Genomic DNA, 71551 nt, shown 5'->3' with positions numbered 1-71551 from the left:
CTAAGTTCACCCCACACTGTGCTAGGCTTTTTTGTGGTAATTGTTTGACTCCCCTGCTTCTCTCCTGAGCACTGACCATCCAAGGAGCCTTTAAAAAAATCAGGTAAAGGGTTTCTTTTCTTTAGTGTTTTAAACCAAACATAAACTTCCTACTCCTGTTGCTGGGACTTCGCTGAAAGCCTTTCAGCAAGACGTTGTTGAACAGTGACTTTTTATCTGCTGTAGCAGGAAGAATCCTAATAAATGCAGCCCATTAGCATGCTTTAGAGCTGTCCTTACATTTTTAACAAAACTTTGACAGCAAATTTACTATAGAAACTAAAATGTTCCTTTCTTAAAAGAAAAATAATCCCAATACAATGCAGTTGCTTTACCTTCAGGCTAATAAAAAGTGGCTGCCAATTTCCATACACTCCAAAGTCTGCTCTTTCCTCTTTGCTGAAACAGTTTGTGTGAAGTGCTTTGATCTGAAAAGGAAAAGCCCTCCGGGCTTAACTCTTGCTGATTGTCCCTGCTGCCATCAGTCCTCGGGATATGGTATGACTGAGGCCAGGATGAGGCAGCCAAGTGTGGTAGCTCACAAATGAGAAAAACCAGGACATGATTTGTCAATGGCTGCAGATGCAGAGGCTGAACTGAATGACTATACAGGCAGATAGATCTTGATTTCCAGTGTGCACCTCTGAACACCAGAGTTCTGGAAAGTCCTGCAAGAACTAGAAATAAAGGCTCTTCCACTCCTGAAGTGGGTCATGCTGGCACTTCTGTGTTTTCTATGTCTTGTGTTAAAGAAAAGAACAGCATATGCAAGTAGCTGCTGCTATTAATCCTTTCTGAAGTGACTGCTGGGGGAAGGCAGTTAGGGAACACAGTAGTCAATGTGAAAAACACCAATTAAAACATCCATTTGAGCATTCCATCTGTGCAGGTTTTTAGGCATGTAGCTTGATGAACTGCCTTGGCTGCTGTGTTGCAACCCACCAGGGTTTTGTGTTTTTAAATAAGAACTGTGTTACTGTATTTTCTCATCAGCATGTTGTCAAGACGGCAGCATCCCATATAAATTCTAGTTAGTTTTCTGCGGTGCTGTGTGTCTTGGATTTCTCCATTGCCTTTTCCCCTTTATAATTGCTGTATTTCACATTGCAGTGCTTCCTTTACTTTTTAATATTCCAAAGCTCAGGGAAGGTAGGAGGAGACACTCCAGCTACTTAAAGACAGCATTGATTTGATTTTTCTTCCACTTCCCGGTTTGTGGAAGAATTAGTATTATCTATGTACATTTAGATTTACCTTAAATAATAATTCATCATATCTAAGGCTGGCAGTATTCAGCAAATAAACTGGCCATGAGAAAGTGAGGGCTTCTTATCTTCAAGGAAACAATAATTAGTCACTGTGGTAAGATTTGCATGTACTGCATTTCTGGAATACTTTATCAAGAAACTCTGTTTTGTAAACAAGGCAGAACTGGTTCTTGTTGGGCAACTTCTAGTAAGAGCAGCGACAGTCAACCAGTACTTCACAGTTGTTCTGAAGCTTCTGAAGAGAGTTTCTTTAGGAAGTCATTTCTACCTGCTTGTTTTAATACAAAGGCATAGAATCTTTGGACATTATGGTCTAAGTCTGATTTTCAGCCTTTTCCCTCTCTTGCCACTGCCTTGATTAAAAACCAAAAAAGTTCTCCAAAGCCAACAAAAAACCCCCCACAGCCAAATTAGGACAAAAGGCCCCAGTGATTACTCTGCTCAGCGTACAACCAGCTATATAGGATTTCAGATTTCTTCTCAAAAATAGTCATATCAAAGCAGGTTCAGTCCCTTCTCTGCTCTCCGTGGTACAGCCAGGAGGAAGTTTCAACCACTCTTTGTTCTGGTTTTGTAACCCAGCACAGGTATGATCTACAGTAAAATGAAATAAAGCCAGAAAAATCCTCCTGTTTCACCTTTGTATCTATAGAGGGTCCTCTACACAAAAGGTTAATGGCTTGAAACCAAAAGTACTCATTGGTTGGATGCAGCATCTTGGGCAGTAGTTGGGTATAGCAGCTCCATTTGGACGTGCCAGTTAAAAGCATGGAAAAGCTGCTGCTGTATCTTTGCTTCCTATTAATAAGTAATGGGTATATTTAGAACAGCACTGAAAATTGGTTGAATAAATCAAAAAGCAAGAGTTTTTGTCAGCCTAGGTGCTTTATTTTCTGGTTACTGGAAAGCCCAGCAGCATTATCTAAATAGCATAGGGGAAATCCATGCATGAATTAATAACAATTACTGTAATTATTAGGAGATTCCTAGTTCACTTCTTGCCCTCTGGCCCCACATGGGGCTTTACTGGCTGGCACCGCATAAGCAATGCCCTTTCTTGCTCCTTGGCTGCCTTGTGCCACCATGCCCAGTGGTTCTGTCTTTCCCCATGCTGGTTACAGAGGTGGCAAGGTTGAGGAACCCAGGCCCAGTCTGTGGCTGGGCTTCTTGCTATGTCCCCTTCTGGGAATGCACAGGACGACGAGAGCTGCTCTCCTCACCTGCTGGGCATGGGAAGGGGGCTCGTGCCTGCTGAGGAATGCAGGACTGTGTGAGCCATCAGAGCCCTATTTCCATCTGTCTCTCTGGCTTGATGTGTCTTCTCTACCTGATTCCCCTTTGTGTATGCTGCTTGTGCTTTGGCACAGTGCCTGGTGCTCCTGCTCCCGTTTGGGTTCTGACATCTCACGTCATGCTGAAAGAAGGCAGGCTCTCCTGGAAATATCACTGGGATAATGTGTCTCACTGAGTGAGGTGTGTGACTGCACCAAACAGTTCAGTGATGAGCAACCGGGGAGTCGCTCTCCCGTGAGGGCTCTGCAGGGTGTGCAGTCACTTCACCATTCCCATGCTCATCCTTTGTCACTTCATTGAGAGATGCCACCTCTTTATTCCGCAGGCTTAGCCAGGCCTGCATACCTTGTGTGCACCTCAGCTTTCTGTAAGTTGTCACCAGGAACCCAGCTGATCTTATTTGCCTGAGGACAGTTAACATGTGCAAAGCTTATTGCTGTTAGCCTATTTAAAAAATAATGCATTTTGTAATAGAATAATCTATTTTTTGTATATATAGATCACATCAAAGTTGCAAGAGATGAAGAAAGGGTCAGGAAGTTGTGTTGCTGGTAAGCAATGAGCAGCACTGCAAGTGTGGCTGCTGCTTTATTCTTTAATGGGAGATGTTAGGGCTGAGAAGTTAATTTCACCACATGGATGTTTGTTCCTTTCTGCTGCCCTGGGGAGTGAAGCGGTGGTGAGAGGGCTACCTGCTGCTCTTTCTGATCAGCTCCCCTTCATAATGGGAGTTGGAACTAGATGATCTTTAAGGTCCCTTCCAACCCAAACTATTCTATGATAACAGCAGGCCTGCAGGAATGAGCCTGGCAAAGGCAAACACAGAGACAAGCTGACAAGCTGACAAGCTAAGGGAGATGTTTGCGGCTGGCCATCATGAGGACACAGAGAAGGAACTGTTGTGACTGTGTAGCTTGCTTTTCCTGTTTTCCATCTTTTCCTGTTCCCAAGCTGTGGGCAGGGGCTACAGGAGGGCAGGTAGTGCCACTGAGGCTGGGAGCTGATCCCACGCTGGCCACCTCTAAGCCATGGAGGACTTCTGCAGAAGCAGATGCCGGAAAACCAACCTGCTCTCAGGCTTTACCGGCAGTTCTGTGGTCCACATAGTTCACAGCCCCCTGCAATCTAGAGCTGCACACACACACACACGCAGCTTGCATGGGGCAGGCTCCTTGTCGGGGCAGAGCAAGCGCCTTTCTGCCTGCAACGTATGACGTAGACTCATTCAGTCTGCTCTGACTGAATGAGGTCTCTCAAACTAAAGGGAGTTCAGTCCCAGGGACCACTGACCTCTTCTTTATAGCCCTTGCAGGAGGAAAGTCAGCTGCTGTTGGAAGAGACAGAGCTGCACCACCCCTGCAGTGGGGTTTGTGTGTGTGTAGTTTAATGAGCTCTTACTCACCCAGGAGGTGGTACAGTGTGTAAGCCATGACCCTGCAATGACATTCCTGCTCTGCTCCCCAGGCGGTGGTAGTCATTGACTTCCAGCTCGCGTGTACTGGTGAGTCAAGTGCACCCCCATTTACTGGAAAAGTCTTTCCTGGTGAGGGTAAAGACAGCTGGTGTTCTGCCCTTGTGTGCTTTGCTTTGCCCCTGTGAGTTTCATGGGCTCCCTGCACTTAGCTGTGCTGAGCACAGTTTTCCCAACTCAGCTCATCGATTTACTATAAAATTATGTAATTCAGGAAGAAAGCGTATCTAAATTATCCTGATTTAAAATAAACAGATAAGCTAAAAATGGAAGAGTAATGCAAGGCCAAACAAGAGCTAGGAGAGTAAGGGGAAGTCTTTCTGGATCTGAGCTTTCAGCCAAGCTCCTCTGAGAAGCAAATGGATCACCTCTGTACAGAGTTATCTAGCAGGATATATTCTATCTATATTCTATTCCACCTATATTCTGTCCAAGTATAAAGGAGCTGCACCAGCCCCTGCATGCACTGCTATGGGTTGGAATGGTGCAATCAGCAAATCTGAGCTACAGCAGAAGAAACACGCTGTAACCATCACTGCCACAAGCCAACCAAGAAACTTCAGCTGCAAAAAAGATGCAAATGAGCTTGCATTGGCAGCTTCATTTTGGAGAAATGTGATAGTGTTTTACTGATTGGCTTCTGCATCCGTATGACCTTTCCAGGTTCTCTCTCAGATCTCTTGGTGACCAAAGGTTCACACAGAGGTTAATGAGTAGGATCTACATGAGGAATGGGGGTGAGAGGAGGAGACTGCTTTCCTTCCAGAACATTCATCATTATCAGAGTGTTGCTGTCATCTGCTCACTCATCCTGGGGCATGTATCGCACCACTTTAATTCATTTATATCCCATTTTGGATTATGTGGTCAGCTCATTGAGGCAGAAACCATGCTTCTCTTAACATTTGCAGACTTCCCTGCAATTCAGCGCTACCACAGTGTGAAGTCTTCTTCCAGCACAAAGTAATGTGTGCAATTAAAAGTGAAAAGAAAATTAATGATATTTGCTCTAACTTCTTCTAGGAAGGGGAACGACATGTTTCTATTTTATTCTTGCAGATTCCTGTTTCCTTGTAGTTGTCCCTGAATGAATTTTAAACTAAGAGGCTTCCAGTGATATGTTACTATTTTACGTACCCATGTAGATAACCACTGTAGAAATGCCCTTATTAGAGCTAGACCAAAGAAGCAGTTTAGATTTGACAGATACAGTCTAAGATTTGAGGTCAGGGTTGCAGCTGAGCCAAACCCGTTTGAGATGTGATTTGCATCAAAGACCCTCAATAGGATCTGTGGTTACTGTAAAATTGCCAACTGGTTAATCTCACCTTGATCTAGAGGAGGAAAATGCTGCAAAAAATACATGGTAGCCTCAGTGTTGAGAGGGTAAGCATTGGCTCTATCTTTAACTGCTGTGGTTTTAGTGGCCATGCAGCTTGTCTTTCTGGCAGCTGTGCCTGTGAGACCACTCAGAGCTGGAGCCTACAGGTGGCTGATTCACGTTACTTATGGAATCATGTTCCTAGCAGAGATGCTTAAAGTGATCAGGGGCTTTTACAGACATATGATAGCTACAGAAGTTGTTTATTGCCAGCATCATATAATCATTGAAAAGAGTGACTGTTATCCTCCCCAACCTGCTAACTCCTTAAGGATCAGAAAATGTAACAATTTTGCACAGTTTTCTTCTCTGATCCTCCCTTGGCAGTTCTTTAGCACAACGGTGGTGCAGTTGGGAGTGAGGAGACTGATGTGGGTGTCATCCAAAGGATTTCAATGTGTTTTGCAAAAGGGTAATGAAACAGCCTGCTTGGTGCAGCATGATGCCAAAGATGGAGATTCCTTGCTAATGCTTAGTCCCCTTCACCTGTGAAAAGACAAACATCATCAATATTCTTCTAGGACATTTTGAACAGTAAGTATTAGCATGAAAAGAAATGTCTGGCTCCTATGTTGTTCCTTGTTATTATGCTGCTTTCATGTACATGAGGATACATTTAGATGGGCAAGAAAGGGGTTCTTGATGGAGTAGAGTAGATAATAATATAATTCTGAAAAAAATGAGAAACTGGAGAAGATAAAAGGTTTCAGATTTGGACAACGTGGGAAATAGATGGAGCTGATGCAAGCTAATGAAGGGGCTATAATCATGTCTGATGTAAACACCACAGCCAACACGTAGTATAAACTAGTACACGTGTTAAGCCTGTGCACTGCCATTCTTGCATGCAGGAATGCTTAACTGGAATTGTGTCTAGTGAGGCCTGGGGGTGCCAGGTTTGCTATTCCTTTTGCTGTAGCTGCATCTCTGCTGCAGGGGCTAACTCTGCCTTGGCAGCTACCAGCTCCTCTGTGTGTCAGTGTTGACAAAAAGGTCACAGCCATGCTGCCATCCCCAGTGGTATCGTGCCTTGGTCATTGGTATTTCTACCTCCCTCAAATGCTTACTGCGGTACTTCCTCCTTCCCTTCCTCTGGATAAGGAAGGAACAGGGAGCCCCACATCACACAGCATCTGTGGTTATGCTGCCAGTCACCTGGCAGAGTTGAGATGATAGTAGAGTAAAGGCAGCATGTGCCCATGGGCACATACCCAGGGCTAATCCAGGCACTTTCATCTGCTCTTGGTTATCTGGGTTGATTACTCGGTTGAAGCCGATTTTCCCAGGCAGCTTGTTGGAGGCACCCCCCTGCAGCTTCAGGACGACTGCACTGTGTAAACGAACATTAGAAGGGTGAATTCTGCTATAACCTATGGTGGTGAAACCAACTTTTTACTGAGCTCACAAAAATGGGGCTTAAAAAAGAAATTTTCAAAAGATCAGGAAATCCCTATCTGGCAAAGAGGCTTTGATTCTGATCCCACTGTGTGGAGAGCAAATCCCCCATGCAGCACAGAGCACAATTCACCTCTTTTTTCAAAGAACGCCCCAGGGGTTGTTATTCTCTTTTACAGTCTGCAAACACCGTTCTTACTCTGCAAACTCTGAGTTCCTCTTGTAAGTCACGCCACTGAATCCCCCTCCCTGTGCAATGTGTCTGTTAAGATTATTATTGTCTCCCTAGTTAAAGTTTAACAACTGACATGAGAAAGGACCTTTGTGCTAGAGATAAATTCAGAGGTGTATAAGATTATTACATTGGAAATAATGGATTTAAATTCGTTAAGCATCCCGAGTTAGCCTGCGTAGTTCAGATTTGAAAGAAAGACTGTACAGTACTAACTGGTACAGACTTTGAATATTAATCAGCTTGTAACCTTTTTGATTTAATTTTATGTATTTTCATGCAAAGATGCATGTTGAGCCCTGATTCTGTAGAGCACCTAAATGAAGCTATATGAATGTCCATGCTTCAATGCAGTTCAAAACTGGGTGCCACCCTCCGAGTGTTCACAATTTTGTCCTTAGCCAAAATAATTAAATAAATACGTAAATCATAGAACCATAGAATGGTTAGGGTTGGAAAGGACCTTAAAATCATCTAGTTCCAACCCCCTTGCCATAGGCAGGGACACCTCACACACAACCCTGTCACCCAAGGCTTTGTCCAACCTGGCCTTGAACACCACCATGGATGGAGCATTCACAACTTCCTTGGACAACCTGTTCCAGTGCCTCACCACCCTCAGAGTAAAGAACTTCTTCCTTATATCCAATCTAAACTTCCCCTGTTTAAGTCTGAACTCGTTACCCCTTGTCCTATCACTACAGTCCCTAATGAAGAGTCCCTCCCCAGCATCTCTATGGGCCCCCTTCAGATACTGGAAGGCTGCTATGAGGTCTCCACGCAGCCTTCTCTTCTCCAGGCTGAACAGCCCCAGCTTTCTCAGCCTCTCTTCATACGGGAGGTGCTCCAGTCCCCTGATCATCCTCGTGGCCCTCCTCTGGACTTGTTCCAACAGTTCCATGTCCTTTTTATGTTGAGGACACCAGAACTGCACACAATACTCCAAGTGAGGTCTCACGAGAGCATAAAGGGGCAGGATCACATCCTTCGACCTGCTGGTCACACTCCTTTTGATGCAGCCCAGGATACGGTTGGCTTTCTGGGCTGCAAGCGCACACTGAAGCTGTCTCATGTTCATTTTCTCATCGACCAGCACCCCCAAGTCCTTCTCCACAGGGCTGCTCTGAATCTCTTCTCTGCCCAGCCTGTAGCTGTGCCTGGGATTGCTCTGACCCAGGTGTAGGACCTTGCACTTGTCATGGTTAACCTTCATGAGTTTGGCATCAGCCCACCTCACAAGTGTGTCAAGGTCCCTCTGGATGGCATTCCTTCCCTCCAGCGTATCAACCGAACCACACAGCTTGGTGTCATCGGCAAACTTGCTGAGGGCGCACTCAATCCCACTGTCCATGTCAGTGACAAAGATGTTGAACAAGACCGGTCCCAACACCAATCCCTGAGAGACACTGCTCATTACTGGTCTCCAGCCGGATGTTGAGCCATTGACCACAACTCTTTGTGTGCGGCCATCCAGCCAGTTCTTTATCCACCGAGTGGTCCATCCATCAAATTGAAGTCTCTCCAATTTAGAGACAAGGATCTCGTGTGGGACAGTGTCGAACGCTTTGCACAAGTCCAGGTAGATGACATCAACTGCTCTACCCCTGTTCCTCAGTTCTGTAGCCCCATCATAGAAGGCCACCAAATTGGTCAGGCAGGATTTCCCCTTAGTGAAGCCATGCTGGCTGTCACCAAGCACCTTGTTGATTTTCATGTGCCTTAGCATGCCTTCCAGGAGAATCTGCTCCAAGATTTTGCCAGGCACAGAGGTGAGACTGACTGGTCTGTAATTCCCCGGGTCATCCATTTTCCCCTTCTTGAAAATGGGGGTTATATTTCCCTTTTTCCAGTCATTGGGAACTTCACCTGACTGCCATGATTTTTCAAATATGATGGACAGTGGCTTGGCAACCTCATTTGTCAGCTCCTTCGGGACCTGCAGATGGATTTCATCAGGTCCCATGGACTTGTGCATGGTCAGGTTCACAGGAATGCATTTTTGCTGATTTTAAGTGTACCTGCCAGCGGATGAAGCTGGATGACCTGTCATAGCCCAGTCTCTCATGAAGGTGCTTAGCACTGTACAGCACTCAGGCAGCAGCCGGTGCCTTCTGCATGGGTGAAAATGGCAACATGAAACACAGGTCAATGAATAAATCACCATATGGAATGAATAAATGAAATGACTGGTAGGGTAAAATCAAGAACTATAAATAAAGGGGAGATTCCTTTACTTTTTATCACTGAAGTCCTACAAACCAGGATTTGTCTGGACGCAGGCTGTCTTCCAGATGGAGAAGAAACTTGCTGCCGTTCTCTGGCAAAGCATAGCCAGCTTCCACTAGGTCTGGATGATGCAGCCTGGCTCACCTTCCCTAAAACGAGTGGTGAGTCTTCTGCAAGCGAAGGAGCTGGGATGAGTGAGTGAAGCTGGAGACCTGCCCTTGGCAGTACTCACGGTAGCCAGCATGACGAGGAGGATCAAAGTCTCAAGTGAGGGGAAAAAATACAATGTGCAAGAAATGGAATTGTTGTTTATGACACACACGTCACCCCAGTGAACTTTCTGAAGTACAGGCTGGTTTAGATTTATTATCCCATAACCTTTAGGAACTCATTTCTTCAGCTCTTCCCCAAGGTAAGCAGCTATATCCCTGCAGCCAGACCCTGCTACCTAGCCCTGGAGGCACTGTGAAAGTCCAGATGCACTGGATGGCACTGGCAAGCAGTGCAGGGACAGCTGCCAATGGGGAAGGATGCACCAGACTCCTGGTATGAGCAAGCTTTGGCACATCAGCACCTGCCCTAGGCTCTTCCTTGATCTCCCTGTCAATTTTCTTGTTGTGTTTTGTAGCCTGGAGCGCATCCCATATGTCCTGAGCCCAGAACACCATCAGAGGGCTTAGAGCAAGCTCTCTTTGCTTAGAAAGACAGAGCTGCTGCAAGTCCCTGTCACGTTGGAGCTTCCTTTATGGCAGGGGATCTGTCAGCCAGGCAGTAACTGTGCTTCCACAAAGTTTGGAAAACAGAGATTTTTCCTCTGAGACATTATATCAAATGTTGGCTGTGATGAGACCAGTTTACACTTTCCAAACCTTCCTGGTTCTAAGTTTGTCTTGCAAAAGAGCCAAAAGCCGTATTACAAAAACGTCTGCAGATAGCCATTTTGTGTATAAGCATGTGCCCGAGTACACCTGTAACTCCTGATTACATGCCAAAATAGTCAGAAAGCTTTTCTCTGTGTGTGTGTGTGAGAGTGAGAACTATTACTTCTAACTAGCAAAGAGACAGATCTACTACAACATGGTCACCAAGAAAGGGATGGTTGACTTGTGGGGTACAGCTTCTTCATTTATGAAGATGTTTAGTGAGGGGTTTTTTGACAGAAATTTCTATGAAGTCATATTTTCTGAAGATGGTAACTGTTGGTTCTTGCAGTTAGGAGCATTTTGCATCCAAATACCACAAGCTGCTTTACAGAGGTGGGTCTCTGAAAGAAGAAGGAAGTTCTGGCTTGGTAACTGGCTCTACAGCGTGTTTGAAGCCAGTGGCAGATGTACGTTTGCTATTAAGACTTACTGGTTTCTTGTGTTATCCTAGAACGCACACACAGACCAGGACTCCAATGTGCCAGTTTTTCAGAGTACAGGCTTTACCTCTGCCTAGTCACTCCCCTGGAGAGCTGAGAGAAAGGAGAGATCACCTGCTGCACTGCCACAGTGCCTTGAAAAGCAGCATCTAGGCTGTCTTAAACACACTTCAGAAAGTCTTTCCTTCACTTTGCTGGCACTGAACAACCTTAATTGCTAGGGTGCTGCATGGTAGAGGGTTGTGCAAACAGAAGGGTGGCTCAGGAGGGCAGGACCTGACCGGTGTCTTCTGGACCACAACCTGGAGCTGGGATGCGCCTTATTCCAGGGCAACCTCTTGGAAAGTAATGATTTTACACTGGGAGTCAGAGCAGCACTGCATGCCCTGACATCAGTCTGTCCTTGCACATGTATCCTTTCTGCAGCCTGGGGCTTGAGTGCTCCTTGCCGCTAACAGGCATGTTGCTGTGTTCTATACCCTGCCTGCCACAGGGAGATCAGGGAGATGGTAGTGCAGTAAAGAGGTGAGATTTTGCATTCTCAGGGTCGGTGATTTGCCCCACTGTGTCTGCGCTCTCACTTTTGCACCAAAACAGAACAATATACGAGGAGAATGAAAACAAGTGTGCATGCTTTTAATGCCACAAACCAGGCACAAAGGTAGGACTTGTCTTCAGGTATTTCCAGAGAGGAGGGGCAGTTTGCAGTAAAAGCCCACTGTTTAAACAGGAAAATGAAATGCTGCTTGACAGTGCTTCTCCTGATGGACTCATACCCTGCACCAGCACTGTGCCTCACTCCCATATGGAACAGATGCTGTTGTTATTGCTGCTCAGAGGCAGCAGAGATGAACAATTTCCATGTTACAGATACTTCTTTGGCATTACATAAGCTGTGTATTTAACACACACTAAATTTTCATTGCAAATTGGCTGCTGTGGGGGTATTCACATCTTAAAAAATCTGTTTCCTTCCCAAGGCACGCAGTTATGCTATAGCCTCAGTTTGATCTGATTATGAAAACCATACTAAAAAATGAAGTGTGTATGTGGCTGTGGGAGCCATCATTTAAAACCAAAATACTAAGAAAAATCCCAGGGCTCATTGTTAGTTTTCCATGTCAGATGGCATGGAATAGTTATAACCTGTTACATGCTCATCTTTGATCGCAAGCATAGGAGCAGCAAGGTAAGGCTGGGGTTCATGTGGCACTGTCGTAAGGCTGAAAAGATGCATGCAACGGCTCATAGAAAGTTCTTTCAAGCCACCTACCGTGAGTTGAAACAACAGTGAGGTATAATATTCATGCTTATTCATCAGATTAGGGAGAGAAAAGATTAAATCACACTTGAGACGTCTGTCTGGCTGCCTCAAAAAACTTCATTTTCATGCTAAGTGTAGTTTCAAAATGTCACCCTGAAAATGTGTGACATTTTAATGGGCTGATTGCCAAGATTCTCAAATCCATTAATCTGCATGCAAATCACAGCATCAAATATAATGGAAAAAGCACAAGAAACTAGAATTATAAGAGAATGCCTTGCATTCCCCTTGGTTAAAAATATGTTGGGAGGATTGTCTGTTACAAATCTAATATTACAAAGGCAAATGAGATTTAAAAAATGCTGTGGTATTCCATTTATACTGATAGCTGGTTGTGATTGCCTGTGGTCTTTTTTAGAGCTGTCTATGAAAAGCAGCCTGGACATGGCCTGTTCTTTCAGTAAGCCACACAGTGTGTTACAGGGTCATGACTGTCACTAATGCAGCCCTTAGGACAGGTTGCATTCCCTACTCCACGTTTCTGATGCAGTTCCAGTGAAGACAGTGGGATTTCACCAACATCTTCTGGTCATCTCCCTCCAATAAACTGTTTTCAGCTTGTTCTTAAAAATGATGGAGCCAAAACAAGCACCAAGGGCCACCAATTCTGAAGCTCCCATGCACTTCAATTAGAGAAAGCCAAGGAGCCTGCAGTATTCAATTAGCTACTGCATGCCAGGGTCCATGACTAGGCTTGTGGGAGTTAAGCATATGCATAAACACTTGTTGGATTAGGGTTTATGGTTAGACAAAAATCCTACCAGCTGAAACAAAACTTCCTATCAGGATCTAATTCTTAAACAGTTGTACTGGGAGGAGAGTGCAGTTGAGTTCCTACAGCAGGTTTTCTCATCTAGTGTAACTAACTAGCTCAGTGCAGGACTTGGCATATCCTAAGCAATTGTTTCTAGCTCCTGCACAGCTCATCTGCTCTGGGAGCTGATTTGTGACGGAAATCTGCTTGAATGGAGATGGCAAATTTGATTTACTTGTGAAAACAAAGTAAAGAATTCCACAGCAGAACAATCTGGGTCACAATGTACTTTGGATTATAAGATTTAGTACAGAAATAAGGCCCAAACCACATAATTAAGATCCAACTTTCAAGCATCAAAAGTTTGAGGTTAATCAAAACTAGGGCTTAGTTCATCCATTCATGAAGATGTCTGTGTAGCTTGGAGCTGACCCTGTGCTTGGATCTTCCCATCTCCTTTGGAGTCCCCCTGGACTGTTCAAATCCAGAGATCAGACCCTTTTCTAGTTTGGAGTAGAAAGCCCAAAACCACACACACAAAGCTGTTTAAAGGAGAAAGCAACCTAGGCAGAAAGAGGAAGCAGCAGAGAGCACTGGCCATGAGCTAGTCCTGGGTCTCTAGAAGTGTGCAAGTAGAAATAGGGTACAGAGGTGGATGTTTCAAGATAATACTGTTCTCCCTGAGCGACTGGAGAGTACTCAAAGTAGTACAGTTTTATGCACAAGAAAGAGACCAGACAATGGCACTGGTGGAGAAACAAGAGTTGAGCTAAGAATTAATTTGCAGAAACAACAGGAGAATAAATCTGAATTTCCAGAGCAGAAGGCTGAGTTTCTGTTCAGGGCTGAGCTTCGTAGCAGACACACTGCAGAGAGGCTGACCTTCCTAAGGTGCTTCCTGGGTCATGGGGGGAAAGACTGGCCCCCACCCATTCATCTCTTTTGAAGAGCAAGGTAAGACAATGCATGCGGCTTCGGACTTTGCAAAGGCAAAGCACTAATGTCACCCTTATTGCTATCATACCTAGCAAAGTGATGGGGCAGCCTCAAGAACTGAGCCAAGGAGGACAAGAGCAATTTGCATCATGCTTCCCTGGCTGCATGCCTATGGCTGTTAGTGGGGGGATGCCAGCAAATGCACGTGAATCACTGGTCTCATCAGCCACGCTGTGACAGGAACTGATACTCACCGCTGAAACCCCAAGGCAGTATGACCTTTCCGCAGTGGGAAAAGCCAGGATCAGGTGAGCAGCATGGTGGGGGCTCTCCTCTTGTAGCCATGAGGAAGGGGGTTTCTTCTGGCCTCCCCTTTGGGAAGGTGGTGCACAGGAGTTGATCACAGTAGTGCTGGCTATCCGCACAAGTGCAGCTCCGGGCAGAGCTTGCATCCCTGGAGCCAGCAATGGCTCACTGATGACAAAGTAAAGTCATCAGTGGAAGTGAAGATCTCTTGGTGTTGCACTTATGATGCAAGGATACCACAGAGAATGTTTCTAGAGATTCTCCCCCAAGACTCACCTCTCCTTTACAGCCCCTTGTATTCATTATGAAAGTGTTTGTCTTTATGAACAGATACAGTTTTCACCTGAACACACACAAAAGAAAACAAGCACAACAGCCATTTCTGTAGAAGAATATATTATTTAGCAGATCAGTTTAAAAGTAAAAAAAAAAAAAAATCTGTACATCTTTGAAGGCTTTTCTCATTGGTGCTTTTTGCATCCATGAGGATAAAAATTTGCTTGCACAGTGGTTTCAGCTTCGTACTCCTTTGCTCATGCTGAAGGATCCCATGATGTCTAATCGTACTAGGCCACAGAAAGAACCTGCAAACTCACTGAGGTTTCTTCTGACTTCTTCTAGTGTATGAGTCCACTATGCTGGGCTTCTGAATGTACTGTGAACACTATAAAATTCAGAGAGCAATACAGAGAAATGTGTCATTAGGGCCTAATAGGCACACAAAAATATATGCCAGGACCCTTGTCAGAATATAAGCATCTGTTAAGCTATGCTGTAATTAGCATACTGCTGTACACACATACGTTATATCTTGACTAAACCAACTGTTTCGTTTGGTTTTGGGTGCCAGTGGCTTGTTTTCCAGAAAAGGCTCCTTAGCTAAACTGCTTTGTCTCTGCGCACTGCAGTCAATGTGGTCACCAGAAAGGCAAACCTGCTGAAGATTTGAGCTGTGCTGAAACACGTGCAATGTGCGCAGCAGAGGACATGCCGGAACATGGGGAATCCTTGGTGCTGATGCTGGAAGTGCCAATGTCAGGAGGCTGCAGGCTGTAGACAAGGCGCCCAGGCAGGCAGACAGGTCTGTGAGGCATCTGTGCCTGCCACCACTGCTGTGTACATGGTCCCAGTTGGATTTTGATGTAGCCACCACGTCTGTTTGGCAAACAGAGCACTTCTCAAAACCAGAATAACCTCAGGGATTGTGTCTTGTTCAGACCTTTTCATCTCACTTTTCAGTACTTCCAGTGGTCAAACTGTCACTTTTCTTTTTCTGCAACTGAAAGGAAGAGCAAAGGAGCATTAATACCCTGACTCACACAGTGCTGCTTTGCACTGCTGCTGTCAGTCAAAAGCTCATCTCTTCACAAGGTATGTGCAACACTGTTTGGGAAATAATAGGCAGCATCTTGGTATATCACAGGCACCGTTTCATCTAAGCTCCTCTGGATGTATGTCCTGAGTAAACACAAATCAGTCTTCCTCATCATCTGCCATGCTAGGCTCTTAGATTATTAACTAACTCTTCTTGCTTCAGGATATTTCTGAATTCAGAATTCAGACAGCTCCTATTTTTCTAAGACCCTTGTGCCAATGCACCATAGTTAAAGCTCTGTCAGTTCGTATAGAATTTCTGTTTGACAGATTCTGTAAACCAGAAGTAAAATCTCAGCTCAACTTGAAACATGAGCAGGACTCAGGAAGTTCTTCTTCCCTCCTTAGAGAAATGCTCCTCTCTAAACTACAGAATGCCTAAAAGACTTTCTTCTCCTTTATAACTTAGTGTCCTCAAAGCATGCTCTCTTTGATTAATCTGTGCTGCTGAAGGGCTTTTTCTCCTAAGCACTTGGGAGGAGGTGGCAGCTACAGCAAGGATGATCAAGTGAGTAAATCTTCATTTCCCACATACCAAACAATGTCATCACAACTACTATGCCAGGGCACTTCACAATCTATTTTAATGACAGAGTGACTGATAGTATCCTGTCTACATGATCAGTTTTTTCATGTCAGAAAACATCTACGCTGTGATGCCATTTGGGCAGGTTTTGTTGTCTGCCTCGGTGTGCAAGGGAATTGGGCATGCTCGATGTCACAGGCTGCAGGATGCTGTGGGAGCCAGGCCAGCATGCCTGAGGCAATGCACACATGGTCAGAGGCAGAAAACATGGTTAAATATATATCCTACGTCCCCTGAGCCTTAAATGTCAAAATGAGATACACTGTAAATGGAGGTTGCCACTCAGCATGGGCCATAAAATAGCTTTATCAGTTGTGTGTTTAATCCTACTAGTTGCTGTGTATGAAAGAGTAATTCCTCATAGAATTTCAAGCACAGACACGTGAGTGGAAGTTTCTTCCTAGAAAACAAACGTATGGATTGGTGGTGTGGTGCCTTGAGCTGCCCAACCCCAGGACATTTCACAGCAATGTAGCCCAGGATAACTCCTTCCCAGGGGAAGGCAGCTCCCTTCAGGAAGAGGTGTTTGATAACGCGCTCCGCTCAGGCAGTAACTTTTGGGTTTTGGTCTGAGGTCCCTCTCTCACAGGCAGTTCCCTTCATACACAAGGATGTACTTGTGTGGTGCCTGGTGGACTTGGCAAGGGCATGTTTATGTGCACACTTACTGCTTGTGGTACGCACCCAGCCAGGAATAACCGTGTTTCTCATGGTAATGGTTATGCCATAAGTATTTCTAATGTTTCAGAATTAAGCTGCTATTAAATTATAATGTTTGACTTATTCAATCCTAACATTTGCTTTATCAAAGAGATATTTAGAGCTTACCTCTTTCATAGCATCATCTATCTGTTTTAATTCCTCATAGTGGTCCCTGGATTCCCAAAGGGGCTGGAGCATTACCTCCTCCACTTCTGGGAACAGCTAGGTGAAAATAAGGAAAGAATATCAACATTTCATTTTGTATTTATTAACTTGTATGTGCTGGAAATGGGGTGAAAAGCAGGGTGTGAATTGTACATCCCCATTTCCCTGGCTAGCTAAACACCTGAGGCAACAAATACTGAAGCTCTGCAAGCCCCGCTTCTGCTTCTGGACTTGGGTGGCTTACCTTTGTTACCGTTTCAAACATGGGGATGAGAACAAACTTCAGAAAGCCAATCTGTGCTGTTGGCTTGGTCACTTTATCACGGTCCATGAATGGTGCCACTGGAAGCCCCTCAGATTTTTCTCGATCGCTCTGGAACAAATCCAGAGAGAACAAATATGAATCATGGCTGGAAGCCTTTAAGGATTGTAATGTAACAAGCATTAGCTTGCTACTAGCTAAAGAGCAGTAGGCTTCAGATAGAGATCTCAGTGGTGTCTGAAGATAGCACAGAATAGCAATAGGTTTCCCTTGGGCTAATGCATCCTTCGTTGTTTAGTGCAAGTTTCTGAATAGAGAACTCTGTTCAGTTACTTCTGCACAGCACTGGCATGAAAACATTGACCAGGCTTCCAGGTCAACAAGGCCACTCGATTCCCTTTCCAGATCTATGAGATTTATGAGGTGAAATATTTCAGGGCACTCAGAAGGGCGGTAATGGCTCTTGCCACTCTGGAAGAGAAAGAATAGGTCTTTGATTTTCCAGAGAGTGATTATTTTCAGGTATTCAATGAGAAATTACACCTCCTTCTTTACCAAGTATTAAAACTAGTTCTGGATAGCTAGGTCAATGGAGAGCAGTTCAATTGACTGCAAAAAGTTTACCAAGCTACATACTTGATCACATAACTTATTGTGTCTATGTCTGTGGGTTCATGTGCAAGGAGGTCATAGACAGTGTATGCAAAAAATACATCCCGTAGCAGATTTTCTCTCTCAATTACTGGGTCTTTCGGCACATAGTGTCTTTGCTGGATAGCCAAAATAGTAAGGCACATGGATACTGTAATTTTGAGTAAAAAGCTGGAAATGCAGTGGGCTAGAAGTGTTTCTGACACATCATCCAAGAGATCTTCTTGGCATGAACCCTATCAAAATACAGACAAAACACAAAAGATGGCTCTGGCATCTCCTCCTTGGAGCACTGCAGCCATGTGTTGACCGAGATCCCACTGCTGCAGCATGTACATGCAGCTTGGGAGCCTATGTGCCAGGGATAGCTGAGGGCTTCTGTTCCAGGGATCTTTTCTTAAGCAATCAGAAACTGCATTCAGCTGGGAATCCAGTGAGGAGCAATGGTTTGTGAAGCTTGAAGTCTGACTTTGCAGACTGTGATGTTCACATGCAGTGAAGAGTATCTAAACTAGTTCCTATGTGATATTTGATAATTTACTTGACAAGTTTCTCTTGCCATTGCTCTTGCCCTTTTGTCTCAGAAATCATTTATATGTCAAGCAAACTTGCTTTACAGAGAATAAGCTTAAGTCTGCTAGCATTAGGATTTCTAGGTTGCTGCTGTATTTCATCTGCAAATCACATTCATTTGCTTTCTGAACAGCTTCTCTTGTTGACATCCTTCTCCAACTTTCTGCAAAAGAAGTCTTCCCATCCTAGAACTATACTGGTCTGTCAGAGACAGAGCACCTGTAGCTGAGGTGGGATTCAGGAAGAGCAGCCCTCCCTCATTCTTACCTGCATAAAATATTCCTCTAGTAAGCAGTCTACCCAGGGCTCTGCTACTTCCATTGGGCGGACTTCATTGGAGATATCACAGCATTTTATCAGTACCATCTTCAGCTGAAAGAAGATAATAATTTAATACTGCAGTCTTAATGCCAGCCCTTTTTTTCCCTACTCAGAGCCTTTCTCTTTACAACGCACTGGGAGGCAATGCTTTCAAACGGAATGGACAGTTTTAGGATGAAATCAGAGGCCTTAAATGATCTGGATTCTTTTCCACTCTCTCAGTTACTCTGTAAATCACTTATCCCCTCTCTGCCTTGGTTTCCCTGTCTGTAGCATTGCTGTGTCACAGTGGGACATGTGCTTATCTGCTATATGAAGAGATTCAGCCACAAATGATCATGAGGTTGTTCGTGGAGCACTCAGAGGTAGCTAGGGAAGACTTCCCTGGACATCAAAGATGACTGGATTGGGACGTCGGGGAGACTAGAGTTTGTACTCTTGTGGATACTTTTTGCCCCACCATAATGGACAATATGACTTTGTGACCTGACAGAGTAAATATAATTTTTTTCCTGATGAGAGTCCAGGATTTCTAAAGCTGGAATAATCTACCTTATACAGAGCATTTTCAAATCGCAATTCTTTCTGGTGGGGCAGAGAATGTAAGAAGGATTTATGTTTTTTAATAATGTATATTGAATCTTGGGTTTTAAACAAACAAATTTCAATCTACAGGCTTTCACACTGTGCACAGAAAAATCATAATCCAGAAAACCTCTTACACAGGTCATGTGTTCTTCATTTGAGTAATCAAAATTTTCCATTTTTTCCTTGAAAGAGTCCAGTATTTCTGCATGTCTCGCCATGTCTGTAGCCAGGATTAATGTAATTATCCCCTAGCAAAGAAAACATGTTCACATATTAACTTGACATTCTTTACAAAGTCTGCTATTACAGAGCAAAGTAGAGTCTTTCTTACATACAAAAAGCCTCAGTTGCAGTACATAGTTAATACCTAAAGGGGAAGTTTCTGACCAGAAACTGCCAAGCAAATTGGAAGAGGGTTATAAAGAGTTCATGGTATACGAAGATACTGGTTGGATTGGCCTGTAACATTTGTGTGATATTCCAGAGACATTGAGGGTTTTCTTTTCTGATTGACTAATTGTGGAAAAACAAACTGTACAACAAGATGCTCTGCTTGCCAAGATCCACTATTGGCTCCTTGGAAAGCACTACAGATTTTGCTGCTGACTCTTAAGGGCCCTAGGAAGTGACAAAGATCAGTAGATGTAGGTGTCCTTGTCGTGGTTTAAACACAGCCTCTGTGATCATCTTCCTTGGATTAGGAGTTTTGAAATACCCCGATGCAGACAATGTGTTAGGAGCTTGGTATCCTCCTGCTAGGTTGAGTTTGTGATGGGTAAACATGATTAAAGTTGAAGGTTTTCATACAGATCTGTCCACTTTGGGCTCATGTCTGCTTCCTGTACACTGGCAGAATCAGTAACTCCAACCAGACAGGTATCTGAACCCTTACATTGGTCTGCTTTTTCATTTGGTGTGTATCGAAAAGCACAAATGCTTTTTCATTTGTGTGAAAACTAAGCCTGAATTTTTGCCCTTACAGCTCTAATAGGAACTGTAGCATTGTTCACTCTCTCAGAGATAACCGTGATGACTCCCAGTCCACCAGAGCCTCTTCCAACAGTACAAGTGCTCTGCTGTTGTAAAACTTTTCTCATTTTGAAGTCTCTTTTAATATTAATACAATGTTCTCTTAAAGCATGATCTTCTGCCATGAGAGCTTAATCCTTTCCCAGTCAGAGCTAATGGCTCATTCAATAATATAAATATCTATCCCCCAAATGTCATAGGCTTTAATAGTCAGGATGTACTCATTATTTCTCAGCAAGACATTTCGGGGAGTGCTGCTGTGGAAATTTTCCAAGAATCCCTCTTGAATCCTTACAACGTGAGGGGCTTTTTCAGTCTTACCCTCTAGGGAGAGTGATTCACTTGCATTGTACAACAGGGAAGTCTGTGAGTGCTTTTGTCTTCAGGAACAGTTTGTATGACACAGAGGGGAACAGCATTCATACCTGTCTTATCTGTTTGAATTGGTCCTGGTTAACGTTGGAGAAAATGTTGTATTCTGGCTGGGAAATGATCTGGAAAGCCACAGCACAGTGGTGGTTCTCCAGCGGGGAGATGTCATTGTAACGTACCGCAAGCTCAGTCCGTGCGTTTATCTGATAGCTGATGTGAAGAGAAACAATGAGAACTACTGCAGATGCACACCAGCTGCTCTAAACCATGCTGCTTACTTTTATGTACATTCTTTTTAATACTTATTCAATCAGATGCAGTTTGCTTCTTGATTGTTAATACCAAATCAGATGTTTTGAGAAGATAGATTTTATTTTAATGTTCTCTCAGGCACTATTCCCCTGTAGAAGTTGGTTTGGGTTTTGGTTTGGCTTGTTTTGGTTTATTTTTTGATTTTATTTATTTATTTATTTTATTTATTTTACCGGGTGTCTGTATCTTAAAATGACATAAGACAAAAAAAGAAAGAACTGTCTGGGCTTCATTCAACCCCCACTAATATTAACGGGGAGATTCTCACTGATCCCAGTCAGAATTGGGTTCTGCCCTTATTTAACGAATGGTTACAAATAAATTAAATTTTCTTTTGTTCACACACACATACATGCACACAAAAGTGTCCATGGGTCAACAATTATAATTTCATCACATGATAATAAATACAATAACATGCACTTCATTATTTTTAATTATGAAATACTGTGGAAGTTAAATCATGGTTCACATTTTCATGTAATTATTCCATTTCAGTCAATAGAGCTATAATAAGTTATTCCCTCTCTCTCATCGTACAATATTTTACCTTGTTTTCTCAGCAGCAGGGGAAAGTGTTGGAATAGAAACATGAAAAAGCATTTTCCATACAGAACCAAGGACAACTGGCAGCCCCAACCCAGACCTGAGTTTTGTGCGTGAAGCTCTGCTACTTGGCCTATGTGTGAGTAAACACCAGGGCCTTTGAGAAGGTCATTGCCAGCTCAGGCCGTGAGAAGGAGAACCTGATCTACCAAAACTGCAGCTGATATTACCTTCCCAATGAATTTTAAGGGACAGACTTACGTATTGTTGTAGCCTGGATGGTCCAGGTCATGGCACACTGCTGCAGTCATGAGAATCAAGATGTCTATTTGGGAAAATTTCTCCTGTAAAATACAGAACATACGGTAGTATTATGGTTTCTACTTCCCTTATCCCCATAAATGAATATAAGCGAAAAACCCACCCACATTTACTTTTTAGAGAAATGCAAATCTGAGCAAAATGAAGTGTTTTTCCACAGATCAATTTGCTTCAGTCAAGAAAGAATTCTGCCTTCCCTTCCAGTAAAAATGACTCAGATTTGCCTTTGTTGCACTAAATAACAGCAGCTCAGAGGAGGCAATTTGCTTGAAACTTGTTATTACTGCAGGGATCTTATAAAAGCACTGAGATATTAGTATAGTCTCTTACAAGTCATTAGAGCATCCTGATTAGCTAGGGGAGGGCTGGAAGATAGCTTAGTTGCTATTGCGTTCTGCGTTAACTAAAGTTATAGAAAGTGAGAAAAATTAAGTGTTGCATTCCCACAGTTTCCGAATAGGGCAAACTTCCATTAAAGAAAGTTTTTCTTAACACCCCTACTGGCAAGAAAATACTTAAGCCAGTAACTGAGATGTTTAACTATGGTGAAGACAGGGGTTTTTTTTACTGAACAAAATCTGGTTTGTACAGAAATGAAATGAAAATATAGACACAAGTTATCCAGCCAATGAAAATAAATTATGGCTATAGTTTTGAACAACGTACAGGTTGAATGAGAATCTTGCATACTGTACATGCAAGGCATTATTTGAAGTAGCTCACCCAGGCGCAAGCACACATCTGGGGAAAACCTCTCGTGGGAATATTTTGTGTCACAGATGAAGACCATATCCACAGACCATAATTCATCAGGCTTTGGGATCTGATTCATTGATGTTTCATGCTATCAGAGTGTAAGAAGAGCTTCAGTGTACAGATTTGGGATACTCAGGAGGTGAAGGTAGCATCCCAGCACCCTCAGAAAGCTGTGCAGGTGCTTGACATCTGGGATGGGATGGCTGAATGGGCAGACAGAGGTGGAAATGAAACACTTCCTCCTTGCCCCAGGGACTAACCAGTGCAGATATTGCAAAGCTCATCGCTTGCTAGCAAGCCGGTGGCCTGTTTTGCAAGAAAAATGGCACAGGTGTCATAGCACTGAGTGGATGAACACATGCCCCATGATGGAAATGGGGTGATACTATTGAGGTGGAGGGCATACCTGGAGGCTGCAGAGCGAGATCATGCTGTACATCATCTGGGTCACACAGAAGCAGTGCCGGAAATTATGGAAGGGGTTGTTTCTGTAATTGTCATGAATACACAGCTGCAGAGGGAATGAAACAGTCAGGGAGAGAAGAGCTCTTTCTTTATAAGCATATGATTATAGATGTTTCCCAAACTCCCTGGAAGCACTTTATATCCCTACAGGTGTCCCATGGAGCCCAGTATTATTTTCTGCTAGGACAGACTGACAGCACAAAGACCTTCTGACACTTTCTGCCTTTCAAGAATTTGTCAGCAGGTAAAGCTCATAGCAGCTTCTCTCATACCAGCTAGCAATGGGTAAACATCCCAGCACAGTCAAGTGAGACAGTCCTATCAGTGTTGAGACAGGACTCTGTGCTCTCATCCTGAATTTGTATTTCAAACTGTGCAGTGGTTAAATGGTGTCTTTGGGTGTGTAAAGAACTCAAAGTATATCGCCGTTCCCTTCTCTTGCTGAATGCAAATTGCAGCTTTGAAATCTTCAAGGCTGAAATGTAGCTGTTATTTCATTTGCAGATGCTCAGAGGTAGTACTTTGGGATGTGTTGCTTGGCAAAGTGAAGATATGAATGCACATTCCCTGGCTTACCTATTTGGATTTCCTACGCTAATGCAGCATGGGAGAGATTAAGCCATATAGGCACATGGGACAGATTTTAACTGTCTACAGATCCTGGCTATGTGCTGTTCTTACAAATGCAAGCTCAAGCTTGTGAGCTTGAGCTTGTGTCCATGTGTCCTCATTACTGTCAACTGGGCTATCTGAGTGAAGCTGGCACAGCTGGGTTGCCACATGCCACAGTCATTCTTGCGATGTACTAGAGAGCCTTTGGTGTCCTGTCCTGCACGAAACACCCAAGCATCAGCAGCACTGCTGGACCCCTTCTGCTTAATCATCCATAACCTGGACCCTTATGCACACGCCAGAGCCCTTAGAGAGCCCTTATACACACGCTTCAATTACTGAGCCTGAACTAATGACCTGGGCAGAATTTGTGTCCCCTTCTCCAGCTGAATAGTGAATTTACTTTAAAGAGCCTTCAAGCCCCATCAGGATCAAACCCTTCAACTTGGGACTTGACTTCTAGGAAGCCTTAAAGTTGTGGATCAAGTCAAGAGAACTGTGGGTTTTCAATACTTATTCAGTATTTGGGGGGTTCATTGCGAAGCTGTTCAGATTATTCTGCAGCAAGGACTTTAGGAATGCATTATATTATTTTAAAATGAAAACTAATTGCACAGTGTGGTTGAGAGGCTCACAGGTGATGGGCAGTATGTCGCAACCTCTGCACAGAGACCATGGTCATGCCCAGGCACTGTACAGCACTGCATGGATGTAATGTACACAACCAGTAGTGGAGCCCAGAGCATCCCAGGGGCTCCTGACTCAGAGCACTGAAGGACTGGAGTGACTGTGTTGCATTAGTCATCTGTCCCTCCCCTTTCTGGAAGATTTCTGTAGCCAGTGGATGTGGGAGCAAGAAAGCAAGCATATGCATGAGGTGGCTTTTTCTCACCGGCATAAGTTCAAACTGGTGCCCATACTGTGCCTGGGGAAGTATCATAGTTTGAAGTAGAATCCTTGAGGCTTTTTTTAATCATCTTTTTTTTCTTTTTTTTCTGCAAAGTCAGCATTTAAGGAAGGAAATCTCACCCTGTCTTACCTTCATGGAAAATACATAATAAAGCCCCCTTGTTCAGAACAAGGCTGTCTTAAATGCAAGTGGTAACCAATTACTTGGAGATGCAAGCTAACAGGAAGCTGCCTGCAGTAGTGCATGTGGGTGGCATGTTGATGTGTGTTGACATATCACCTTGTTCCCCATGTTTTCAGGCTGTGAAACGGGAGGAGGAAATTTTCTGTTTTATCTACTCTGTGCTAGCCTTGTTTGCATTGGGTTTCATCCCACCCCTTCTGTTCAGCTGCTTTCTAAGGTCAACAATACTGAGCTTTTCATCTGCCTTCTTCGGGAGAGAGCTCCTAGGTCTTGATCATTTTTTGTATCTCCTTTAATGTGGTCATACTAAGTTTCTAAAAAGACCTAGAAATAAATTTCAGGTAAGCCTTATGCCTCTATAGTGACATGGTAACACATGTCCATTTTATCCCTCCTTCCATTCTCCGATCAGCCTTATGCCTTCTTAGCTTCACTGTGCAGCAGCACACCAAGCAGTGACAGTCACTGTCCTGTGTAAGCTCATGCCCAGGTGCTTTCTGCTTTTGCTGTACTTCATGGTATGATGAATTTGGAGTTTGCTTTGTGTTTGCTAAATAGCTTCTGAACTTGTGGAATTTGTTCAGGCCCTTCTGGAAGTCTACATCCACCATGTAAAATGGTTTCCACTATTCTATGCATATTCTTCAGGTAACTAGAAGAGGTTAATGAGATGTGAGCCTTTGCCACAGGAATTGTATGAAACAGCTGTATAATGAATTTCACATCATGAAGTTTTTGATTACTATAATAATAAATTTGGCAAGTAAAGATGTAATTTTTACTAACTATAATTCTTCGGGCTGTACCTAGATCCTTTTAAAACAACAGGTAAAATATTTACTGTTCTACAATTCTCTAGGAATGTGGCAGGTTTTTCTAAGAAAGCCAATATATTCTTCAGCTTTTCAGTAAATGCTTTCTCATGCTGCCCCTTGGACCTGAAAACTTACTGGTTTTAGATCAGTGTTTCTTCTTCAGACATCTTAGTTTTGTATGACCTTAACATTATCATGTCTCGCACCTCTGCAGCATTCTCAACATTAAAGACTAAAGCAAAAAAAGTTATTTGGCTTCACAGAAATTCCTTTTCCTTCCTGACTTGCTCCTTTACTCACCGTGTAGTACATCTAATAATTATTGCACATACTGGCTTTTTTGGCTGTATCTGAAAATGCTTGTCATGTCTCCATTTACAGTAGGTACCAAGAGCATTCACCAGAAATTAACTGCTCTCAATAATAGAAATCTTACCAAAGGCAAAACAGTTAAAAAAATATTATCTGGGACCATTAGACTGCAAACATTTGCTGAAGTACTTAAGTTTTAAGAATTTGTGTAGGTTGTCTGCTTTCAGTGGGATTCCTCAGGTGAGCCCAGTTAATTCCATGACCAAAGGTCTTCTTAATCAATTTTTGGTTTTAAAAATTCTCAAATATGAGTAATTTAAATACTTACCAACCACCTCTTTAACGTAATAGGATTGATATTGAAGTCTTTTACCAGTCCAAGATCATGGTACATGTGTTCCAAGCAACTCAGCATCTGTAGCCAGGAACAGATAGGTAATTGGCTTGGTAAATATCACTTCGCTTTCTGATACATTGCAAAATGAATTTTCTCCTTGCAAGCATCGAATAATTGCAAAGCCCTCTTGTTAAGATGAAAGAAAGATGTTCAAAGACTGCGTGATTAAAGACAGTGCAAGAGGGAAGATAGGTTCTAAAAGCTTTTTGAAGTAGACAGATTGCTGTTGACTTCACAGGTTTTGTGGAGGGCTTTGAGTCACACTAGCTCTCCTTAGTAACTGCGATTCATTCATTTCATAGCAATACCTTCTCACCAAAAAAAGTGTTGCCATGTTTCTAGTTCAGCTGGGATACGTTCTAATGCTTGTTGAAAACATTGGAGTTTTCCCACTGACTCCAAAGGCCCTGGCTGTACAGAAATGGACCAGGCCCTAGCTGTATGGAAAATGACAGCAGAAAATAAGATTCTTGAAAACCCCTTTTATTCTAGATACATGTCAATATCTTCTTTCTTTCTGACTTCTTGTGAGTTTTTAACACCATTATCTTAACTTGTTTAACAAAAGGTCTATCAATATAACCCTACAAAGTTGCAGCAGGTTTGTGACCATCTGCTCCTGTAAACTGTAACTGAATCCCAACAGCTGAACTGCAAAGGCAGGCTGCTTTTTTGAGACAACATCTGCTCTGCAGTAGGAAGGAGGGTGCAAGTAATATATCACTACCAATCCCAGTTAATCTTCTGGATTTGAAAATAATGGAAAAGAAAGGTATTGATCATCTGATGTGTATGGGCACTTAACAGCTGCCCACCAGACAGAAATGAACAGGAGTTCAGGAGTTTATGTATCTGCATTCCCATTTCTGAAAGCAAAATCTGCAAGGGTTGAAATGTAGCCATTAAATTATTTGATGCAGTTCTTAGACTGTAGACTGGTGAGTTTTAACATGACGAGTATGATGTCACAAATATGGCCTTGGAGACATTTCTAGCTAGGTTTCTATTATTTAGGCTCTTCAAAACTCTCCAGAAAAATGATCTCATCTAATGAAACTTTATGTTTATCCAGGGAATATACATAGTTCATGCAGTAAAAAAAAGAGGCTGGTTTTGAGTCATCTGAACAGGAAGAAAGAGACTTTTCTGCAAGACTTCAGGGACAATGTCATGATCTGAATGGTGCGCACATCACATGGGTAGCATTTTGCTGTAGACAATCCTGTCCTGTTCCTAGGTAGAATATATGTTCCACAATAGTTTCAGAAAAGACTTTCTGAGACAACAGAGTGAATCCAGAAGGGCTGAATTACTCCCAGAAAAACCTATCTCCCCCCAGCTGTTGCCAAGAGAGCTATTGGTGAGTGGCCAGGTGACTGTAGTCCCAAAGCTCCTGCCCCTGAGCATGTGAGATCTCAGTCTTCATTTTTAGTTTTCTTGGTTAACAAGCAAAAGGTTGAACATTGGACTCTTCTAAGGGTTAAATGAGTGGGCATTTGATAAAGTGAACACAAGCTTGCTGCCTAGTTCTGTTTACTGAGATGCTTCAGAGCACACTATTAATTTGCTTACAGAAGGCTAAGGTTTATAACCTGCCTGCCCTCCACTGAACATGTGAGCAAATACTCATTGCTAAACAAGCATTGGCAGAATTGAAATATTCTCTGTAAACATAAACCAGAGCTAAAAGGGTAAAATAAACCCATGTGGTGCTCAGCTCACTAGAGGTTGTGTGGTATCTTATTTCTGAGCAGCTCTCCTCCTTTCAGGGCATGTCTAATCTCTGCATTCTCTTGTTAGCCCGGTTCATGCCACCATATAGTGTTTCCTAAGATTCTAAGTGAGTTACTGTGCTAAAATAATACACCTCAGCACACAAAAATCCATGGATAATGCTTTTTGTCTCTCACTATGCTTTCTTAATAGTCAGAGAAACAATGAGCCAATAGTGTCACGGTCCACCTGGCAGGTCGTAATTCTCTCTTGCTGTAAAGACCTGACAGACATTAAAAAGCTGGGGCCAAGCCATTTTGGCTGAGCATGGTACAGAGAAAAGGGACTGGAGAGGTGATGGACCTAAAGCCACTGGAGAGGCCTTCTGTTAAAGCCGGATGAAACATCCTGAAGGGAATATCTGTGTATGGTATGGGTATTTTTAATTGTCGCATTGACCTACAGGTGCTGAGCCAGAATGATCCTTATATGCACAACATCTTACTGAGAAGGTAATTAAAGTGATTGCTGCTGGGGTGCTGCTAGAGCTACTCAATCCTTCCCTTGGGAAAAAAACACAACACTAAACCCCCACTTTAGTCCTGCCCTCCCTTATATTTTTCCTAAGTGAGATTTGCTTGTATTTGCTGAATCTAATTATACATTAAATTATAAGCTGGCCATTACAGAAACATCCTTCTCATTCATGTTTCCACAGAGGTTTACACATGGTCCTTCCAGAACCTTCTGCAATACAAGTGACAAGCAATGAATACTACTAATAGCAAGAACAAAAATAAGACAATTAGGCAAGAAGAAAATACAAATAGGCTATGCATGCAGCTCTGCAACCTCTTCAGAGTACGCCGCAGGAAAACCCCTCACCTAAAAGGGTGTGAATCAATGCATGAACCTCTGTTTGGCTTCATACAGCAGCATGCTGCTTTATTGATTTGAGCAGAGTTGTTGATGATGTGCTTGAGCATACACTTTGCTAGGGATTGATTTGTTCACATAAATGGCACAAGACAGCTCATATGGCAGTAATGACAGTGCACCAGTTGTTGTGGGACATTACTAGGAAAAGATTAAAGAAAATACAGAGAGGAGTCAGTGTATGATAACCAGCAGTCTATCTGGCATCTGTTAGGAAAAAGTACTGTATTCTGGTGTAGTATGAAAATCAAAAAAGGATAGAGAGTAAGGGGCAGAAAAGGGGAAAAATCCCACAGACCATCTCAAAGGGCTCTTCTAGCTTTGTTGGCTCTCAGAAAGAATGCTAACCCAGCTAACACAGCATCCTTACCTCATTGGGCTCCCACAGCCATACGTCAAAGGTTGGCTTCCGAAGTGCTTCAATGGTCTCCTGTGACAGCATGTACTGCAGACAAAAAGACAGCTGGCATAAGGGTCCCCCACCCTGGCATGGGACCTGCTATTGGTGTGTCCTTGGCACTCCCAAGGTTTTGTTCATGAGGGGTTTAGCCATATTGCCCAAGGAGAAAGCAACTGATCTCTTGCTCTGCCTGCCGAGCCCTCCTCACCCTCCCCACCAGCTGCTTGTGGTCAGGCCAGGATAAACAATGCCTAGCAGGCAGCAAGTCCCCAAGCAGCTCGCTGGTTGGTGGAGAACCTTGTGGAGCAGAGAGGTGGAGAATCTGGGAGAAATGGAAGGAGAGTGAGAGTGTTATGGATGGGGTTATGGATAAAACCAGCACAGGGATATAAAGGGCACACGGCTCAGACCTGTCCCTAGCTACACTGGGTTTGTTGCCTGCAGAGCATCAGCAACATTCGATGCAGCCAGTTATGCCTGGATGGTGTGAAGTGTCTACACTCACCGTGTTAAATTAGCTGGTGGGTATGATATATTTACTTGCAGATGATTTATACTCTCATTTTGAGTATTTTTTTCAAGAACGCCCACATTTTCAAATTGGTTGTCAGCCTGCAAGATTCCAGTGATTTTTTATCATTATGCTCGGAGGCTTAGAACAAACCCAAGTTCCCAAGTTACGATTTGTGTACGAACGGAAAAAAAGGAATGCGGGGAGTTAAAAGAACAGGACTCTATCTATTCATCTTTTCTAGACTCCATTCATCAGAGTCTTTCTGGGCCACAGAAATCTCGTAGCTTCGCTTGGCCCATTTACCATGGCTGTCTCTAATTAGTCTGGGCTTACTGTACTGAGCAGGTAAATGAAATTTTCTGAGCCATCCAACTGCTGATACTTAATCCAAGGTAGAATAACACCAAAGATTAATTTCCTTCTTGAGAAGGCAATTGATTTTGTATTCGCACATATAATGTACATTGAATATGATGTTCTGCAAGAAAATTGTGAATTGGCAGTACGGACTTCTTACTTGATAACAAACGTGTGTTGCTGAATAAACAGGAGAACTTAAAATTCATTTCTCTGTAAGGGTCTGAAGGCAAATATGCAAGGATGCATGTCCAGATCATGCACCTGCATCGCATGGGACCATGTGAACTTCAGAGTGGCAGAGCCAGCTTTGATGTGTGCAAGTAAATGACCACTCTGATTTGCACATGTGAGCTGGTGTATTGTCAAGGTGTGAGGTGGGCATTGAGCAGACATAGCCTGAAAGCTTTGCATAATTCCTGTGGGCAAAGACTGATGGTGCTAGCACCAAAGATGCTGTGTACTTCATGGTTTTGGCCTCATTCATTACTGTGGGTTTCTGCTTGTACTTGCCCAGTAAACATTTTTCTTCAAGCGTTGCTATTTTCTGTAGTAAATACATTATCTCATTTTCACAGGGACAATGAATCATTCTGGAGAGAATCCAATGTCACATTTTCTCTTTGTTTCCCTAGGTGAAGCATCTCCATAAATTACTTTTTAAATTAAAAAATAATCCATTAGGAGAAAACAGGCAGCAGCACTATTTTCAATTAGAGTACAACATTGTAGGCTATCTTTGATTGTTTGCTCTGAGCATGGAGAATAAACAAATATAACTAGACCAAAGAGCTTTAAACACTGATGAATGCAAGATGTTCATTAACATTTCAAACACTAATGAGCTTTCAAATATTAAAGACTACTGAGGATCCAACTTTAAGTCACCACAGCAATGACAGCTTTCTTCCATTGTCTCCCAGGGATTTTGGATCAGGCTTTGGATTTAGAATAGCTAGGATGTAGATGGCTAGTGAGTCATGCATTGTAAACCACCAGTTGTCAGGATAGCAAGCGTGTGGTAGGATTATGGGAAGAAAAAGCACTGTGTGGTACCTTTGGATAGGATGGTACATCCCGCCGGGGAGTTGGTCTCTTGTTTTCATCCAAAAAGCTGTACTTGCAGGGACAGTTCGTCCTGAAATTAAATATGCAACTCTTAACATTGTGGGAACAGAGCCACGGTGCCTCAAAAAAAGCTGGAAGTACTCTAATCTCTCAGTAGGCATCGCTTGGAGAATTACCCTGCTGCCCAGACTCTCCCTTTCTAATGTGGTGTTGCTCAAATGCTTTAAAAGTGTGATCCTCTCTAGGATTTTCTTCCCTTGTACAACTTGTTGCAGCTTCTCAGTCTATTTGAATTCAAGTGAGGAGCTTCTCTATTCAGGCATGTGAATACCCCATAATTTCTATTTAAACCAAGTAACTTTCAGCAAGCAGCTTGCTGTCTGTGACAGGCATAGCTGTCTGAGGGCTGCAGAGCCCTGCCAGGGGCCACGCTGAACATGGACACTGGCACACCTATGCTTATTTACCAGTGTAGGCACACACCAAGCCCAAGGCTTACTTCATCCCGGCTCTAGGCCTCATAAAAGCTTGGGTAAGAGCATCCATTTTGATGGCTTGACCATCTTCCCTGCTGCTGTTCAGGCTGGACAACAGCAATGAGGTGGAGGCTGGGCAGATACAGTGTGCTTGGCTCCCAGGTCCTGGAGGAAGGGAGCCATTGCCAGCAGTTACAGGTGATTAACACTTACCTGTTTCTTAACACCGCCACCACCTGACAGTTAATCTGCTCATCCTTCCTCTGCCCGTGGAAGAGCCAAGCTGATGCTGATCTAGTTGAAGATGTCCCTGCTCATTGCAGGGGGTTGGACTAGATGACTTTTAAAGGTCCCTTCCAACCCACACTATGATTCTACCCCACCTGAGCTGAGGACTGTGATAGTGGGAGGTGCACACCGGCCTTACAGCCTTTGCAGAACATCTAGGTTGCTGCATTGCAGTGTGAGAGCAGTTTTTTTTCCTTGCAGCCATGGGGGGCACAGTAAAACATAGAGCTCTGTGGTGTCACCTGTGGCAATCGCAATAGTTTAACTCAACACACATTTCCCATGTAGTTGGTCATGTGGATTTTAAGAACTTTCATGTGAGGTTGATCTGCTTGTATTTTACATTTATCCCTGTATGATTCTTTCTCATTTCTCAAGCCTCCTACCAATTGAAGTTAAAAGAAACCCCCCAAAAGAGCCAACCAAAGCATTCCATTAACTTTATTTGATCCTTTAAAAACTATTTCACATATTGTATATTGAATCTCTTTCTAGTGCTTCTGTTCTCTGTTGGGAGTTGGTCTGGGTCTCTTTTCTGCTCTTAACACTGATGACTTCTATCACTCCTGATGGTGTTGTCTGAATCCTGTGAAAGTTCTGTCATCCTACAGTTCATGGTGGTCAGCTGGCTTCAACCAGCTTTTGAGGAGATTTGGTGAGCCCTGTTTGAGTTGATTCTCAGTTGGTGAAAAGCTGTCTTAATAATTTCTAAAGCTGTTTCCTCAAAATTCCACTGTGAGGGGTATTAGTTGGATAAAAATAGTGAGATGTGGGCAATTCATGCCTTAACTGGAGGATGGCATCCCAGTATGTAGTATGACTCCATGCTACCACACTGGGGAACACACCAGAGCCAGGGTGCATCAGACCTTTACAAAACCTAAAACTGTATCTGCAAATGATGATGATTTTAAATGATACTATATTGTTATTAGCATCTGCCAGTGGTGAACACAAAAAGCAGACTAGCAAACAAAAAAGCAATTTGAGGAGATGCAAGTGGGGGTCTTTTGCTCTTCTGAAGAGATGCACAATTCACTATGCATGACTACTTATAAATCTAGGTGTTCACTCCCACTCTGCCATTCAGTAATGTAACAGCAAATGTAAGAATATGCAAACATACAAGCATACAGCTGTGTCTGCTATGATATTATTGAAGGAATATATGCACTCAGACATGCTTTTGTACATTAACTAAATTTAGATGTGATCCCTAATTTCAACTGTAACACATTATCTAGCAAATGGCATAGCACAAGGGATGACAAGCCTAAGTAGGTGCAAATACATTGCCACATATGCTGGGATGCCTTGTTTTTCCCCCACAGCATGTATCTCATGCCCATGGGAGAGAGATTACTCAGTCACTGTGGGGTGAAGAATCCCTAGGCTGGGGTCACTGTGGTTATGGTTCCTGCAGATCCGTGGTTGCTTGGGAATAGGGAACCACAGCTCATTCCTCAGCAGCTCCGAGTGGGGTCCCTTTTAACGACCACCTACCAAGGACCATTCTCTTCCCAGTCTTACAGCAAGAAGTGACTCATAGCCATCCCTGGTTGAACCTAGCTACACACATACTAGCCACATACACAGCCATACTGAACCTAGCCACATCTAACTGCTTTGAGACCCAATCCCTCAAGCTATAAATAATAATAGACAGAATTCTGTGCAAGCAGAAGGAGGTTTTGTGCAGCTGGGAAGAGGAAGACCCAGCTCAAGGCAACCAAGAAGTGCTGTGAGAGGTAGCTGCCATACTGATAGGGCACAAAGGGATGCTGAGCAGAGTAAGTTAGGGTACTGGTTCAGTGAAAGCAGCTATGCAGTGTGAGTTAAGAGCAAGCAAGCTTGGGTATCAGCTCTACCTGCTGCTGAGCACTGCACCCATTTTTGCCAGCTTTCCAGAACCATGGTCAATGCTGGTGTCTGGCTGTTGACAGCTGTCATATCTCACTACAGTTCCTGGTGAAGACTACACACCTCAGCTGGAGTTAGCTGCACTGGGCAGACATGGCACTCCCCATTCCAGGTTCTTGTTAGCAGGTTGCTGTTTATACTACAAAATATAGATTGTAAGGTGACAAGATCTGGGAGGGGAATGAGTCATGGCTGTTACTGGGACATTTTCATACTTCCTGATGTGTGTGGCAGCAACTGGGCAAACATGAAGTTGCCATAGCTTCTATTTTGGTTTTAATTCCCTATCTGCCTGTGTGTCACTATGCTTGTAAGTGCAGCTCTCCCAGCTCCCTGTAACAGTTGAGAAAAAGTAGAGGCACATGCATGAGCACACATTATTCACATCACTCCCAGCACAAATCAGCATACATGCTTTCCTATTTGCTGCCAAACTGAACTCTGATTTTTCTAATGAGATTTCCTTACACACCTGAACAAGAAATGATGCAAGTCACAGGGCAAACTGCAATCCATCCCACTGGAATAAATCTGGAGCAGATATGAGGTTAATACTTTTACTCTGCATTTATACTAGAATGACAGCTGAATTTGGCCTTAGACCTGATAGGAATGTATTAACACTGTGCCTTCTGACATATCTGGATAGCAGAATTTATGAAAGTGAGTGATTATAAAGCCTAATTCTTTTAGCAAATCTCCTATTGCCCTCAGTAGGAAATAGCTTTGATTAAAGGTCAGAGAATTTGACCCTGAATGAAGAAAATGAGAGAGGCTGTCAAGATAGCATACATTTGCTGAGAGAAACCCCCTTCACCCACACTTTGAGCAACAAAATATATCCCTCTTCAGCAACCTCTCCAGAAGTATTCATCATCTCTCAGTGACGACTTGTTTGTCCTAATGGCATATTTCAGTGACACAGGGGGCAGACTTTCCAGCTGAGACTGTGTGCCCTACAAAATGCAATCTTTTCTGCTGTTGTTTTAATTACAGCAAAACCAAGCTTCATAATCGCAGTAAGCCCTTGAACTAGAGAGTAAATTCCCAGCTTCTTGTTGAATTTGAAATGGGTGTTTTATAGTAGCATGAGATCATAAAATTAGAAGAGCTGTTACTTATTTATTTGATATTTTCCCAGCATATGTTGGAGCTGATTTGAGTGTTAGCTGGTTCTCAACTGAACACCACACTATACAAAAGTTCTTTTCCCATTATCTGTCTCCCAGTAAATCTGGATAAAGAATTCCCATTCTTTCTGTATAGTGAAAAAGAACTCTCTGCTGGAAGACCTTTTTGTCTATTCCCATAGCCTGAGCTGTTTTAACTAATGGATGGCTATAGATCTTCAAATGTTAAATTAAAGCCACTGTCCGTAATGGTTATTGGGTTCCTTGCCTCTGCACTTCTAAGCCCAGAAGGTAACTCAATCCTTTGGAAATACTGCATAAAGGTTTGAAACCAGATGCTTATTTCTCTGGTTAGGTCCAAAGCAGAACTTACCTGCTGCTTCTAGCTGCCATTTCCTCCCTCATCTTTTTAATGTCGCTCTTGCATTTCTCAATCTCCACTACTTTCAGGCCTTCCACTGTCAACAAAGGAAAACAACAGGGGTGTTACCATGGCGAAAGTCGAAGGATCTCACTTCACAATTGTGCGAAATTTCAAAGGGCTTTAACATGGGGTTATCCAGGGAGCCAGCAAGCTCTTACAGCCTGCCTCGGTTCTCACATGTGCAGGTGCCGCCAGAGCGATGTATCTTGAAAACCCATAGGAATTCTCCGCTGCCGATTTTGTATAATACCTACAGTATTTTAATTCAGAGTAGCTATAATGTCTCAGCTTTTCCACCACTGCTAGCAGCAGTCGGCTGTCCTGGTGCCTTCACTTCTCTGCTGTAGAACACGAATCAAAGGAAATCCTGAGCAAAATATATCCCCTCCAGTGATGGGATGATAAGCGCAGCTAGGCAAACACGTCCCGGTAGGATTAGAATTCCCATTAAGATAAAAGGTTTTAATTTGAAAGTTCACGCAGAGCATTAAGGAGCTCTGAAAGGCACTGCTAGATACACAAAAACCAAAGTGAGCATGTGGGAGAAAAAGAAAAATGTTGAAAAGTTTTGCTCTAATGATTGATTTTTTTTTTATTGAAGATCTGTCACTTCTTTTTGCCAATCAATTTTGTAATCAAAGGTTATTTCTGCATGCAGCATAAAAAAAATCCTATGTTTCCTTTCTGTGTGCAATTATGAGAGCCACAAGGCAAAAAGTTTGATTGCGTGTTTATGCAGCAATGCACTTCACATAGCCGTGAGAGCCTAACGCAGTGCAAGTACGAGAATATTCTCCCTTTTCTTTCCCTCTCATTTAACTATCAGTGTGCTCAAGGACACAATACAGCACCATTTATTAAGTACACGTCATTCATATGCAATCATTTCACAGCTCATTTGTTTACTTATTGTTTGCTTGGACAAGCTGTGGTTCAGGGAACTCCAGGGAATGTGCAATTGTACAATCAGTATTCAATAACCTTCTTAAAAAGTAATACTCAAAATCACATTTATCTGGAGGGTACCATGTAAGTGGTAAAAACTGCCTCGGAAGGCACAACTCTATAGATAAGCAGAGACCTCAGTTTCATTTTCCTTATACTAGTAACAACAAAGATTGCTACTAGAAATGGGAAAGAGGAAAAACAGAGAAGTGTATGAACAAGTCCAAAATTCAAGTTATTAAGGAAAGGAAAGGGAAAGGGGTTTTATTTATGCTTGATTACAGGGATATCCTCCACTTAAAAATCCAATTTCCAGATTACTGTTCTGTTTTGTTTTGTTTTGTTTTTCTGTAGCGTTGTTAACAAGCAATTTTTGCATGATTACAGTGTGATGATATGGGCAGGATGTTGTCCTTCTTAGTCAGTATCTTCATTCTGGGTATCTGGCTGCACTTTTTTGGGTGCTCTGTTCAACTGTTGATGTTCAGCTGCAGGTGACCTGCAGGACTGGGCTGCTATGTACCATCCCTGTGCATTAAGCTGGGAGAAGTTCATGGATAGCCCATATGCCAGGCTGGTGCACATCTGAAGCAGTGAGAGCAAAGCAAAGTTATCAGACTGAGGGTAGTGGGCAAGCAACTGCAGATGGAAGAGAAACTGTGGTGCAAAATGGCAGCCCTGAGCACTTTTTCGTATTGCATCTTTTCAGTTTTCTTCCAAAACCTCTCCAGGGGGAGAAGAGAATTTACATAACTATTTTCTTAAGGCAGATGTGAGATGCTTACAAATTGTCAAGGGCTTTTGCCAGCTTCCTTATTCATGTGTGGGCTGCTGCGCAAACACTGGAGCAGAGTAAAGCATTCTTAGTGCTTGCCCTGAGTGCAAGCATTTTCCAAGGGGAAGTCACAAGCTTTAGAGGGGATTTAAAAATCAGTTAAAAGATTCGGCTCCTTGAAAACATGTCTCTGTGATATGGTCTCTAGACAGTAATGGGAAGGAAGCTGAGAACATTTTATGTGAGGTGCAGATGTAGCTTTGTCGTGAGCACTTATCCCCACACACACATCCCCTCTGGGGAAGAAATCCTGGAGATCACATGTGAAAGTGGTAGAAGAGGGTTCTCCAAAGGAGGCAGGAGAAAAGACAAAACAAAAGCACAATTCTTTTCACGTTTGGCTCACAAATGATGAATGGCCTTGTCATGTGCACTGATTAAGGGCCCATTATATTATTCTGCAGCAAAAAAATACTCCTGAAAAAACCCTGTGCCGTCTAAAGAAATCCTTGGGCTGAATCCAGCACTGGAACATGGCTCTTACAGCAACCTCAGGGAGCCCAGCTCGAGCAGGGAGGTCGGACACTCCTTTTCTCTCACAGTTTTGCCTTTTAAGCATGAAAGCCTGGAATTATTTCAAAATGTTGCAGATCCGTCTCTGTCACAGATCCTGGAAGTCCAATTTCGAGCAGATGGGTGCACTTGTGGACAGGCAACCCAGGGAGCTCCTTCCCACAGGCTGAGGCTGCCGGAGATGGGATCGCGAAGTGCTCAGGCAGAATGGCAGCAGATTGCTGCATCAGCTGCTATTTCCATCAGTGGAGAGACCCACTTACAGAAAGAAGCCTTGTCGGGGGACCAGAGAATTCAGTTCACCTGCATGGCACCCCAGGGCTGGGTAGGCTGCCTTCCCTCAACAGCATTGAAGTGCTGGAGAGTGCAAGCACACAACTCCTGCCCACCGACAGCAGCGTGCAAATCTCTGTTATCTCCTTTCACTGCTGCTGGCTGCAGACGCTGAAGGGCAGCCTGTGTGCAGGGTGCAGCCAGGGATCCCAGGGGGGACAGTGGCTGGGATAGTCGCTTGCCTGGGGGATAGGAAGTCCCACAGGAACGCTTCCCTCATTTGCCTTAGTCCATGGCACTTAGCCCTAAGGGCAGGAGTTGGACGGGAGTTTCACAGAAAATGCAGTGACTGAGCTAATTTCTCTCATTTTTTTCGTGTATTTATTTTTTTCTTTTGGACAAAAGAACAGTGGAGCTTTAGGAAAACCAGGAGCCGTGCAGACAGGGAGGAATTACCACCCGATCTTGCAGAGGTCTGTGCTGGGGTAGGCATGTTGCAGGTCAGGCTCCCACCCCACTGAAGCCTACAGCGAGGGTGGCCTCAGGAAGAGGTTCCCCTGCAGCTGCTCTTTGAATGAGGACATATTTCCCTCTCCCTGCTGACAAAGGCATCAGTCTCACCGAGCAGCTGCAGGGTCAAGGTAGCTTCTGGCCAGGGGAAGTTTCAAGAAAAGAACTTCTTCCACGAACCAGAACCCTTTTTTCATTTTCCCCCAGCCACCTCTAGTGAGAAAAGTGCTTTCTGCAGCTGTAGTACCAGGGAAAACTGCCTGCTCCTGACTTAAATGCTACGTATCAGCAAGGATGTGGCCTTTGGTGTCAAGGCAGTGCTGGGTGACAGTGCCATACCTTTTATTCATACCTCTCCCTGGCTTTTCCATGACATGTGTTCTGAATAATATACTGAAAATCAACAAGTCAGATGCTGAATGACGGGAGGAGCAGGGAAGAAGTCCCAAAACCCAGAAAAGGAGCTCTTTGACCAGATGAATTAAACTTCATTGTGCACAGTAACCAAATATTGTTGTGTTACATGTAATGCACTGAACAAGTGAGGAAATGGATGCTGCCTAGTAGTCTGCAGGCAATATTGTCAGGGAATGGTAAACCCCCATGTTTGCAGCCCAGAAATCACTGCCTCGCAAAACAACGAGATGAACCACAAGACAAGTGTAGGTTTAGATATTAGGAAGAAATTCCTCATTATAAGAGCCGTGAGGCACTGGAACAGGTTGCCCAAAGAAATTGTTGCTGCCCCATCCCTGGCAGTGTTCAAGGCCAGGCTGGACAGGGCTTTGAGCAACCTGGTCTAGTAGAAGGTGTCCCTGCAGGAGGTTGGAACTGGATGAGCTCTAAGGTCCCTTCAAACCCAAACCATTTTGTGATTCCATGATTCTGCAAGGAGAAATCTCTCTGCAAGACATGTTTGACCTTGTCAGATATACGTGTGCAAGTATCTGACTTAAAGCAGAAGGAAGGTAGCTGTGTTACCCCCTGTAATTAATTACAAGATGCAGCAGTGAGTACCAGATCCCAAGTGTGTTAATGAGGCAGGGTTTTCAGGGACTTCCTATGCAGAGGCATGGGAGGGTCAGTGCTGGGTGCAGGGGAGGTGATGGGGATATGGGACATGGAGGGAATATGTGAGGGGAGGCAAGGGGACTTGGAAGTAGCAGACAGGGAATTGGGTGTTGGAGACCCTTTGCCATGGGGTAGTGGGAGGATGTGTCCCTGGTCCCAAAGCTTGGTGGAGGGCTAAATGGCCCCTCATAGGGGAGGCCAGGAGGCACTTCGGATGCCTGCAATACCAGACATTCCTCCCTACCCTCATCCCCTGGTAGGTGCCAGCATGGGCTCTCACCTTCCCCACATCTCACCCCAGGCTGGCCTCCAGCCTTTGAGGGCCAAGGCCAAACAAATTAAGAGCCACTGGAGAAAGGGGGGGGCTGTGAGGAGCGGGGCAGAGAGGGGGTACAACAAGAGCAGCAAGGCAGGGGAGTTCTGAGGCACCGATTCCCACTGTGATATGAATAAAGGGACACTCACATTCAACCTTTTTCTCCAGCATTGCCAAGTGATTAGCTACTTCCGTTTTCAGCTCATTGATTTTAAAAACCCTGAAAAGAAAACCCTCATGTATTAATGTTATACATTTAGTGCCGTACCTACCTAGGTACAAAGGGTTTTTGCTAGAGATGCCTATTTGTTTCAGAGGATTGATCTTTTCGGCCACGCTTGCTGTAAGGAATGGAAAATTTCCCATGGAAATACTAAAATTTGGTCTGAAAATACTTCCCCCCCCATACAAATTAACAAGAACTGATTTTGTCATGGCCCTGGCCCTGGGAATGTACTGTGGCTCTGCAACACTTCACCAACCCTCTCTCAGCAGTGATTTGTTATTGAACCCCCCGGGGAAACAAAGTTAAATTGATAATGCTTTGCCTAACAAACAGCAGCATTTTGGTCTCTGCACACCCTGAAGCCCTCCTCCTTTGGAGTTATGCTGGGGATTTGCAGAGCTGTGGTGGGATTGATCCGTCTTATGGAAACCAGCTGGAATAAAATAAGCAGCTCTACAGATGTTGAGAAATCCTCTCGGAGGAGAGACACATTTGAGCGACATAGGGAAAAACAAACAAATCAGAAGGTTTGACTGGTCAACAAAGAATTTCTTTTGCTTCCTAAAAGGGCAGGATCACGGTAATGACATTTGTATTTATTACTTGATCTCTTTTTAAGATCAAAGATAATTGCCAAAACTGCTTTTGGTTTAAGCTACTGTATTGCTGACAGCAGGAAATAACGTGTACCAGGCCCAAATTTGTCATGATGAGTGGAATTTTAAAGAGGTCTTAAATGCCCCTCTGCCTCCTGTGAAAATTTCACTTCAGGCTGATAAAAGAAAAAACATTTTAAATCAGCAATAATGTTCAGCTTCTTACCTTGAGAACTGCTCAGCAATCTGTCCCAATAAATTCTGGAACAATTCTTCTTTCTCTGATAAAAACAGGAGGGAGACATGATAGAAAATGACAAAGGAAAGAAGACATCCTCAACCTCCCTGCAGAGTGGCATCCCCAGACTTCCAGCTCTGACTGCGAGGCATTTAGCCAAAATGCTGTTCTGGTCCTTCGAACAAGTGACAGCAGTTGGGAACGATTCTTCATCTCATGCCTTCCTATGCCTGCAGATTGCAGTCAAGGTTTATCAGAAGTGTTTTGGAGGGTGCTGGGTCTCTGAGAGGTGGCTTGTTTTAAGGCAGCACTCCCTAGAAATGAGACCCTTTTTGCATGTCTTGGGTGGGACACCCAAAACCACCATCTGCTTTTGAAAGGTCTGGCTCACAAGGACTGCCGCTACAACATTAGCAACAGAGTGCCCATAAATAAAGCAACAACTTCTGAACACAATAAATGCCAGCTTGCCTTTCAGAGTTCCAGTTGGACATTATCCTGGAGACAGTATTTTTGGTGCAGATTCATAAGGATCATACTGCTATGCAGAAGCTTCAGGCAGGCATGAGATGCGAAGTGACTGTTCTAGCAGAACAAGGTCCGCCCTTCCTGGTTCGTGGGACGGACACAGCAGGGCACAAGTTTCCCAACCCCTTTTCCCTGAGAACATAACTTGGACAGTGTCGCTGCGGGGATCCTGTCCGGATCCCATCGCTGCCTGAGCAGCTGTGGCAGTGGCCACACTGGGAATGCTCACACCAGTAGCTCCCCGCCTCCTGCTCCTTACTCCAGCGCTTGGGAAAGTCAGCCTGATGAACCCCCAGCCCCTTCCCAAGACCATCACGGAACTGCAGTCACTCACAGAGGGAAAAGCAAACAAGTCCTTAAAGAAAGACCCTAGATGTTGAGGGACAGTACATTTCAGGAACAAAGAAGAAGTATCAGCAAAGTTTCCCATCTCAGTGTGTCCACACTGTATTCACCATGTGGGCAAGGCAAAGCATAAATTATCATTGCAGAGCTGTGAGCTGCTGTTTTAAGATTGCTCCCACTTTTCCCACTAGCTAGTTAAAAATGCACTATGCTGCAGTTGTTCTCATGCCTGCAGTGTGGATGTACTCTTGGTTTCTCATCCTGAAGGAGCAGAAACATTGCATGCTGTCATATACACACTGCAGATTACAGAACACCCATTTATACCCTACGTACAAATACATTTATACATCCTAGGTAGAAATACCCTGATGGAATTTCTTTTGCACTTGTGTGAGGGGGCACAATGTCTCATGAGTGCAAACCCAGGCAAAACACATCAGAAAGAAATGCAACCCAGCTTTTACAGCATATTTGTAAATAATAGCTCTTGGTACCTGTTGAAAGGATTTGCAGTTCCTCAGGCATCAGAGATGTCAGAAATACTCATCAAGAGCATTCATTTTGCTGGTCAAAACAATTTGTCTGTTACCGCTGTATCTCTAAACCAGAGCAAGCACTCTGTGCTCTGAAAGTCTCTGATCTAATTCCCTCTCTTGTTTTTGCCCTTTTGCTGAGATCCAACTCCCAGCGGAGTGCTCAGCAAAGCAAATGAAGAGATCAGTTCTTTTCAGAGACCCATTTTCAGTTTTCTCACAAAACCCATGTGCTGTAACAGAGCAAACGCTGTGTCCTATTTAAGACAGGATAAAAGCTTACCGTATGCAGCACCTGGGGTGGTACCTGACTCCAACAGTGAAAACCAGCACAGAAACCCGTGTCCTCTCACTCCAATGCTGCTCCGCTCTCTGACAGTGGCTGCAGCACACCAGAGACTGACAAGTTCCCTATAAACACTGTTCCAGTAAAAAAAAACCCTCTTACTTTCACTCCCTCCCCCTGTCAAAACTCACTTGGAGCACTAGGACATTCTCATTCAGGGAACAGTCAGCTGCAATCTGATGTTTATAGATGTAATAAAAGACTTTCCAAATGAAGATGTATGTTTTTATAACCCTAGGGTGCAGTAAAGATATATGACTAAGAGTGGCAGTTCATCTCGTCTTAAAGAGACAAAGATCCATTTCTCCACCCTGTTCCTTTTCAAGGGGGAGACCTCTGCTAACCCCTAATTCTGAAGAAAAAGAGATATTGCTCCAGCATCATTTGGTCTTGCTTCTCCAGTCCTTTGTTAAACAGGAGGGCTAGGTGTCCTTTTGCTCCCTTCATTGCCCTGTCTTCTAGGTTTTTTATAACTCTGGGGAAGGCTGATACCCCAGGTGCACAGAGCTACCTTTTCCCTCAGTTGCTTCATTCATTTTGCTGCGATTCCCTCTGCAAAAGGAAACCCTGCTGCACATAGCTACAATCTGTACACCTTGCTGAGGGTTGCCAGCTCCTTCCTGCAGCAGCCCAAAAGCCAACACCAACCCTTTTCTCAGCTCATCCTCCACTGGCACCACGAATGTGCAACGTTTGCAGGTGCAGGTGTTCAGCAAGTCAGATTTTTGCACAATACTTGAGGTGGCTCAGAACATAATATAAACAAATATTAGACCCCCTGCTCCAGAATATGCTGCAATAGAGCCATGTCAGGCAGAGCACAGGTCAGCCCAGGGCTTCCCACAGCCCATTCCCATGCTCGCAGCGGCACAGGGACTTGGGCTCCTCGCCTGCTGATGCCTGCCAAGCTCAGCAGGGAGCTTGGCTGAGGCACCACAGAGGAAGGATCCATCTTGCTGTCCCTCCGGCAGCCCCTTTGCCATCAGGTTCGGGCAGAAAGCAGGGATGGGGGAACACGTCAGCAGCACCTTTTTCTGCGACTCCCACTGTGGCCGGACCCAAGGGCTGGCAGCGACCACCACCTTCCCTGTTGGATAGGGACCAGGTACACGCTGGGGCAGCTCAGGTTATGTGTGCCTGACACAGATGGCTTATTACCCACTGGCATGCACCCTGCTCGGCAGTGACTTTCTCTCCTGTCTTATCTGCTGGGATCACAGCCAGGGAACCACCTCCATCCTCCCACCTTTCCTAGCTCTCCCTGCCATCCTGCCAGCCTCGATGGGGTGCAGCAGGGAGTGCGTGGGGTTGTGAAGATGGGCTGGTTTCCCCCCATCTTTTCTGCTGTGGCCAAGCAAGGTTGGGAGGACATTACTGTCTGCCTTTCCCTGCCAGACTGGAGAATTCCTGACACATGGTCTCTTTTTCATGTGTGCTTGTTCCTATGGCCCCTGCCTGTATTTAATTCTCTGTGGTTTGTTTGGATGTGGACAGTCAGGGGATTTAAAGAACACCCAGGTGTACAAAAGTCTCGGGAAGGGGCATGATTCAAGCTCAAGCCAGCATCTATGAAGCACGTCATATCAAGTACCAAATTTGCTTGACAGCTCAAGCTAAACTGGGCTCTCATGCAAGTCCCTGTCCAGGTGAGTAACCCTGAAGCACTTGGCCCCGTCATGATGCACGCATCCATGTGGGGTGCATGTAAGGAGCAGCGGGTAGGAGGGGTATTTTTCTCTCACAGTCTATGCCTCTTAATTCTTGCCTAAACTGCAAGCGTGAATATGCTTAAAAAAGGAGAAGAGAGAGATCCCAGAATAAGAAGATTTAGGCACAGTGATGAGCTTCTGTCACTTTACCAATAGCAATTTGCACAAGATATTGTGTCTTTAATCCTTTGGGAGAAAAAGCAGACCCTGCATGCAGATCTCTGGTTCAGTCACTGATGGGCTCAGTGGTAGGAAAGGCAGGGCAAGACAATTCAGACATGGACCTTCTAGCAGGCCGTTACAAGGGTCTTGCTGGAGCTAGGTGTCCCATCATAAGCCAATATCCCTTGGGAGAGATCCTGGGCTTTTCTCAGCGCAAGTGCTAGATATCTTATTAGCTGAAAAAGCAAATAACTGAATGGCAAGGAAAGTGGGAGGCAAAGATGGTGCCTACAGCTCCAGCATGGCCAAGTGTCTCCCAGCAAATGCTGGCGGGGTTCCCTGGCACGGAGGCTGCTAAGCAAGCAGTGGCAGGTGGTGAACTCTCTCCACTTGCTGACTTCCATCCTGACCAGGCATTGTTCTCTTTGGGTTTCCTCGGCCATTTCCCCCCGGGGGTGAGAGGATGCTTGTGTTGAAGGACCCAGAGAACAAGCTGGAGACAGATGCAGACAGAATTGCGAATAATCTCAGCACATCGTGTGCTTTTTCATGTCACACCTCTGGTGAGATATTTAAGGGCTAGTTCAGCCACCTGTGTGCTTTGCTGCCCTGACTTTGGAGCAGTAGGAAAGCCCCTGTGAATGTTTCCCCTGTGTTTAGGATTGCAGCGGATCAGGCTATCCTGAGCTTCACAACAGCTCCTTTCTCTGCTCTTAGAAATGTAACAGACTTCATTTTGACCTCTCAGGAGTGTGCTCCTAGTAGGATTTGTTCATTTAGCTGGCATCTCCAGCAACATCAGCAGTTCAGAGTGCTTGAACCCTACTAATTGCAGCCCCACACAGCCATCGGTTTGTGAGTTTTAAGCCTGTTCATCCACAAGGACACAGACCAGAGCCTTTCTAGGAAGGAGAAGATGCCCTTTCGATAAGCTTTGGATTTTAAATGTTCCAGAGAGAGGGAAAGGTTTGTCATTGGGTGTTTGGTGCTCCGCTCAGATAACCACGTGCCTTCTGGTCTGAGGCCATGGTAGGAAGGAGAGCACATGATGTAATGGCCCCACAGGCCCAAAGCCAGCCAGCTCAGCCCCTGCCTTTGCCTTGCAGACAGCTGACCCCGTGGTGATATGGCAATGGATGCTGCATCCAATGGATGCTCGGTGGGATAATAAGTATTTTCATTCCAACCCTCTCCCATGACTATGGCCAGGGAATGAAGAGCAGTTTCTTAGCAGGACTCTGGTGGATATCTCCTCTGCTGGATAAGAGCCACTGCTTGTATTTTCCTCCCAAAGGATCATATTTTCCAGTCCCACTTTTTACAGTCTTTATTCCGCTGAAGCATGCGTCATTCTTTTCCAGCTGCCTGAGAGACTGCTGAAAAGAGGTGCATTACCTCCCACCGCTGTGAAAATTGGGGTGACCCCATATTTGGCATGTACTTGGACGAGTTGCTTTGAGAAGCAGAGTCACGCAGGCAGAGTTGTTTAAGAAGGGAAGACTGGAACAGAGCTGGGCTTTTTTCTTTTAATGAATAGGAACAATTTCCTACTCTGTTTATTCTTCCCACTCTCAGCAAAACGTCAGGAATGCTTAAGATTAATGACAACCCTTGTGAAAGAGAAACAGATACCAAGGAACATTAGTTCCATCACAGTCAGTTCAACCTTCCCCCTCTTTCCATAGCAGCGTCTGTCTTATGCTTTGGCAGCCTACCACCAGAATTTTTCTTGCCCTTTTTAGCTTAGACCTTTGGAAATCCTCATTTTATAAAATGCAGGCAGGAAAGAGAGACCTTGCTGACTCAGTGAGCTGCGCTCTGCACAAAGCAGAGCCATGCGCTGTCAGCTGGAGTGAAAAATGAGGGCCCTGGGAGAGTGCGAAAAGTCATACACGGGCTTACAAAAATATACGGTTAGCTTCATGTCAGGGGGGAAAAGGTAGGTATTCTTGAAAGGCCTTCAGTCAGCTTCCCAGCTGGTATAACACAGTGGCATTCCACAGCAGGGCCTCGCCAGCACTGTTCACTGGTCTTTCTCTGTGTTGGGGCAAATGGCTATTGGTTACCCATGCCAGATGGTACAGAGAGAGATATGCTCCAGTTAGACTTCATCTTTTCTGATCTTGTAAAGCAAATAACGTACTCCTGGACCAGAAGAGTGATGCTGTTCCAACAGACTTTGTTATAACAGGGAAATAGTTTAGGAGACAGCTTCTTTTCCCTTCACAATCACTTGTGTCTCTTGGCTTTGACTACCTCCTTCTGGCAGCAATGGCAATCACTGACATGGGACCTGTTTATGGCTTGTAACAGATCTTACTGTGGTAAAGTTCTTCCCTGTTTCCTGAGCTTCTTTGTTGTTTTTGCTCTCCATTCGCCTTTGCTCTCTGCATGTACAAGCTCCCCATTGTTGCTTCTCTGCCCACCCCTCATCCTCCTACACTGCCTTGCTGTGCCCTTCTCCTACAGACATTCCTGTCGCAGCTGATGTGAGTGCCTCAGAGTGGTTTCAGTTCCCTGTGCCTCCCCATCTGAAAAAAAACAATGCTGTGAGACACTGTGTTTTCTCTTGAGTAATACAAGAGCCTAAGTAAGAAGAGGAGGTGGGACCTGCAGTTAGCTTGAGCCAGAAGAGGAGGTGACACCAGCAAAACTGCCTTGCTGCTATCGCAAGAGCCTTACCCATTCCTGCAAACTACTTTTTCCAGCCCCCAGACTTTCTGGCTCCCTCCTCTTTCTTCTGTGTACTCTCTGTTTCCAAAATAATCTTAACCTCTTGCCTTTTGTCTCTCCTGTCTTCCAATTTTACTGCTCCAAACTGTGTCCCCAGCTGATGTCTCCTAGCCTACCTCAGTGGCCAGCCTCTCCCTATAGCTCTACAATGTATAGGTTAGGGCTCTTGCTCAGGTAAGAGAGGGTGGCAGGAGATGTTGCAGATGCACAGATGAGAGAGATGGTGAGCCAGATGCTCTACAGGAATTGCCACAACCAAATGCTGTGCTCCAGCATCTGAGAGCTCCTGGCCTGAGCATAAGACTGGCAAGCAAAGAGAAATGGTAGGAGTGCCACTCTTGCCTGTGCTGTGAGCTGGGCAACATGCTCCAGATGTGTTGTTTCATCCAGGCCTTCTTTAATCTTGTCAGGTGTATTTAAATATTTATTACACTTAGAGCTACCATGCCTACAGCAGACATTATGCTCTCTCATCAGCCATTTGGAAATACCATGGGGTTCAAATGCTGTGCTCAGTTTCTCAGCATAGCTTTGCTGAAAGATGAACAAGTTTAACAAAACATTGCAGGACAGGCTTTCAAACATTGTCTGTTGCCTGAAAAACCCCACTCTTCCATGCAAGACTTCCCCCAGGACATCAGTGGTGCTGGGTCAGATTGGAGCTAAGCACTGGGAAAGTCCCCCCGTCCAACCTCACCCTCAAATATGTAGAAATCTGGGGATGTTTTTTTAGCTCTCCTCCAGAACATTATGATCAAACACTTCTTACTGTGCTGCAGCGACAACCACGACACCATCGTCTTTCCTCCTTGCATCATAGCCATGTAATTCCCATGTCCAAATGTTCACAAATTCAGCTTTAGTATATGCAGTTCAAAAGGGTCATTTTACCTGAGAGCTGCACAGTGGCAACAGGTATCACTTTGTATGGGGACCTGGAAGAATCAGAGGTTGATATTAGCAACACCCAGAAAGCAGTTTGTATTTCACATCTGTACTCCCAGAGAATCTGAATATATTCTAAGATCTCTTAAAAGCTGTCAGTTTAAATATGAAATGGGCACTTCTTATGAGCACATGACCTTCCAATTCAGTACTGAACTAGAGACAGAGATCTTTCTTGCACTGTATTGTCACACAGTGAACGTGGTAAAAATGCCTCCTCGTTGGCAAGCCTTGTTAGCTTGTGAACTGAGAATGTAAGGAAATTCTTTAGGTCAGAAGGACGCTCTGGTGGTGGGGATCACCTTTTCGCTCTGTGTTCACACACTGTCCTGTGCAGTAGTTCCCTCCCAACTGCTCGGGCCCTGCTGCATGGTGTCAGTTAGAGTAATGCCAGTGGTGAGTAATGATGAAATATGCAATTAGGTAAATAACAGCAGAAGCAGTAGCTGTGAACAGTCAGAATGAAATTAAAAGTACTGGGATGAACAAGCAACAGGAAGCCAAGCAGAAAGGGATCTGAGGGTGGGAAGGGCCAAAGCCCGCATGGAGGAGACGTAACTTCATCAAAGAGTGAATTCACATTGCAGGTAATATCATGGTTGTGTCCTAGCAGAGCAATAAAGGAGTGGGTGAACAAAGAAGCTGGATGCTTTGACAACAAACAAGGCGGGATGGGAACAGATGTTCTACATTAAATACTTAAAACCAGTATTTTTGCCTCAGACAATTACTCCTACTTTAATAGCAAGTAAAAATCTTCAAAACCAGCAGGCATTAGTGTTATAAGCCAGCATTCGACTCTTGCTGTCATCTCTCTCCTCCAGGGAGCTGCTCACCTCCTGCTGCACAGAAAAGTCATCTGCAGGCAGCCACCACCCCTTCTCTTGGGTTGACCTGAGCTTTGAGGAGCAAGCTGCAGCAAGGCTTACCTCTCCGAGTTTGCAGGCATTGTTGGATCAATGGATACCATGCAGTTGTCTGCTGTCAAAAGGGAGATTGTTGTATTCCTGTAAAGCACGTTTCAAATGAGTTTATTTGATTTGGAAATGCTGCCTGAAATTCTATGCATACAGCACACAGCCATCTTCTCTCCTGCAGCACTCCTGGCCTGGCACTGTCTCTGACCCATTCTAGCTTGCTGCAGAAAGGGTCAAAGCACAAGACAGGGTAGGCTTGATGCTTCACCCACTTCAACTGCCAGAGATGTTTCTGGCAAAACGTTGAGATCATCATTGATCTCAGAGCAGATTTTGCTCCCTGCTAACTCATGTGTTCTGTTGACTCATCAACTATTAATTTCTGTTAAAAAGCTATGCTTTGTGATACATTGACTTGGCAGCTATGTATTGACTCCCACTATACAAATGACTACCGCTGCTATGAATGTCTTGAAATTATTTAGTTACTCTCTTACCAAAGCAAATAAAACAAATGTCTTGCTGAATATGGGGTGGTTTTTTTACTGTTTGTTCTTTATACTATGCTAGGTGTGATCTCACAGGCTTAGATGTAAACTTTGGAGGTTTACTTTGGCTCCAGGAGCCTGGTTGACATGCACAATTCTTTGGAAGTCTTCTGATGAAAACAAAGTGCCATATATGCAGTGAACACCCTGATCATGAAGCACTAAAACTGCTGGACAAAGTTTCTTGGGTGATGGAGTGAAAGTAATTGACACCACAGGCAAATGAGACTTACTAACTTCTCTAATATTCAATGGGAGGAAGTAGCCAGGATAAACAGCAAAGGGCATTAATTCTCTCGAGCAGCTTATGCAAATTCTCAGTCAATATAGACAATTTTATCTTTCAATCCCCAGAGCTGGAACCATGCAATAAACCCATGATTAAAGGGGTTTTTTTACTCTGTGCCTTTTCTGTATTGTAAACCTGTGTGTACAAAGGTAAAAACAGTGGCTTATTGCATGCTGTTGTGCATCTGGACTGTGTTGCTCGAAGTCTGTATGCAGACAGCAGATGCCTCCTTCTAGATGTGACTAAGGGGCTTCCCTCCCCCTGTACCACTGCCCTGGACAGGTGGTACAGAAGTGGCTGGTACTATACCATGCCTCCCATAATGGCATCTCCTACCACAACACACACCTACACCTGATCCTGGATCTCTCTCAACACAGAGATTTAAGTTAGATGCTGCTTTCTAGGTAGAAGCTAAGAAAAACAAACCCTACAGGAGATGCGTGGACTTTGCAGGACAGTGTAAAGTAGGAAATACTTGGCCTGAGCAATGGATTTGGTGATATTTAAGTTCTATAAAATTATTCTAGCCAGGTGCTTCATGCTTGGCTATCCCATACCTGGGATTAGATTGTACTGTATCTAAATAGAAAGTTTATCATCTAGTGGCAATGCTTCTCATTGGCTCAAACTTTTCCCCTAAAAACCAGGTTCTAAAATTATGGTTGCATTTCACTCAATATGGGCAAAAATATAGTGCTGAGCTGTAACTGAGAGGTTATAACTCAAATGCACTCGCAGCAGGGATTCTGCACTTGTTTTTACTTTTTTTAGCTCATATCCCTTCTATTCTACTCTATTCCGCTTTGTTCCCCAGGCGCAGATGGCACTGAGGTGGCTCAGTTCTTGTCTGGGCTTCATGCACTTTTCCAGCTGGTGCTCTCTGGATTGCCTCAATTTCTTCCTCCAGTAGACTGGAATGAGAGGAAAGCCTGAATAGCAGATAAATTAATCATTTGGGGCCTGCCTTTAAATTGTGCCCAGAAGTAAAGGAACAAGAGTGAAATGAATGTCACAAATGAAGAGAGACCTACCTTGGTAACCCTGTTGCAATGCAGAAGAGATCCATAATATCTTTGGAATTGCAGTATTTACTAAAGATCACCTTCCAAACCGAACAGCAGCAGAGGAAAAAAACATGAAGACAAAGAAAAGAAAGCACAGTTAGTTCCCAGGGAGAAATGATCTCTATTCAGGCATGAATTGGGCTAATTTTAAGGCTTATCCTACTATTTCAATTATCTGATTTGACTTGAGAGCTGGAATATTTCTCTACGCCTGTTTAATACCTGTGTCTTTTTTGATAAAGCGAGCAAGCTCTGGAGACCTAATTGCACTGTTCAGAAGTAGAGCAGTAATATATGTGAACTGAGAGCAAAAGGTTCCTCAGAATGCAGTATTGCTGCAGGATTAGAACAACTGCGAATTTAAGGATGTAAGAGCCCAGATTTAGGAAGAAAACAGTCCAGATTTGGGGAGGTCCTTGAATGGTACAAAAGGGCACTGCTTTTTGAGCTATACCGGCTTAAGCTAGGTTTAAACTGACAGAGTTTTGTCCCATTTTCCCCCAGGTTGTGCCAAATTTCCTGCTGACTCTAAGGCTGTATCATTCCTGCTGTTAGGTCAGAACTTGGACCTTGAATCTACCATCTACCCATCTACCCCAGAACATCCCCCTGCCCAGCACATGCCAGGCAGCCCCTATGCAGAGAAGACAGTTATAGCAGCACGTCTAAGAGTACAACATCCCCATGATCCCATTGTGATACAGCCCTCAATGACATGACCCCTTGCCACGATTTCTGCAACACTCCTGCATCCATTAGGACACGTGAGTGATGGTGCTTCCTGGTTGAGAAGCTTTACTGCAGCCAGGGTGGGGGGCTGAAAGCCCCTCTGCTTTTGATTTACTACGGTGGAGGCTTTAATTCTACTGTGGAAAGTAAAAGCCTCACTGCAGTCAAGTCCAGCTCACCTTTTTGAAGCCAGGGGCAACAGCAAGTGGTGGGGCTGATTTGTCTGGGGGATGCTGTTATTAATGGGGCATACTCCAAGAAGAAACAGCCACCTACCCTCTGGGTTCAGAATGCAGAAGCTCAGAGGGACTTGTGAAGACCTAATGGCAAAGCTCGGGAGGAGCAAGAAAAGTGGTATTTCGCAGATGAGGTCTGATGCATAGGGAGATCAAGGCCAAAAGTCTCCTCTCTCTGTGAGTGCCTTGCTGGAAACACTATTTTCCACCTCCTCCCAACCACCCATAGCATCCCACATTCTCAGGCACATTTCTACTGCTGTCCATCAAGGGCATGGGCAGTGGGCATGGGTAGTGTGCATGGTCACAGATCAGCCTTGAGGCTGCTGACCCAGAAAAAGAGGAATGTGCCACCCAGGATGGCCTTCCAATGGTTTGTTTTCCCTTCCCTGCCTCATGCTGGCAGGAAGAGAGAGTGGCTGCGGGCACCAGGGTTGCAGGCAGTGGGGAATGCTGTCACCCTCCCTGGATCAAGCAGTTCAGACTGGTGAGGACTATGCTGGAAAAATAACATGTCATCATCCAATTAAGACTCTTCTGAAAGGTGTGGGTGCCAGGAGTTAATTAAGCCTGGAGGCTTACTCCAGCAGCCTTGGCCTCCGAGTGCTTTAATTCCTAAACTGTAATAGCACTGCAGTAACACTGTTCCCATGTGTCGTTTCTAAGATGCCTTTCAGACACCAGGGGAAATCCCTCACATGGAAGTGTTGCATGGTGCTGACCCAGACCTCTGCTGCTGTCAATGGGGAAGCAGTGGGAGAACCTGCAGGATGCTCTGCCAGTGAGGAGCTGGTAATGCCTGCTCACAGCCTGGGACGTGACAAAGTAGGGACAGCACTGCAACATCTGGCCAACAACTACTGTACCTGGGGTGTGATGCACCGATGCTCAAGACGATGCTGAAGCAAGGCTTCAGACCTCAATTTTCACTGGCAGTGAGGAACACTCTTACTCTTGCATGAAGCATCAGGGGTTTTGTGGTAGAGAAGAGGATGGTACTGGTCACCTCAAGAAGTGACTGTGACCAATATGTGCATGCACACCCATCTCCTGTTTTCCAACCTGGATGAGATTATACCAGGCAATACCTTTACTTCATACAACATCAAGGCACTTGATTGCTGCTATAGTTAGTAACTGCTACCAGGGAACTGAGTGGGATGAATGCCCAGGTGTGTTTTAAAAGCCTATTTTGCCCAGTGATTGACTGTTGGTTATTAAATACAACAGCAATCAAAGCAATAAAACATAGCAAGTTGAGTTCAGATAGGACCGAAACCCCACATCTAGCAGATTACAGCATCCCGTTGGAGTGATAACTGCTAAAATTGGCTGACAGGGTGTTGAAGGGTACAACGACTGGTACATGCAGTAACCAAGCAGATGATGTTAATTGAGGCTGAACAGAGGTTAAAGGCTTGTGATGTGCCAGAGCGCTATTTAAGGTATTGAGGTTTCTTATTCTGGAAATCAATTATTATTGACCAGGACAGATAAGAGAGGAAAAGATTAAAAGAATAAAAAATCAAAAAACATTAAAGGTAAGAAAGCTGGCCTGACTCATAGAAAGCAGCAGGAGCTTTCAGTGCATTGAGGATGGATCTCAATGCTTTTTTTACACCATGTCGTAGTGAAAGTGTGGGAAGCAAAACATGTAGATCCTAGATTGTGAGCTATCTCTGTACATGCTTTTTACTTTTCCATGCTTGGCATTTTTACTTAAGTTTGCTAAATGTGGATTCATGAATTACCCACTGCACTTTGATACCACTCATCTCAGGATGGTTGTCCTCAGCTGCTTGAGGTTTTTGAGATTTTTTGATTGGTTGGTTGGTTTTTTTTAATCAAAGAGTGCTACTAAAATAGTAAAAGAGTGCTACTAAAGTTTACTTCTATTTCAGCCTACTGAGCTTTTCTGACAAACTCCCTCCTGTTCTGAAACAAAGGAGCCAGCCTCACACATTTCCCAGTAATACGCAATTGTTCCTGTTCCTGCCGCAGGTTTATGCTCCCAACAGAGTTGATGCCAGTTGTGCTGATGGAGTATGATTGGAATGTATTTTGGAGAGACAGGAGGGTGGTATTGCATACTATTGATGGGACCAGCACAGTATAGGAATCCTATTTGCCCAAAGTCCATTATCATTGCAGGGACATTAACAGCATGAAGGCGGTAGAGTGACAGCTTGGCTTGCAGCCATACTTCCATCATCTGGGACACATGGTTTCTCCCGTGACCAGGGAAGATGGTTGACCTGCAGCTCTGACTGTGGAGAACCCTGTAGGCACTAGCTGCATAACTGACCGTCTTATCCCATCCTGTGAAGATGTACTTCTTGGGCAGATGTCCCGAAGCCATTGTTGTTCAGCCTGGGTCTCCATGATGACAGTTTTCTGGTGTTGTTTGTGGCTCTGATCCAGACCCACAATCAGCACTGAGGGACTTCATCTGCCTTCAAACCTGTCTCAAATGTCACTGACCCACAGTCATCACCTTTCTTAGGTCCCTGTTCCTATGCCTGGGTAGCAATCCACTGCTGTGACGTGTCTCATAGCACCTCACTCCCTGTATTAATGCCTGGCGCTGGAAGATATCATCGCTTAGGATAGGACTGAGCCCTTGCTATGGAGCATAACAGAGGCCAAATACAACAGAGGCTAAATACAGGAGACCACAGCAGTTTCTACAGCTGTGGTAATGGGCTAAGATCATACACAGACAGGTTTGTGTCCCTAAAATACATGTCAAAAAAGTACATAGTCATTCAAGTCAATATAGCCCAAAAAAGCCAGGGATGCAGCTCTTGACGCCTCCTGCGAGAAAGAGTGGACAAAGGGACTCTAGTATTGCCTGCTGGTACAAGACCCTCCTGCAAGACTGGTCAACAAAAGACACTGAGTTGCCAGCATCATTTCTGAAAGCAAAGACAGAGCCAAAATGATGTGTAAACAGAGTCACAGTAGTGATACACTGCATGGGAAAGAGAAACAGAGGCCTCTGCTTCAGCTTGCAGATTAATGACTAAATGCCATGAAGAAAACCAGCCACATATAAACCCTGTTAATTGCATTTCTCTTGGGTTTGTGCCAAAAGGAAAGGAATGTATTCCTCAAAATTGAGGCAGCATCTGCAAACAATACTTTTCCTCTATTTGAGAGTTAACGTTACTTCATATTTTTGTCCTGTTACTTTCAGCAAATCTTCTACCATGTGTAGAAAAAAATAGCAGGAAAACTCATCTTCTCTGAATGCTTATCTTGATTGTCTCAATGAGTCTCCATCAAGACCAAGAAACAGACATTTAATTCAAGTGGAGAATGCTGTCTGCCTGCCTTGGACAGTAATGTGAAGCAAAGGAGGGGAAAGCAGAATGAATAATAACTGAGGCTTTTTGGAGTGGAAATAATATTTTGATGAAGCATGCATGCATTGGCTGCAAAGGAAGACAGCATGACTCGATGGGGATGTCTGGTTCCCGGCCCTAAGGTCCCTTCTGTGGGACTGGTTTCTTCCCTGAATACAGTTCTGCAGCTTTTGAAACATCTTCCTCTGAAAGAACGGGCCATTGTCTCTTAATCCATAGTATCCACCTCTGGTCTAGGACAAGGACTTTAAAACCCCTCTCAGAAAGAGTAAGGAGTAAGAGCCCTGGTACTCTGTCTGAGTTTCCCACTCAGAGGAGCAGTTCAATATTAAGGACTGTGATGGAGATATTACTAAGGGACCATTGTGCATATACTCTGCAACATACCAGTTTACAATTAATCACATTATATTTTGCTTTCAGGGTAAAAACACAGCTTACAAATCCTATTTCTGTTCTGTATTTGATCCTCAGCACAGCTAATCCTCTCTGTAAACTGCAAACCCTGTCCAAAATGTTATCCTGTTCTGATCTGACGTTGTTAATTGGGTTTTCTTCCAAGAATCTAACTTGTGTTTGTTTTTTAGATTTTTTAACTCCAGTGGAATTCCTACATAAATAATGCAGAACTATTTTCAAAGCCAGTATTCTCTCAGTTTTCAGTCCTACCTCCTTTTTCAGGTCTCAGACTGCTGCATTTGATTTGTAGCACTGGTGATACCTTTCCTTCAGCACAGTGAGCAATGCTCAGAGTCAGGGCTGAAACTGTGGAGTTTAAACAATTTAAAATGATAATCTTTCACTAGTGAGGTTGGAGAAGAGTGTGTCAGAAAAGAGTCTGGTAGAACTCAGCTGCGTATCTTGCATGGACTGTGGAAACTGTTGCTGCTTTCTTAAGAGCAGCTTTCAGGGAGGATTTCTGAGTTGCTAAGGCAGAAAGCTGATGTGAAATTTCTCACTGTGATTTTCCCTGTCTCTCCAGTGGTCTTTGCTGTCCATATCAAAATGAAGCAGGATCCAGAACTTTTAGATACCACTCTGCAGGTATCACTGGAAGGAATTAATATTTCTAAACATGTAAGCAAATAGGCCTTCCTCAAAAAACAGCAGTAAACGACTTACCATAGTTCCCAGTATCCAACAGAAGCCTTACCTAAAATCCCATACCTAACCATCTTCCAGGTTTCTCATTCTTTGAATTCAGATACAAGCATAACATGAGACCAACTATATCCAAATTCTCTATTTGTTATTTCTTGCCCTAATAAACAGGTGATATTCAGAAAACCACTCCATTTATCTAAGCTGCAAATATTAGGTGGCATTAAAAATACTACAGCAATTTGCCATCTGTTTGATGAAGTAGGAACTTCTTTAAGAGAAGAACAGAAAGTAAACGTGCGTGTTCGCATGCATCTATGGGGAAGAAAACATGAGACCCCTCAGCCGAAATCCTGACCAAAAATGAAGGCTCCGCTGAGTTCTTCAAACACCATTTCTGTCATAGGATGAGGAGTGTAGTAGATGTTTTACTTCCAGCAGCTGGTGCTCTGCAGTCCTGCTGATTCACACCTTTGAGCAGTGACGTGGCTTGGTAACATTCATTTCAACAGGACACCTAAGTGAAATGTACTACTGTGATTTGTCTGATATAACTTTAACCATCTAGAAATCCGGCACCTCATGCATGTCGCTTTGCTAGACTCCCTCTTGCCAGCAGAGAAAGAGGACAACTTCCAAAGGGCAAATCAGCCCACATGTCTCTGAAAACCAGTTAAAGATGGAATGAATCATCTTCTGGAGATACCACCCGCCTCCCCAGTGTCTACAGGGGAGCCTGCGCGACTAGCATGGAACAGTCATCACTAATTTTCAGATGGCTACAGTTAACGGTTAAGTGAGGTGAATCCTGTTAGTTTCCTAACTGTGTACATTACTGTAAAATAAGAAACAGGAGCCACCAAACAGAGCTGACATATTAGGATCCTGAGGCATAAGTCACAATTCCCATCGTTATAACGTACTTGAACAGAATGCTATGAGAAAACAGATTTTTCTTTTTTTAGGAAAGAAAAATGTCTATGATACAGTCATAAATGTGACCCCCAGGGTCACTTGCACATCCATTGAGAGGGACAGCATGACAGAGGACGGCTCTTTCACTATGAACAAGGAAAGATCTCATTACTTTTTAGAGTCATTTGGGCTCATAGAAGAAATGAGGTTACATGAAAGAGAGCCTTGTGCAACCTACTGACTGTACTGAGGGGCATAATTGCTAATATTCAGTCTTTCAGTAGTAATGGTTAATGGCGGAATACAAATAGGAACCAGTAAGAACTCGGAGAGTCTGAGCTGCAAGTTTCTTTTTTTCTGCAGCAGATATAAAAGCACCTCAGTCTTTGACAAATGATACAAATGTCTATTCTGTGGCTTTTCATTGTTGTTAATGGAGTACTAAGTGCAATTAACCCCTAGCACATTAGTGCATTAACCTTGAAATATTCCATAACCTGGATAATATGGACGCTTTTGCACCAAATGTCCTAACTAAATGTAAGTGAAGCTAGGCTGCTTGTTTCAGAGCTACCCACACAATTAATCACAACATGATTGATAATATAGGACTGTTAGAAGCATAATGTTAGTTAACAGAGTAAAAAAAAGCAGGTATGGTGAGAGGCCAGGGAAAGGTGGATTTACAACTGTAGTTCACTAGAAAGGTGCCAGAAACAAAATGGTTTTGTCTCATCTGTACTAAATCAGAAGGGATGCATATGAGTAGCATAAATTGTTACAGTTGGCTTGTCTGAATGCATAGGTAATGCTAGTACAAGAGTGTTAAACTCACACATTGTCCTGGGTAACGTGAACCTTCACTGTAATAACTATAATAGACTGTGTGTGACTTCAGAAAGATAAATGGCAATAAACAGGACTTTCTGGGTGATGAGTACAGAATAACTATAGAGCTATGCTGGAATTACGGAGATGTTCTGGGATTATGGTTTGGCTCCCTGTATGTCCTGAGGATCCCTTGCTGGAGAGGAAAGATAAGGGGGAGTAAGGGAGAGAGAGGCCTCAAGTCTGACATTTTCTTTCACTTTTTTAAAAGCATGGGTTTAAGCCATTTTTACTTTTTAAAGTGTTTATGTGCTGTAATGTAATGGAGTTTCAGGAACCTGCTGTTCATTTCATGCTGCTTTAAAACAAGAACATCTAGCAGCAGCCTTGAATTCACTGGGGCCAGCTGAAATTGGAGAGGCAAGGTTAGCCAAAATCACTGGCCAGACTTAGGCTGTGCTACATTGCACACTCCCTCACTCACAGACATCTGCCACCACTAAGAAAATGGCCTTGATCCCACAAAAACATACTTATGCTTCATTGTGCTTACGCCTCATTGGCTTGTCCATGCATAGGAAGAACCTGGGAACACCAGCCAGGAAGAGCGGCCCCTGGAGGTGTCCGTGTCCCTGCTGTGCACCATTCTGATGGTTGGCGGCTGGAAACGTGTAGCTCTAAATCCCCAGTCCAAACAGACAGGGAATGAGGTGTACGGGCACTGCAGAGCATGCTTGCCCTGCTGCACTGAGACAGTCACCGGCACCCAAAAATACATTCATGCCTTGAACTGATGGCCACGCCATTATTTTTTTGCTGTGTTTTGTTTTCACCCTGAATCCAGTTTGGCGTGTTAAAAATAGCACAGCGTGCTTCGGAAAAATCTGTTGGGTTTGCTACAGCCTGAGCATTTACACCACAGTTGCTGTTCTAATTAAAAAGGAAAGCTCACATGACAGGAATGATTCCTGTGCACTGACATTTCAGCGCAATAACCACAGCAGCAAAACCCAGTCTTGGCGCTGCTCTGTTCATTGTGGACCTCAGACCAAGAGGAACAATGGTTGTGGAAGAGACAGTGTCCTACTCCACAGGTCAGTACAGCAGACACTCGGAAATGTTGAACTCAATACATTTCCTTGAGGGAAAATAAAGTAATTTCTCTGTTTGGCATCCCGAATGACTCAGAAAAGCAGCAAAATGACTCCAAAAATCTTCACTTGCTTTCTGAAGAGGAAGCAAATACCACCCTGGGTGATCTCATAGAATCCTTGACAAAGGCAGTGGTCCTTTTCTTTTTTCCAGTTAGTTCAGGCTCTGTGCCCCTCTGACTTTCCATCCCTGTTACAAATATGATGTTGATTAAGACACTGGAAGCAGAAATCCTCTCAAATTAAACATTCTTCTCAGAGAAACTCCTTATAACTCTGTCAGCAAAGCCACTACCCTGTGACATTTGAAAATGAGAGCCATGAAGCCACCCATCAGGGAATAAGGCCACTGGCTGGTTCAGTTTTGCTACCGTTTAAATCTCAAAGGTCAAACAAAAACGTTTGCCAGTAGTTTCCTCATGGAAAAAAAGCTGGGCATGAGCTGGAGAATATTTTCTTGCTGGTGGATTTTTAATTCGAAACATACTCAATAGGGATTTTTCTTAAAAACACAGCCAAAGGGTTAATAACATCATGAAGGAAAATAAAGACTCCAGATCCGGCTTAAGTTTGCCAGAGCAAACCTCACTTCTTTGCTGTCAGGCTGGGGGTTTGGGTGCTTGACCCCATCTAGTGGCATTCCAGGAACAAGGAGAAATCGTTGTCCTCAGTGGTACTGCAAGATCACGGTATCCTATGCGAAACACGGCCACGTGTTTCCCCCAGGTGTGCATCCTCTTTACATAGGCACTGGATAGGAAGCACATTGTGTTGTAATTTCATTTCTCAATCAGCTCTGAAACAAGTGGCCTCTTTGAAGCCGGTTTGCGCAGAGCCCCGGTTTGGCATACAGCTGTAGCACCATGAAACCTTTGATCTTCCCTCTCCTGCAGCCTCAGCAAGGCTGCTCCCTCCATCTACTACTTTACATTTGCCTCTACCTTCACCAGTTCTGCAGGTGACCTCCCCACAGGAGATCCCCGTTCCCTGCCCTTTGGCTGGGACACAGGTACCAGCAGCCCAAATCCCTCCCTTGGTGGACACAAAAGCCACCCCTTGGGAGATCCTGAGCTCAGATGCCTGTGGTGGTACCATGGTTAGTGTTTGCTGGGCTTGGTCATCTCATCTCTATCCCAAAGCCCTTGCTGCCTGTCCCTGAGCATGAGTAGATGCTCAGCCACCTGCCCACTGGAGCAGAGCCTGTCCCTGCTGCCAGCTTTGGTGAAGACCAGTTTCTGCCTGTCTATGCCTCTGAAAAGTCAGTTTATCAAACTGTAACAAATGACTGGGACCCTCTTTGGGCAAAGGCAGGATGGGATGAGGGGAAAGGGTGGGAGCCAAGGAAGTTATGGAGGTGAGGCAAGGCTTTTCCAGTGTAATAATAGAGTGATGTCCAACACTGCTGGGCTGGGTTCCCCTCTGCTCCCAGCTTCCAACCACCCTCACACAGGAGGATGCTGGCAGGAAGCTGCTGGACTCTTGGGTGTTCATGGCACTGGCCTTGAAGGTATGGACCTCAGCCCTTCCTCTGGGACATGCTGCCCTTTGCACAGTCCAGTGTTCAACCCCTGCTGATGGTGCCTCCTTCATTTCAATGACTTCTGAGAAGGGGTTCCAACCCAACAAACTCTCCTTCAATGATCGCCCCTCTGGACCTGCCAGCACACAAACCTACTTAGCTTAATTCATCACTCCTTTTGCAGAGCACTTTCAAGTGCTCATCTGCAAAGCTCAGGTTCCCAGGGGAGGTACCATGAGGCTCTCTGGTTTGCCCCTTTGTTTACCCCAGTGTCGAGGTAAAACAACTTCACCTGAAGTCAGTAGCACGCCCTGAGGCTACACCAGGAGAAATTGCGATGAGGCCATGGAAACACAAAATTTCCTGTGCATAATTGCCATCACAGGTAGCACTATAGGATGCCCAGTTCTACTGTACAACTCTGAGATATTCAGCAAGACAATTGCAAGCTGGACCTGAGCCCTTTCAAACCCAACAAGTGCTGTTATAATGAAGCTCATGCCTCATTACTGGGTTGATGAGTAGCTTAGCATTGATTTAATGAGTTCCCTCTAAGAAGGCTCCAATACTGCATTCCTCGGAAGATTAAGGTTGGATTTTTGTTTTTATTTCTTTCTAATGATGTTGTTACTGAGGAGGCACGAGAATCTGAGATATGCCCTGTTTACCCCTGGGTGAACCCCATTTACACAGCATTTTTACTGCAAGAATCCTTCCAAACATTGCACAGATGGAATTTCACATCTGACAAAAGAAACAGATAACATTCATCGAGCAAAATACCCCTAATACCGCCTGAGTTTGCCTTTGCTTGCTCATGCGATTGTGCCTCTTCTGTGTTTCTAGTGTCAAAAGCACTCACCAGAGAGTGGTTCTGAGAAATGCTTTTCTGGGCTTTTTTAAGCCAGCATAGATGACAACGTGCTTTACCAACATCTATGGAAACACTCACCACCCTTTCAAAATGCTGAAACATTTTCATACTGAACTGTAAAGATGCCAGGGAGCTCCGTACAAGCCTTTCTGTGGGGGACCGTCAGGCAACCAACTCATTAAGCCCCAGCAATAGAGAAGCAGTGCCTTTAGCTCAGCAGAGCCAGCACGCTCCTGCCCACTGGTACAGAGGAGCCCGCAGCAGCAGAGGGATCACTGTCATGTCTAAGCCCCAAGATGGATGAAGAGGAGCAGCCTGCTCTGGGGAACTGGTGCATATCTGGATTCTCCAAGGTCTTGTTCCTGAGGACACGACTTTGGCAGTAGCGGTGGGTCTCCAAGGCACCATAGGCAACGGAGGTGTGCACGGTGGGACGGGACTGTGAGTACTAGCTCTCCATTTACCTCATTTCTGCTGTCACTCTCGTAGCAAAGGAGAGGGAAGGGAAAGGGTATTTTTGCTGTTTCTTTTTAAAGGAGAAACAAAAGGCGAGGCTGGGTGAAAAGAAATTTAGAGCAGGAAGATGAGAGAGAGATATTTGAATTCTGAAACTCGGAGAGTTTACTTTCTCTTGAGCCTCACAAGCGGCCTTCTATTACAAAAAAGGCACTTGGTTTGTGGCCAAGCATCGCTGTCAAAAAGAAGAAAGAAGAGACTTGCAAAAACGGAGCGGCATTGTTTCTGTTTAAAAGCAGTGTGCTGTCAGCTCGACAGCGTGCGAGCTCTCCCTCTTAGCCAGAATACATTTCTCTCCGCAGTTTTCCCTGTGCTGTGAACCGTGGTTAAGCAAACAGGGCAGGCTAATGGAAATGAAAGTTTTAATTAATGAAGGTTTATCACCATTTATGAGCCAAGGTGCAAAGGCAGCGGCGACCCCATCGCACAGCAGCGGGCACCCGCCTGCCGCCCAGCTTGATGGTAGGAAAACACTAAAATGCCCGTTGCTCAAGCCCCCCCACAGCAACCTCCACATAACTCGGCGCACTCTGTGCTCCACGCTCCCACTGCTGGGGTGAAAACCTCTCCACAGGCAAAAAACTTTGTAAACGCATCACAACGCTCCTGCACGGCTGCTGAACCGCGGACCTCCAGTGAGCGCTGGCAGTGCCCAGCCCTCCCCTGCTGCCTGCCAGCCTCCCCTTCCCCTTTAAATAAACATCTGTGTACAAAGCGGCCGCCGCTCAAGATTCCCCCCCCCCCCCCCCCCGCTTCCCCTTAAAAAGAGATCTGAAGCCCACTGAATGCCGTGTGGACGGCGCTGAAGGCGAGCACGGCTCTAACTCGCGTTACAGAAATAGGTCGTGCCGCACACACAGCCCGCAGCCGCTGCTGCGTCCGGAGACGCTACTTTGTGAAAAACAGCAAAAGTACCTTTTGAATTCTTCCATCAATATCCAAATAAATACACTTGGACCGGTAAGTTGAGGAGGCAGATCCCATCTTGCTACAGCTGGGTTTTCACTGGACTTTTTTCCAGCAACAAACAGAGGAGAAAATTAGGTTTATCCTACCAAGCTGAGCCACCGCTGCCTGACAGTTTGGTGTCCCTGCTCTTCTGTATCCCACTGTACTCTCATTCTGGGAAGGTCCCTCCTCTAACATGCATGAATTTTGCTGTGCCTCTGTCTCTCTCTGTCACCTCCTTTTAGTTTTGCTTCTCTCCAAATCCAGCTGCCTTGAACAGGGAAAGACACGGGCTCCAGCTGCTGTCTGCAAGTACCCTCTTGATTCCCATAGCAACAACCCCTCTTGGCTTCAGGGCTGAGAGCTGCTGGGCATCCCCATGGTAGCTCTGACCCTGGGGCTGACCAGCTCCTGTTACACACAAAACCAACTGGCACTTATCTCCTGGGTGGGATGGGGGAGGGAAAACCTTCACCAGGGTGGTGAGAGACCTCATTCGGTTTTATGCTGAAATAGGGCTGCAATTATTAATTAGCGCTGACCCTTCTGGTGAGCTGCTCCGACCCTGCAAGCAGTGAGACAGGCTCCCAGCTGTGCCCTGAGCTGGAAGTGTCCTTTCAGTCACCCTCTGCAGCCAGGGCATGGACTATCTCAACCCAAACTCAGCAGCTTTATTTCCACATTGCTCCTGTCATCATTACAAGGATGGAAAGAAAAAGCAGCAGCTTTTTTTCCCCCTGTAAGCCCCAGAATCACGAAGAAAGTGTAAAGCCCATGCTCTTGCCCAACACCATTCATACCACCCCCGGAGAGAAGAAATTTGTAATCTAAGGGAACATGAAGTATCCTGGCAAAGGCATCTCTCACGGGAAGGCACAGCCAAAAACCAGGAGGGAGCAAAGCAGCCGACGGTCGATTCTCTGAGCAGATGCCAAATGCCATCTGCTGCGTGTCTGTGCTGTGCTGCAGTGCCTGCGCCTGTGGGGAGCTGAGGCAGTGGCAGTGGCGGGCGGCACTCTGTCACGGAAGGGAGAGAGCTTTGGAGGCAGAGGCTCCTCCACCCTCGCAGGGGAGAGGCTGTCTGGTGTGCTGCAAGCATGCACAGCTCGTCCTGTGAGGCTTAGTTCTTGGGGTTTTCTGAGGCTTCTGCTGGAGCAGTCCCCAGCCTTTCTTGTGCTGCGGTCTGGGAGAGTTGGGCTGGTGGGAGTGGGGCTGCCGCTGCCTTCCCTTCTCACCCCAAGGCTTTGCTGCAGCTTGAGTGAGACACAACTGACCCACAGAGGAGGCCAACATGGCCCTGCAGGCTACTGTATGGTGTACAGCCTTGGCTCTCCGCTGCAACACACAGGCAAGGCTCATTCGTCCTGTGAAGGGGATTCATAACAGCCAGCAGGGCTGAGAGGGTCCTGGAGCCAGTCCAGGAGCCAGAGCCAGGCTGGCCTTTCAGACCAAAGCTGGCAGTACTCCTACTGCCCTCAGAGCCAGCAGCAAGGTGACTACCGGGAGGTGCAAGCCTTTGCTTCACATCCTTCCTCTGCCAGCTTGAAGCAACCACTTGAAGTCTTCCAGGAGAGAGCCATTGCCACTGTAGGGCTATTCAGTGAGCTATCTTGTGAGCTATCCTCAAGGATGCCGTCTATCCTGTATGCTGTCCTGGAGGCTACTCCATAGGCTATCCTGAAGGCTAATTCCTTAGGCTATTCCATATGCTATCCCTTTGACTATTACGAGGTGGGCAGAGCCTTTTCCACTGCAACAGCCCTCCCACATCAACTCCACTGCTTCTGTACATTGGTCAGGACTGCTGTGACCAATCATTTCATACCCTGCTCTGCTCAGCATTGCCTTAACCCTGTTGTACAATGGCTCACTCCTGAGTGAGTTGATTGACCTTGACAAGCACAGCAAATAGCTGAGGAAGATGGCCATGACAACAAAAATGCATCCATTTAGAAGGAGGCAGCAAGAGCACTCACACTGGGAGATGCACATGGGGCATTTGGTCCAAGAGGGGGCTGACAAGGTCACTGGTGCATTGCAGGATTTGACGCACATCGTTGACAATCAGAATCTCATGGCAGTGAGCACCCACCTTTTGATTTCTAATCTAAAAACTGACTGGCTTCTCCAGCCAGCAAAGACAGGCTGCAAAACATCATCCAGATGATGATCCTGTTGCTGCCTTTCCATTGTCCTTGTCATACCTATTGTCCCTGTGCTTTTGACTGTGTTTCTTAGCTCCAGCACGCATCACATGCCCCAGCCCCTTAATTACATTAATATTTTGGGTTTTTTAATTTTTCCCATTGAAGTGGATCTACAAAGATCAGCTCTTAGAAATTATGGCAAAGGCCTAACGCAATCTAAGGTACAGCTCAGGCCAATGCCTGAAAGATGGTATGCATCAAGAGGATGTGCAGCTCTGTGGGATCACTGCCTTAAAAAAAGTTAACTGCTGGTTAACTTTAGCTGAATCTTCTTATTTCATTATATGCTGTGCAACATATGGGCAAAAATTACTTGGAAGAATTATCCTATCTATTTTATCAAGCCCTTCAGCAGTTGTGCTTGTTTAGTCTGGAGAAGAGAAAGCTCAGGGAGGACCTTACCACTTTCTACAACTACCTGAGAAGGACAATGGAGAGAGGAGGTGGCTGGTCTCTTTTACCAAGTAACAAGTGATAGGACCTCCCACTCAAGCTGTACCAGGGGAGGTTTAGGCTGGATATTAGGAGCAATTCCTTCACTGAGAGGGTGCTCAGGCATTGAAACAGGCTGCCCAGGGAAGTGGTGGAATCACCAGCTCTGGAAGTGTTCACAAACCATGTAGATGAGAGCCTCAGTGACACACTATAGTGGTGGACTTGGAAGTCCTGGGGTAAAGGCTGGACTTGATGATCTTAAAGGCCTTTTCTAAACTAGTTAATTCTATGCGTCTGTATGACTCTATGATTTCATCAGCTGGCCTAAATCCTGGCAATACAGTGCCAGTCGATGTTTCTCCGTCATTTGCCTTAAAGGAGCATTTTGTCCTGCTAAGGACAGCACCAGGCTGTTATCCCCCAGACGGGAGGCAGCACATCAAATGTCACACAGCTCTGCTTTGCCTTCTCTGCTACGTTGTTTACCGAGGCTAACACACACCACTTTGTATACACAGCGCTTAAAAGTAGATGTGCCTTTAGGAGAGCTGTGGGGCTCAAGCCTTTGGCCCGATGACCTGGCTGTGCCCCAGCCAGATGTCACTTACTCCAGCAAGTGCTCCCAAGGAGTAAAAAAGGTGCCTCTGTCTCCCAGTCCTGGCGTCTGTTCCACATATGTGGTTCAGAGGCAGCTTTATCAGGGTTTCCAAGGTGTAAGAGGAGGATATTCAGATCACACATGGTTTGCACTTGGACTCACTGCCTTGGAGGCACAATCGTCCAAGCTGTCTTTACACAGGTTAAGATCCCCCCCTGCTGCAAACCTTGCTTAAAGGGTGAGTGAGCTTGTGGGTCTGGACTCAACCCCAAATAGCTCCCCCAACCTGAAGGGCAGGGACAGAGAGGTGTCGTGGTCAGGGCTGTGCAAAGCACAGAAAATATTTGAGTGCCATTAGGGGGCTAATTTGGGCCTCAGGTTGTATATGGAGATGCTCCTGGGCCACTGGTACTAGGAAGGTGCAGCTTGACCTGAGGAGGTGATGGGCAGCTGGAGCATAACTCAAGCCAAGTATTTTCAGGACAGTGATGTATTTTGACCAGTTTGCCTGGAAGAAAAAGCAAAGAATAACAATCTTTAAAAATCAAATTTTTTCCTTACCTACTCTGTATCTAAGACTTTCAGCTGCTTCTTGTCTCTGCCCACTAACCCCTTCTCTTCCAGGTCCCCTCCTTCAGCAGTAAGTGCATGTGTGTATCTGTCTCCACGGTCCCACAGGCCTTGTCTTATTGCTTTAGCTCTCCACATATTTCCCTCAAACCTACCGAAACACCTGATTGCCCGTGGAGCTGGAAGGTTTCCCTTTCGTTCTTCCCCTCCCTACTTTGCTCAGTCTTCTTTCCTTCCTTTCACCATCTTTGGTGTTTCACCACTCTTGCTTCTACATTTTTCTACTCCACAAACCCATAAATCAGGGTCGAGTCTATGAGGAATTAACTTTTCATGGTGGTTATGCTGTTAACAGCTAAACCAATGGCTATGCCAGCATAAGCTCCTCCATCACACCCATTGTCGACTACGAATGACCTTTTCAGTCCAGCTCCTTTCCTCTATGGAAAGCATAGAGCTTGCAGTATATGGAAATTTTAGCTCACTCATTTGCACATTTCTTTTATATACTGCCAGGTTTCCAGAGGACCAGTCCTGGAAATGATCATATTTAATGCTAATTACAGAATAACTGATTATTAATACTGGCACCTTTATGTGATTCGTTATAGACTCTGAAAGCCTGTGTTTGGCCCTTCACCATGCAGCAACACAGCTCTCCACCTTCCTCTTGGTTCCAGCCCCCTTTCTGGGTCTGTTGCTCACCCAATCGTCAATCTATGCAGTGCAGTCGTAATTGCCCACATCCTGGTTTCCATGGCAAACCCCCAGGAACGTGGGCTGGAAGGGAGCTGGAGCTGCAGCATCTCCTGACGTGGCTGGTCCAGGGCACCAGGGTGCAGAAGTAGAGCCCTGTGGGCTGGAAACGTAACATTACTCATTTGGGAGTGAGCCTTGCTCTTTAATCCAACAATGCTGGCCACCTTGGTGATAATGCTGCTTTTATTCTGTTAGCAATTGTTGTTCAAATCCTGGTGCCAGTAGTTCTTGCTTATGTCTCAGCACTCCTCAGTTAATAGGCTCAGATCTTGGGAAAGTAAAAATAGCAAGCCCTGCTAACTCACAAATACCTGCCCATGTGTGCTGTGCTCACTTGGAACAGAAGAGCAGTCTTAAGCCACCAGCCATTCTTCCACTTTACAAAAGCACATGTCCATGACAGCATTTGCTATTTCTTGACTTTCTTCTTTTGTCTATTGAGAAAAAAAACACTTCTTTCTCCAACTCTATGTCAGCATTATTTTTTTAGTAATCTGTTTTCTAAAGCACTTGCACTACCTGGCAGGTCCCCATGCTGATTCCCTGAAGGTCTCCCAGTAGTGCTAACCCATTGCCTTTCCCTGCTGGGTGTGGCGGAAGCTCAGCCTCCACAAGCATTTCTTTTCATTGCAATGCTCCCATCAGGGTTTTGGCACAGGCCCTGCAGTACACTGGCACAGAGAACCCTATGTCCTGATTTTGATAAGAGCCCTTTGCATCACCTACCCAGGGCACCCCTTCTCCCTGCCAGGAATGAGCAAGACCTCAGGCATTGCTATGCCCCAAGCCACGGTATGCTGCCAGCTGCCTACAGGGAGCCTTGGCTGCACCCTCTTCTGTTGCAACCTCTCTGCTTGATTCTCAGGCTCCCTTCCCTCTCTGCTTTCCATTTTCCACCTCTTCCCTTAACTTCTCACTCCCCTCCCATCTCTGCAATCCAGCTGTCTGTTCCAAAGCCTTCATTTAAAGTACCAACATAGAGCCAAGAGTACCCGAGTGCCTTACAATCCTGCCCTAGGCATTGCTGCATGTGATATTAGGCATGCAATCCATACCTGCCCACACAGACCCTAACTGGCTGCTAACGACCCAGGCAGTCAGCATGCTGCATCCCTGCTATAGAGCTTCTGGGAAAGCCCAGCTATGAAAGCTGTGTTTTCATAAGGTTATGGAAGAAATTAGCAGACCCAATTGGAACTTTCAAGTGCTGATGAGAAAAAAATAAATGAAATTAACTGTGTCTGGAGTCACCCGCTCGATCATTCAGAAGGAAGGTAGCCAAGAAGTGGAAAAGTCAATTCCCTTTGCTGGACAAGGCTGTCTCATGTTCTTGGCAAGAAAACCTGAGCGGGGGCTGTAGCCTGTGCTCCCAAAGGGGAAGGAAGCAATATATGGCTCAACTTGAAGAAAACTCCCTGGCATTTTATGTGGTGCAGAAAAGTGAAGTTACTTCAGATGCCTGTTTTGGGAGACTGCCATCTGAGCAGCTCAGAGCTGTTCAGTGACTCACTGTAAACCAGCTATTTCCATCTTTCTGACAAGCAGACTTCAGACACCCTAAAGTCTTGGCAACACAAAGATTAACGAAGGGTTGTTAGTACTGGTGCCAGCCTGGTGTAATGTATTTCATACGCTCACAAGATGTGAGGCCTGAGGAACTAGGCTGGCTGTGCACTTTTGAGTCTGGGCTCAAGACCTGACAGGGGCAGAGCAGGAGGCAATCATTGCTGCATCCGTGACTCATCCCTGGGTGCCTCCTTGTCTGCAGGATGATGATCACCCCCTCCTTAGGACACCCAGCCACCGTTACATCAGCAGGAATGGCTGTGAAACAGTTCACTACTCGGGGTTGCTTTTTAGCAAGCCAGGTGCTTTGGCAAATCTGGTACCCTGGGTGGGAGATTGTACTTCAACTGCATCACACCTGCATGCCATAAAAACGGGAGCTAGACACGTGAAGTCCAGCGGATCAGGATAAAAGGGCTTTGCACAGTTCTTTGCAGTACTGATGCGTGGATTGATTCCACAACTCGTTAAAGTTGTAAAGTAGGTTTGCTTTTTATTCAGCGCTGAGACGCACAGGGATAATTCCTCAAAGTCATGCGTGCCTCACTGTTGTTTCCTTCTACATTTATAAGGTTGCACCATACGCCTATACATATTCATGTCCTATCCCCGCTTCATATTACAATGAGCTAGAAGGTCCTTTGCACCTGCGCAGTGACCCCTCTGGTCATGGGCAGGGGTCTCAAGATGAAGTAAATGAGTCTTCCTGCTGTGGGTAGGGGTCTTCAAATTAAGTAAATGAGTCTTCCTCTTCTTGAACTTTTCACCTTTTAGTCCTCATGTACGGCCTTAGGGTTTGCTCCCAGCCATAAACCATCTGCTTCTCCCCCTTAACAGTAGATTCAGGGGTCTGCTTTTCCCTATCAATAGGTGCTTATCAGTAGAATCAGGCTCTGCTTTTCCTTGTCAATAGAACCAAGTGTCTGCTTTTCCTTATCAATAGTTAGTGCCTTTGTTCTGCTTAGTAGGCATGATAGGTACAGACAATACCTTTGCTTAAGCAATCGAATTCCTCTAACCCCCTGTACAACCCCCCTGTACATTGGTCAACCCTCTGCATCAGTACGTTAAAATCAGACCTTTTATTTTAACATAGAATCACAGAATGGTTTGAGTTGGAAGGGACTTCAAAGATCATCCGGTTCCAACGCCCCTGCAATGGGCAGGGACACCTTCCCCTAGACCAAGTTACTCAAGGCTCTGTTCAAACTGGCCTAACATGCCTTTTAAAATGTTGATCTTCATAAATAGCTAGATATCTCAAATAGAAAACATTTTCCTGTAATGCATGTATTTTCTCGTATTTGTTCTGTTTGCACAGATCATTCAGTGCTGTTTCCCTTAACAGGCAGAAGCATATTTTCTCAGTAAAAGAGATTAAATAGTCTTGACTCTTAGGGCGAGAGGCCAGAACAGAGCCACCAACACTGCTGGAAAGGATGCCAAAAGCCTCAGGTAGCACTGAAAGCCCCTGGCCTGCTCCATCAGAATAGTGAAAGCTGCCTGAAATGCAGAGATTTTTAACTGTTCTTGCAGTTTCCAAAACTACTTCAAGTTGAGTGATGCTTTCCCCCGGGAGCGGCACCTGCACAGACACACGACACAGACTGTATCTGAATTATCACTGTTTCTAAAAATCATAGGTCACGACCAAAGAAACTCCAAAGACTGGATGAGAAATCATTAGCATCTGCTTTCAAATAACACATTTGCAGCTCTTCTTTTTACTTGTCTCCTGTTTTCCAAACCTGATGCTTCATATCCAGGTCACGTACGTGAGCTTCTCGCTACAACTTTGAAAGCCAGAAACTTCCACTAAGGAACAAAATTGAGCTGAGATTTTCATGCAATAAGGTGATTCCATTTCCCAAGGAGACAGTAAATATCATAAATTAATGGTATGATCAGGAGAAAGGGCGGCACTAAAGTGTTACAGAGAATGAAATGGAAGTAGCTCATGGGGGGAGAGAGTGGCTCACACAAAACCTGATTTGTTTTTCTTCTTTTGGGGAAATATTTTTCACTACCCTTCCTCCATCCTCTATTTGATTCTGCCCTGCACAGCCCAAGTGTGCACCACAGTGCTGGGTCTCAGCCAATACCTCCCCTCCTGCATCCTT

At 44.8% G+C, this 71551-nt stretch overlaps 1 protein-coding gene across 4 annotated transcripts; it reads right to left on the bottom strand.

Moving 5' to 3' along the window:
- Window positions 1–13018: 13018 nt before the first annotated feature.
- Window positions 13019–63719, bottom strand: PDE9A (phosphodiesterase 9A). 4 transcript variants are annotated; one of them, XM_061359213.1, is made up of 18 exons: window positions 63264–63715; window positions 51082–51152; window positions 49223–49300; window positions 48240–48283; window positions 40978–41032; window positions 40079–40149; window positions 35416–35500; window positions 31217–31298; window positions 29260–29334; window positions 26172–26258; window positions 22953–23057; window positions 21731–21813; window positions 20665–20821; window positions 19345–19458; window positions 18569–18673; window positions 17060–17188; window positions 16777–16872; window positions 13019–15267 (listed from the first exon to the last, which is right to left on the bottom strand). In XM_061359213.1, exons 1-18 carry the CDS (start codon window positions 63330–63332, stop codon window positions 15217–15219), a joined length of 1557 nt encoding a protein of 518 aa, XP_061215197.1. In that variant the 5' UTR covers window positions 63333–63715; the 3' UTR covers window positions 13019–15216. The 4 variants fall into 4 exon arrangements, with proteins under 4 accessions (XP_061215197.1, XP_061215199.1, XP_061215200.1 ...); XM_061359215.1 differs by lacking the exon at window positions 19345–19458 and having other exon boundaries at window positions 63264–63719; XM_061359216.1 differs by lacking the exons at window positions 48240–48283; window positions 49223–49300; window positions 51082–51152; window positions 63264–63715 and adding an exon at window positions 42682–43292.
- Window positions 63720–71551: the final 7832 nt, after the last annotated feature.

This window comes from Neopsephotus bourkii, unplaced genomic scaffold (assembly GCF_033783945.1).
Source record: "Neopsephotus bourkii isolate Nb327-2 ecotype Australia unplaced genomic scaffold, CSIRO-AGI_Nbou_v1 NB_962, whole genome shotgun sequence".
Lineage (NCBI taxonomy): Eukaryota > Metazoa > Chordata > Aves > Psittaciformes > Psittacidae > Neopsephotus > Neopsephotus bourkii.
This window is presented reverse-complemented; position numbering and strand designations above follow the sequence as displayed.

Coding starts and splice junctions, on each gene's coding strand:
- PDE9A (XM_061359213.1), bottom strand. CDS start 63,332: ATGGGATCTGCCTCCTCAACTTACCGGTCCAAGTGTATTTATTTGGAT. Junction 41,033..48,239: donor TGCCACTGTGCAGCTCTCAG/GTAAAATGACCC, acceptor TGTTTTTATCAG/AGAAAGAAGAATTGTTCCAG. Junction 19,459..20,664: donor AATTCAAACAGATAAGACAG/GTATGAATGCTG, acceptor TTTCTTTGCTAG/GGGATAATTACATTAATCCT.